This window comes from Dermacentor andersoni, chromosome 7 (assembly GCF_023375885.2).
Source record: "Dermacentor andersoni chromosome 7, qqDerAnde1_hic_scaffold, whole genome shotgun sequence".
NCBI lineage: Eukaryota > Metazoa > Arthropoda > Arachnida > Ixodida > Ixodidae > Dermacentor > Dermacentor andersoni.
Genome location: NC_092820.1, coordinates 107,824,929 through 107,897,017, shown reverse-complemented (window position 1 = coordinate 107,897,017; position 72,089 = coordinate 107,824,929). Strand labels below are relative to the sequence as shown.

Genomic DNA, 72,089 nt, shown 5'->3' with positions numbered 1-72,089 from the left:
ATGCATCAATGGTCAGCCTATCTCCTACAAGAGAAATCACCGGTTTTTGGGCGTCATTGTAGACCGGGACCTCACTTGGAGCCCTCACGTTGCCCACTTAAAGAAGAAGCTCACATCTATTGTTCACGTCTTCAAGTTCATCGCCGGCAAAACATGGGGATCGTCAGTGGGCTCCATGCTACAGTTATATCGAGCACTGTTCATCGGATTCCTACGCTATAGCTCCCCCGTGCTTGCTAAAACATGCAAGTCAAATCTTCGAGAACTTCAGAGCGTGCAGGCGCAGGCACTACGTGTTTGCCTAGGCCTTCCGCGCAGCGCCTCGACAGCTGGAACCATTATAATGGCTCAAGACCATCCGATCACGACTTACATTAGCACCGAAACGCTTAGAGCCCATGTTCGTCATGTTTCACGGTTGCAGTCAAGCTCTCTTGCGTGCCTGCCAGAACGACGACCACAGGCGTCCTTCTCCAACAAGGTCAGCATCAATCGTGCCTCTTTACCATCGGGTTTCACACCCTCTGCTCGTTCAACCTCAGCTTTGTGGTGTTTAAAACAACCTCAAGTGCGTCTTACGATTCCAGGGATAAGAAAGAAGACCGACCTGCCTACCTTGGCCTTGAAGCAGGCAGCTCTGGATTGTTTGCACACTTTCTACTTTGATCGAGTACATATATATACGGATGGCTCTTCCACACAGACCAGCTCCACCAGCGCAGTGGTTATACCATCCCGTTCACTAAGCATCCAATACAAGATTTCTCACTTGACAACATCGACTAGTTCGGAGCTTGTTGCCCTCCGAGGTGCCGTTGATTATATTAATAACCAACCGGCTAATCGGTGGGCTATATTCTGCGATTCGAAGGCGGCCTTACAATGTCTTCTGGCATCTCTTCGTCGCGGGTCATGTGAACAACTCGTGTCGGAGATACGAGAAATGCACCATAACATGATCGCGAAAGGACACGACGTCGTGTTTCAGTGGCTGCCTGGTCATTGCGGTATCTCCGGCAACTACCTCGCTGACGAAGCTGCTAGAAAAGCTCACGAGGGAGCAACCCTTGTTTCAATACCTTTATCGCGGACCGACGCAGCCCAACATTTAGGCAAGCTAGCGCACTCTTTGACATTGGAGAAGTGGCACACACCTGAATTCACTCACCATCGCTTGCATTCCCTCGATCCCTCTATGCAACTGCGGCTGCTACCAGGTCTTCCGCGAAATGAGGAAACATTGCTGTGCCGCTTACGTTTGGGCGTCGCATTCACAAATGCTTATGCATTTCTGATTGGAATGGCTGATAGCGCCGAGTGCAATGCCTGCGGTGTCGAGGGAACCATAGAACACCTACTGTGCTACTGCCCATCTTATGAAAATGAAAGGCAAGACCTCTGCACAGCTCTCAATCAGCTAGATGGAAAGCCGTTCACCTTGAACAAGATCTTGGGATCATGGCCTCGCATATCACAGCTACAAAAGGCCACAAAAGCGCTGCTGCGATATTTGAAAGCGACCGGATTGAGTCAGCGTCTGTGATCCGGACTGAGTGACCGACTGATATCTCCAGTGGACTTTCTCTCTCTTTTTTTTTTAAATCTTTCCATCCCCCTTTCCCTTTCCCCAGCGTAGGGTAGCCAACCGGGCTCAGTCCTGGTTAACCTCCCTACCTTTCATTTATCATTTTCTCTCTCTCTCGCAACAGATTAACAAAAGACTGAACGAACCGTACGCATACACAGGGAAAAACGAGTGACATTTCTTTAAGCTAGCACGGCATACATTGCACACGTTCTCTTAGGACGTGCCGAATTTGCTGAATTTGTTGCATATTCTGCGGCCTCAGAATATTCGCAGTTTCGCCAGAAGGGCGAAAAGCATCGACAGCGATTTGCATGTTTTAGCGTTTTGCTTGGACTCCTCGCATCTGAATTCTAACTATAAAACGCAGGTGCAACACGTTTTCTCAATGCAACACCCAAGGGAAGTCCTGCTGCTCAGGAGGAACAACGCCCTGCGCAGCTATCGGGCGTCTCACAACGCTGGCGGGATGAAGGGTGCTGCCGGTGGCGATGCAGGCGTCTCACCGCATTGGTACCCGACGTGAGATCGACGGAAAAGCGGCCGGCGTTAGTCAGCGCCCGGTGAAATGCAACGTTACGTTGACGTTTGCTGCTTGTTCCCCTCAGGGCTGTACTTACACATAGCAGCTCAGTAGAGCGCTGGTGTGCGTACAGCGCGCGTGCGCGTGACACTAGTATTAGCAGAGGAAGTCCGAAGTCCGCCATGGCTGCGCCTGCGCTCAATTGCCTCGGTGGTAATTGCCTCAGTGGTAATTGCCTCGGTGGTAATTACAGACGAACTGGATAAGCAGTTCGTCTTGGAACGAGATGACTGAGCATGCAAATGTTGGCGCGTACAGGGGTGAGTGGCTTATCAACCAGAAATAATGAAGGACAGAACCTAAAAAGAGATGAGTCATTCGGCAGATATGTAAATCACATGTGAAGACCCTGAGCAGCAGCTGGCTTCGTTCATTTACACCCGCCGTGATTTCTTAGCGGCTACGGTGTTGGGCTGCCAAGCAAGAGGTCGCGGGTTTGAATCCCGGCCACAGCGGCAGCGCTTCGAAGGGAGCGAAATGCGGAAACACGTGTGTACTCCAATTGAGGTGTAAGTTAAAAAACCCCAGGTGGTTCAAATTTTCTGAGTCCCACACTACGGCGTGCTCTCAGAATGAGATCGTGGTTTTGGCACGTAAACGCCCATAACTTTTGTTTGACTTCATTTATCTTATTTCGGGTTCATGGAAAGCCGCGTCTGGGCATCCAGAATAATATTCCCTATGCGAGTACAATGAAGATTGCTTACACCAAAAAATCCATTTCGCTGGGGAACGATAAAGGCGTTTATGACATGCTCATTAAGCGGGATGAAAACACCTATAAAGCCTTCTATGTACTCTTAAAGCGATTACGAAGATGGTTGTTGAGCGGGCACCATATTGCGAGCAAATTGTTCTTCATGCAGCAGTCGTTGAAGGCAATATCCCGTTAAACTGCTGATGACTAGCAATTTTAGTGCTTCGTGTTCACCACGGCTTCCTCATATATATATATGAACAGACACACTCCGGTCATGTAGATATACTTCCTTTTTTTCTGGAATATTATGGAGAAGTTACTGCCCATTTATATTTTCCTTGGTGACCGCAGTGTGACACTGAGAGAGAGGGAGAAACGAAAAGGGAAAGGTTTCAAGGAAGGGGTGTTAGGTCATGGCAGGCGCAGCCATGGCGGTACCGTGACGTCCGAAAAGCCGGGTTTTTGTTTGCTTGTGTTATCTAGAAACCTCAATCCTGCAAGGCAGCGGATTCATAGAAAGAGTGCAACGCGCCACTATTGAACGCGGTGGAAGCCATCTCGCTTAGGTGCATCCACTGCGTATTGTGTTCTTGGCGAATCGCACTTGAGTGGGTGCGGCGGACCGAGCCTCGCAATGTGGCCTCACAAGCCGCTCTTCCGCTTTGTGCAGGTTTTATTGACCCAACTTCCAACCTTCCAGCCCGAGCGGATTCAACGCAGCGCGTGGCCGACGGATTCAGCGACGCATCATGCACCGTATCAGCTGTGCTCTTGGCTGCATGATGTCGACATCACAGCTACGCCTCCCTCCTATGTGGCTTCTTTGGATGCCTTCATAAGGGACATGCTGCATCGCTATGACTTTAGTGGGTGCGGCGGACCGAGCCTCGCAATGTGGCCTCACAAGCCGTTCTTCTGCTTTGTGCAGGTTAGTGTTTACTATAGCACAATCAAAAGTGACTACCGTGGCCTCCTGGTCCTGCCGTGCCCACGCCAGTGTGTTGAGATTGCATGCGAAGTTCTTTGTGCATGTGAACTTTTATTGTAAGGGGACATTGAGGTGAACCCTGGTCCTAACACGGAAGCTTTATTGACCCAACTATTGGACGTGCAGAACAAGCTAGTCACAGAGATAGCCACCCTGAGGAATCAGCAGAGTGACATAGGAAAAATGATTTCTGAACTTAATGAGCGATTCAGTGATTCGGAAAGGCGCGTTTCGCGAGTTGACAGCCTAGAACAGACAGTAAAGTTGCTTCAAGCTAAAGTAGTAGACCTTGAAGACAGTAGCAGACGCTCGAATCTGGTTATCTTTGGCATACAAGAAGACAGGGGTGAAAATGAGAGAGCTCTTCGCGAAAAAGTGATTGAAGATCTTTTTTGTAAGAGACTCAATGTAAGATGTTGCTCCATCGCAAGAATACATCGCATTGGAAAGGCGGGAAAGAATAGACCAGTGATTGTATTCTTTCAAAATTACAACGAAAAGCAGGAAGTCCTAAAAAAACGCGCGAAAGCTCAAGGGAACGAAAATTTCCATTCAGAATGATTATTCGGCTTACACGCTAAGGAAACGCAAGCTGTTATGGCAAAGCGCCAAAATAGAAAAGCAGCAGGGCAAGAAAGTGACTCTTCTGCATGATAAACTGCGCATAGACAATGACCTATACACATGGAACGATGACGCCAATTCAAGGGTAGAATTGGTTAGCCGTCAAAGAACCTCCAGCGAAAATTGACAGGAAACTTCATGTACTGAAGAGCTGCCTATGCTAAATATAAACGCGCGCAGTGTAGTGAATAAAAGTGATCAGCTTGAAGCCATCATTCTGGGATACAGCCCTCATGTCGTCGTGATCACGGAAACTTGGCTCCGTGATGACATTCATAATAACAGCATCTTTCCACCTTCCTACCAAATTTTTAGGCGGGATAGGAATACAAGAGGGGGCGGCGTCGCCGTCTTGGTTAAACATAACGTTCCAGCAACTCTGCTAAGACAAATCGACAATCATGAAAGTATTTCATTAAAGTTGTCATGCTGGGGCTTTTCTTTATTACTCTTCGCAGTGTACTGTCCTCCCGATGCACCTCGGTAGTTTTTACATGATCTATACGAACACATGTTGAATTTCCCACAGGAGAAAATAATTATTGGTGGCGATTTCAACCTTCCTGGTGTTGATTGGAACAATCCTTTTGCTTCTCATGAGCATAGCGTGCATGTTCAGAGTGTACTAGACTTAATGTTGTGTAGGAACCTGCAGCAAGTGGTTAAGCAACCTACTCGTATTCAAGGCAGTTCGTCCTCAATATTGGATCTTGTTTTTGTAAGCCGATGTATGGAAACGTTTTCTGTGTCAGTCGAACAAGGTCTTTCAGATCACTACATGGTGAAGTTCTCATGCCCTCTAAAAGCACGAAATAGTTCTCCTATAAAAATAGTGACGATTAAAAACTTTTTTCGTGCTGAAGATGAAAGTACCTTAGACTACCTTGATCTTAACCTCAGCAGTTTTGGTGGGTCTGATGTTTCAGAGCTATGGGATAAATTTAAACACTTATGTTTGTACTGCATAGATACGTTTGTGCCAAATAAAACGAAAAAGATGAAGAAAAAGAACCCATGGATAACGCGCGACATCTTTCACAAGAAAAGAAAACTAAAACGGTTAAGACAACGCGGTGCCTCCCACAGCGTTATCCGAACGAATCAGACTCTATTCAACCAAGCGGTAAGCCATGCAAAGCAGAACTATTTTCAACATACGCTGCCAAACTTTATCCAGACCGCCCGTGAAAAATTCTGGTCCCACTTGTGCCGAAAAGAAGAGGGTGTTAAACAAATAATGCATAACGACACCCTTGTTACAGATAAACAGGGAATCGCTTCGCATTTTAACGTTTACTTTCAGAGCGTTTTCCCAAAGGCTTGCGATGGCGCATGCGTCGATACCCCGTCATGTCATCTTGATTCCGACATCGTATCATTATCAGGCGTGGTGTCTATGCTCCTCAAGTTAAAGACTAAAACTTCACCAGGCCCTGATAATATCCAAAATGCGTTTCTGCGTCGATATGCCGAGATGGTTGCCAACTATCTTGTAATCACCTTCAGTGCTTCCCTGCGTTCATCTAGCATTCCCGGCGATTGGAAAACAGCGCGAATCGTGCGAGTATTCAAAACAGGGGATAAATCATTGGTCTCAAATTATCGTCCCATATCTTTCACTTCTTCCTGTTGCAAAATTCTTGAGCATATCATAGCCAACTATATCACTGATTTTCTAAACAATAGAAATAGATTAACCCCTTTTCAACATGGTTTCAGGAAGGGTTTTTCCACTGTTACTCAATTGGTCTCAGTCGTACATACTTTCGCATCTATTTTAGATAAATCCGGACAAATTGACGTTATTTTTTTGGACTTCAAGAAAGCCTTTGATTTAGTTCCTCATTCTAAACTCATTTTCAAGCTTAAGACTATTGGCCTTCCAAACTTTATTGTAGATCGGGTTTCCGGTTACTTGTTTAATCGCACACAGTTTGTTAATATAAACGATTACTGCTCATCCAAACTTCCGGTTACGTCAGGTGTTCCTGAGGGAAGTGTTTTAGGACCTTTTCTTTTTTAATATATATTAATGACATTGTTGATGTTATCCCTGAACCTGTCGAAATAAGGCTATTCGCTGACGATTGCGTAATGTTTAAGGAAATTGATAGCGTAGACGATCAGGTGCTTCTAAATAATTGCATGAATAATGTTTTTCAGTGGTGCAACCAATGGGGTATGAAGCTAAACTCCGAAAAAACAGTGTACATGAATGTATCCCGAAAGAAAAATTACTTCTCTTTTCCATACACGCTATCATCTCACCCACTCAAAGAAGTCAGCGAATATAAGTACCTTGGCGTAACAATAACAAAGAATCTCAGTTGGAATAACCACGTATCTAACATATGCGCATCCGCCTTCCGTAAGTTATGCTTCCTCAGATATAAACTTCGACAAGCCCCTCCATCCGTCAAGCTGTTGGCCTATAATTCAATCATTATACCGGCCCTCGAATACGCATGTGTTATTTGGGACCCACACACTGAGAAAAACATTGATGCTCTAGAAATGATTCAACGTAAATCCATTCGGTTTATCTTTTCTCGATACCGCATGACGGACACCCAACCTTTATGATGCAACAAAATAATATCAAGGTACTTAAGCTACGTTGAAAAATTCTGAGATTAAAATTTCTTTTTCACTTAAAAAACAACCATCTCGCATTAGACCCTGCACCGTACGTCCAACCTTTGATGTCACGACTGACTCGAAATCGTCATGCTGAATCGATAACACCATTTAGAACACGTACTAACACATTTAAGTTTTCATTTTTTCCATGAACGATTACAGAGTGGAACGCTTTGCCGCTATGTATGCTTCCAAACAGTGACTCATTCGAGGCATTGACGTCATAATGTGAAGCGCTTTTCTTGTTTTTTTCTTGCAAAGGACTGTTTTTCCTAAAGTTTCAATGTTCATAATTGTTTTCACGCCCATGAGGTGCTCATTTATGTGTCATCTTTATGTATATATTATTTTTTTTTCTCTCTCTTCATGATTTATGATGATTTCTGGTTGATGTTTTTCCAGTGCTTGTGTAAATCTTTTTTTTACCCCTCCTGCATGGGCCCTAGCTTGGGCCTGCAGGATTTTGTAAATAAATAAAAAAATAAATAAAGTATGCAAAGAAACGCGCCGTTGTTCTTTGTGAGATTCTGCCTTTGGAGTTCCTTCTGTGAACCCCTGCTTAAGCCACTGTTTCTTGTCTTTTTATTTACTCGCTTTCACCAGTCCACGCAGAGCTGCTTCCTTCCAGGATTTCATTTTCCAACTCCCTTCAGCTGCGCTTCGAAATGGAGCAGCTACGGTGTGCTGCAAGCTGATTCTCTGCGGGCAGGCAATTTTTTTGTTTCTGCACCTTTAAGTGAAGCAAAAGAAAAACAAAAGCAAAGCAGGCCAGAGGCGTGCCCAGTCTTGGCTGCTTGGCTGCTTCTAGGAGGAGAACGACTGCATTATCAAAATTTCTTTCACTATTCTAATGGCGTGGCAGTTTTTTTTTTTTGCAGAACTCCAGTTTGCTACGAGAGAGGTTCCGTGTCTCAAAAATTACCTGAAGAAACAGCAAAAGAAACACCTTATAAGTATGCAAGGTAAGCCCCCCCCCCCCCAGCATCTGAAGCAATTTGAACAAACTTCATACAAGGACTGACGAGAGAATCGCTGTGTAGCACGCTATACTCGCGGACAGCTGCCTGCGCAATGAAAAGCAGGGTATGGAGACAAAGCGCGCTCACGTTAGAGCGCTCCTGAAAATAATCCCACATTCCCATTGCAGTTCATATACGCTGGCAAACAAATAATGTAAACATCTTACTCACTACTGCGTTTCCGGTATTATTACTTAATTCATTTATTCGCTGAATTAAGAATACCTTACAGGCCTCGCGAGAAGCACTGTGTTTGCTAACGAACGCAAAGTGCCTCGAGCAATTGTGCTCGAGGCGATTTGCGCGTGTGCAACTTTGTGCGTATTTGCAGGCTTCTTTCAGGCTCGGAAAAAAAAACACTTTTATGTGGCACGTGTTGACCAACGGAAAGCTCTTTCGGGAGCTTTTCATGTTGCCGTACAATTTTCTCACTGGCACTTTTCATCTATTTATAAAGTTTGAGAAACTGATTATTATATAAGACTAATTATGTAATAAAGCGGAGTGAAAAATAATAATATGAGTATGTCGAAGCGATGGCAAATAACATTGCCTTGGTTCGGTCGAGCCACGTGGCGTCTGCATACATTTAACGTAAGGCTCAAATTACTTAGGAGGTCTGTAATATCATTGATAACAATATCAATACCATCATTTCGCTAGAAGAAATTATAGCTTCTAAAGAAAATATATAAATTTACATATGATACATCAATATTTGTTAAATCTGACTACTTACCGCCCTTTTCTCTTCCGCATTGGGAAAATGCGAAACAGTCACACGCAGTCACACGTAGAAGAGATGCTGATTCGGTATTTGTTCCATAAAAGCAAACGCGCTGTCAAATTAGCGTAATACTTGTCGCATTATCACATGTGCAGAAGCTCCGCCCCTTTGGCTTTCTCTTCACTGCAACAGAAAGTCGTCCTGAGGATGCAATTTACAAGAGTGATTCAGTTTTGGCTCTCGTTGTTATGAATATTCAAATCAAGATATTCTAAAGCGTCATTTTTCGGCACTATTGAAATGAATCTGGGGCTACCTGCTTAATAAAGCTAAAACAAGCCATCTGTCAGATCAGCTCCCCTGTTTTCAGCCTGTGTCATAGAAACCACGTGACACGAATTTGGTATTTCCATGTAACTGTGAAACTATGTGGTGTCCTACATATCTTATTATAACTGCAGTGTAGTGAAAGCTGGCTTACGAAAGCATTCATATATAGCACCCTTTCGCAGCTGTGGACGATAAGACGCCGCATACATTAAAAAAATGGCAATAAAACACGTCAATTTTCCGGAGTCATTTCTGGTGCTGACGCAATACCACGGAGAAAGGAGAGGTGAGAAAGCAAGTCATAGGAGACCAACAAACAATGCAAATGGGACAGTAGTGAAGCTGATATTTCAAGCAAGATTTATTGTGTATTTCCCTAGTGCAAAGACCCCTTGACGTTATTTGCGTGCAACGGATGTCGATGTCATTTATAACAAGGCATAGGCCGCCACACTCACTCGCATTCATTTCAAAGGCGCGAGTTCGAGTACGAGTGAGTGCCAGTAAGTGTGAATGGAGGTGTGTTCCAGTGCGAGTGAGGGCTAGTGAGTGTGAATGGAGGCGAGTGCGAGTGCGAGCGAGTGCCAGTAAGTGTGAATGGAGGTGAGTGCGGGTGAGTACCAGTAAGTGTGAATTGAGGTAAATCCGAGTGAGTGCCAGTAAGTGAATGGAGGTGAGTGCGAGTGAGGGCCAGTGAGTGTGAATGGAGGTGGGTGCAAGTGAGTACCAGTGAGTGTGAATGGAGGTGAGTGCGAGTGCGAGTGAGTGCCAGTAATTGTGAATGGAAGTGAGTGCGAGTGAGCGCCAGTAAGTGTGAAAAGTGAGTGCGATTGAGTACCAGTGAGTGTGAATTGAGGTTGGTCTGAGTGAGTGCCAGTGAGTGCATGAAGGTGAGTGCGAGTGAGTACCAGTGAGTGTGAATGGAGCTCAGTGCGAGTGCAAGTGGGTGCCAGTGAGTGTGAGTGGCGGTGAGTGTGAACGTGAGTGAGTGCGGGGCCTGGAAAAATTATGGTGAATGAGTGTGAGCGAGTATCCTCCCACACTGCCGACCTATGTAACTAGGCAAATGTTTGGTTTGTTTTCAGCCTTTCGTGCCATAATTCTACTTTACCGTTCTTTATTGATAAGAATTAAAAAAAGAGCTGAGCACTTGCACAGAGAAGTCGGTGTGCAACTTGGCGACGCCATGTTTGACGCAGGAAAGAAAAAAAAAGAAAAAAGACAGCCCACAGCGGTGAAGGGCGACAAAAATTCCCACCATTCTGCTTCATCCCCCCCAAAAGAAAGCAACTTCTGTGTTAGTGTGCGATCTGTCCACCCTCTACCTTCCCTCTCACCCTCACCCTCCCTAGGCGAGGAGCGAGGTGTGACGTGCCAAGCGGGGGGAACAATGCGTTTGACCAAGAGTGCTGCTTGCCCCTGCTGAGTGGATGCGACGTAAAGTCGAAGAGAAACGTCGTCGACGCGGCTCTGAAGCCGCTATACGAGGGCACAAAACGCAGCTAAGCGTCGAAAGATTACCAAGAAAGCTAAATATATTCTCTTTACTTCTTCGTGGAAAGCACCTCTAAGAGAATGTCATTCGCTTTCTCTAAACCATAATATTCTTGAGCGGGTGAGTTCAGTCCTATACTAGGGTGTCACACTAGATGAGCATCTTCATTAGAAACCTCACATTGCATTGCTGTGTAAAGAGTGCAGCAAGGCTTGCTTTATGTTGCACAAATGTCGTTTTTGCTGCGGCAATGCCACTCTAAGAGCAATTTACTTTAGCATATTCTATAGCAATCTATCCTAGTGTATTGCATCTTGGGGCCTTGCGATTTATGACTTTCTCGGCTTACAGTGCATAATCAATGCCGCTGTTTCAAAGTTTAAATATACTGCCTTTTAATTTGTTACTGAATTTTAAAATTACATTGCATATTCATAACAGCGTAACCACTAAATGCCCTTTGAGTTTATCATTTCTATTACATTCCAGAAGCAATACACGCAGCACACTTCAGGGAAATTTTCTCTTGCCAAAACTGTATAATGTATATGGAAGAAGGTTAAACAGCATTGGAGCACTCCTATGGAACAGCTTACCATCAGAAGTAAAACAAGCAAAAGTTTTTTTCAATGTCAGTGAAATCTCATTATCACTCCCTACTATTATGTGCATAGGGTTTCCATCTCGCTGGTTTACATATCTGTTTCTCTTTTTCACTTGCATTGTATAGTTACTCCATACAAATTCCTTTCTGTAGGTTTCTCGTAGCTATTACAGTACCCTGCCTTGTGTTGAATCAAAAGACGAAGAAGTGCGGAACGAAGGTCCTTGTTCTCTGGTTCTTCATAGTTGTGCGACTTCTGGATATCAGGAGCTTCCCCGAAGACGTTGTCCTCCGGAATGGGGGACGGAAGACCTCCGCGCCCTCCTGATAAGGCAAGTCCCACGGTGGTAGCCCTGTCCGTGGGAAACCGCGACATCACCGACTATAGGCTTCCCGATTCATCTGACTTCTCAACAGCGGCAGAGATGGAATCGGACAGTGATTACACGCTAGTCCAATCGCGCCACTTGAAGCGCAAGCTTCGCCGGACGTCAGCAGGCAGTGATTCTACTCATAAAAGCAGATCTGACGAGCGGGTCTTCTCCGTGGGATACACCCCAACTACGGCCGGAACGAATTTTAATTCGTTGAACAGACAATCGCTGACCAAATACTTCGATTGAATAGCCTCAGGACATGTGAGAGAGATCTGCATTAATGCTCGGAAGAACATCCTGATGGTGGACGAGAGTTCTCATGCAGTACTGGAGGCTTTGAAAGCCATTAAAGTCGTTGGCAACATTCCAGTTCGCTCATTACTAGCGTACAGCACCGATATCTGCACTGGTGTTGCATCAGATGCGGACATTAACATCAAGGATGAAGACCTGTGATCTCTTCGACCGTCGACAGTGCGAATACTCGTCGACATCCACCGATTCGGCCGCTCCCGGTGCACCAAGTTGGTCTTCGAGTCAGACTCTGCCATAATCGATCAAAGTAGGTTATGTGAGGCACTTAGTGCGTCCATATGTGCCACGACCGTTACAGTGTCACAAGTGTTGGAAACTGGGCGACGTGAGTGCTGAGTGAGTGAGTGAGTGAGTGAGTGAGTGAGTGAGTGAGTGAGTGAGTGAGTGAGTGAGTGAGTGAGTGAGTGAGTGAGTGAGTGAGTGAGTAAGCGAGTGAGTGAGTGAAAAAACTTTATTGCAGGTCCGGCGAGGACGCGAACTCGTCGCGCACCCGGCTAGTCCCACGTCGGGACCGGCAGGTCTAGCACACCGCCCGGTCGCGGGCACGCCGGACGGCCAGGATTTGCTTTTCTACAGCGGAGCAATGCAGAAGCGAGTCCCACTTCTCCTTGTTGAACTTGGCGTATGTCGACCCGCACTCCCAGAGCTATGCGGTGGCCCCCATCTCACCGCCGACAAAGCCTGCAAGGAACGCTACCACATGCCATACGTGGTCCGTCGACGGCGATGGGAGAGAGCACGCTCGACGAGGAACGGCGATGACTGCACTACAGTGCCCAAGTCCGCCATCGCTACCACCGAAGACGCCTACCCTCAACTCTCTGGAGGTGCCCGGGCCGCTGACAGCAACCGATCCCAGTCCAGATCCAGGGGCCGATCTCGGAGCCACTCCAGGCGGGCATCGACATCCCGGAGCCGACCACGGGCCCGCTCCCGTGGTGCGCCACGCGGCGCATCTCGGGACCGCTCCATTTCTCGCTCCAAGTCCGGGCCCGGGTCCCGTTCCGGCTCCCGTTCTGGATCCCACTCCGGGCCCTCTTGTCAACGATTGCCAAGCTCGCCGGCACCACCAACAAGCAACAAGAAACGAGGCACCCTCACCTGGATAGATGCCGTCCGGGGAAGAAGAAACGACACCACATCACAGGTAGGGTCGGGCTCACTCCCAGAGCACGTTATAGACACATTCGAGATAGCGTCACTCAAACGCGAAAACGCCGCTATGAAAGAGACAATCCTCAAACTTACGGCCGCGATTGCCGAACTACAGAACGACAGGAGTGCGCGCGCAGCCATTATGCCCGCCGCCGAAAACGCCGCCAAGGCAATAGACCCGTCACCACCGCCACAACCTGTTAGCGCTGATAGCGCCGACGGCGAGAGCGCGCCCAAGAAACGCGCCGTCGCTCACGCCCTACCAGAACTGAAACCCGAGTTAGAAGAGATTAAAAGTACGTTGTCGGCAATTAAAGAGAGCCTCCGCTTTCTCGGAGAGAATATCGCCCGCGTACAGTCAACCCTCGCGGCCCACGGTAATCGGTTGGGGACAGTCGAACATTATCTCGAAAACGCCGTAGCCCACGCCATTGCCGCTGCTAAGCCAGTCTCGCCACAACACCCCACGCCCATTCCACCCACACACGCGGACCCCTTCCACCCGTCAAGCGCCCGGGCCGACCCCCAAAAGCATCAAGATGGCCAGGCGAGATGAAGCGTTCCGTATCTGCTAGTGGAACTGCAGGAGTTTCACTGCGCGGAAAGCCTCCCTGCAGCAATACCTACGCAGCCACGACGCCAAGCCCCACGTAATCCTACTGCAAGAAACACTAACACACACCGCCACGTTCACCGGTTACCAGTGGCTACCAGGCCTCGCGGGAGGACTGGTACCGCCACGCTGGTCTCTAAAAAGCTCACCTGCCTCGCGCATGACCTCGGCACGTCCGAGGTGGACAATGTCATGACGGAGATTCTCCCAAGCGACGCGTCCCGACAAAGTGTGTACACACTCAACGTGTACAGCAGCCCCAGACAAACGAGTCACCGTTTCCGACGCCTTTTCCAGAGAGCCATCGGTCTTGCTGGCTCAAACCCGCTCGTGATAGCTGGCGACTTCAACGCTGCGCATCGCACCTGGGGTTACGTATATGACACCCCCAAGGGCACCGCACTGTGGCAGCATGCGAACGAACTCGATCTCACCCTAGTGACAGACAAGACGTTCCCTACTCGTATCGGCACATCTACGCACAGAGACACCACTCCAGATCTCTGCTTCGTGAAGAACACAGGCGATGCCCGCTGGTCCAATCTTGCGGAGGCTCTTGGCAGCGACCATCTCATACTAGCCGTGCACTTACCCAGCATCGTCAGGAAGCCCAAGTCGTACACGTGGGTCAACTGGGACCTCTTTCGCAAGACTCGCGCCTCACGACTTCCTCCAGACACTGCCCCGAACCTCGAGACGTGGACGTCTCAGCTCAAGGCCGACGTCGTTAAGGCCACGAAAACATTTAGCATGGATATGCCAACCGAGAAGATGGACAGCCGCCTCGCCCACTTGCTCGAAGCCAAACAGTCTCTACTGACACGATGGAAGAGCAAGCGTCTCAACCGCAAGCTCCGCAAACGCATTGCAGAACTGAACCAGACCATAATGGAACACTGCAACACCCTATCCAAACAACAATGGGACGAGGTGTGTAACTCCGTCGACGGACAGGTCCGCAACGGGAAGACGTGGAACCTCCTAAAACACCTGCTCGACGACACCAACACCCGCACGAATTAGCGCCACTCGCTCACCAAACTCCTTCACCAGGCCAAAGGCACCGCTTCGCCGGATGACATCGTCAAGACGCTTGTGCATAAGTACCTGCCGATACCCACAGGCCCGCCGACCCTACATCCTGATTACACAGGTACCGACAACAGCCTCCTAGACGCCGAATTTTCCGTCGAAGAGATATGCCGGGCTCTCCACGAACTAAACGGCCGTTCCGCCCCGGGCCCCGATGGCATAACCAACAAGCTCCTGCGGAACTTAGACGACCCCTCGGTCATGTACCTCACGGGCGCCATCAATGACGTGTGGAGGCGGGGCGAGTTACCTGATGCCTGGAAACTCGCCCAGACGATCCTCATTCCGAAACCGGGCAAGGCGCGTGGCCTCGATAACCTTCGCCCCATCTCGCTCATGTCGTGCGTGGGTAAAGTGGCCGAGCATGTCGTACTCAACAGAGTCGGCCGGTATCTCAAAGACCAGGACTGTTACACACACCACATGATCGGCTTCCGACCCGGGCTCTCTACCCAGGATACGATGCTTCTCCTGAAACACCAGATCATAGACGCCGGGGCTACTTGGGGCACCCGCGCCATACTCGGCCTTGACTTGGAGAAGGGTTTCGGTAACATCCAGCACTCGGCAATACTAAAGGCGATCACGGCCTTAGGGCTCGGGCGCCGGTTCTACGAGTTCGTCCGCTCCTTCCTAACCAGTCGCAAGGCCGTGCTCCGTGCCGGCGACCTCACGCCGGAAGAAGTCGAGCTCGGACATCGTGGCACCCCCCAGGGCTCCGTCCTTTCGCCGACGCTGTTCAACCTGGTGATGATTGGGCTCTCCGAACGCCTGTCGAAGATACAAGGCCTCAACCATACGGTATACGCGGACGACATCACCATCTGGTGCTCCGCGGGGTCGGACGGCTCCATCGAATCCGCTCTGCAGGAGGCAATCGAAACTGCCGAATCCTACCTTGACCACACGGGCCTCAAGTGCTCCTCCGTCAAATCGGAGCTGTTGTTTTACAGCCCAAAACGACAAGGCAAAAGGCCTAAGGGATGGAAACCGCCGACCGAGCGCAACATCACTGTCGGCACCAGAGACGGTCGCCCAATCCCCAGGGTCGATTCCATCCGAGTACTGGGAATCATTATTGAGGCGGGCGGATCAAACATCCAAACGGTCCACAAGCTGACGACAAAGACGGACAACGCAATACGGCTTGTACGCAGGGTGGCGAACCGTCACCACGGCCTTAAAGAAGACAATCTGCTGCGTCTCGTACACGCGTTCGTCCTATGCCACTTCACCTACGTCGCAGCAATGCATAAGTGGAAACAATCGGAGCGTGACAAGCTCAATGCACTCATACGAAAGGCAGTGAAGCGGGCCCTTGGGCTCCCGATCACGACGCCGACGTTTCGACTACTCGAGCTCGGGGTGCACAATACCCTCGAAGAGATCGCTGAGGCTCAGGAGAGAGCGCAGATGATACGTCTGACGATGACGAAGACCGGCCGTCACATCTTGCGCGAGCTGGGGTACTTTCCACCGAACATCCAGGATCCACCGGAGCTTACGCCGGTTCCCCGCGAGCTCCGCGACCTGATCACAACCGCACCCATTCCGCGAAACGTCCATCCGGAACACAATCGAGGCAGGCGCCTAGCCCGGGCCGCCGCGTTCCTCAAACGAATAAACGAGAAAGCGGACGACGTCGCTTTCGTGGACGCCGCCGCCTACCGATGCAACCGAGCCTTCGCCGCGGTAGCCGTCTCGTCCTCGCAACGGACTTTAAAGGCCGCAACGGTACGCACACGTGATCCCGAGGTGGCGGAGCAAGTGGCCATAACCCTGGCAATGCTCGACGATAAGCGAACGACAATATTCAGCGACTCGAGACCCGCCATCTAAGCGTTCGAGAGAGGAGTCGTCTCCGTCATGGCGTTACGCATTCTCCGCGGCGCTGATCCAAGCACCCTCAAACACCACACCGTCGTCTGGTTTCCCGCCCACCTGGGTCGGATCCCGGGCGCCACGCCCAACCTCAACGAGACAGCCCACGACGCTGCGCGCGCGCTTACCGACCGCGCCGTCACCCCCGGGCAACCACGTCTCGATGAGTTGGAGGCGAACAGGGACGCCTCAGTAACCTACAATGAAATAACCAAACACTTTTACTTGGGACGACGTCTCTTTCCGCCCCCGCACCCCAAACTAAACAGGCCACAGGCGCTAACGCTACGCTTATTACAGACAGATACCTATCCGAACCCCGCCACCTTACACATCATCTACCCGGACGTCTACCAAGACGATGCGTGCCCCTCGTGCAGGGTCATGGCGACACTCGCACACGTGCTCTGGGAGTGCAGAAACGCTCCGCCCGACTCTACCTCCGACAAGTGGGAGAAGACGATACGAAGCCCGCTCCTACAAGATCAGCAATGGGCCGTCCAGCAGGCTCGCGCAGCGGCCGCCAGGTACTCCCTGTCGGTCCATGCGTGGGAGACGCCCACTGCGCGCTGACGTGCGTCCTGCAGGACTTCTATTAAAGTTTTTCCAATCCAATCCAATCCAATCCGGACAGGCCGCCATTGGAATATGAACCTGGCAACGTTTAACGCAAGAACATTATCTAGTGAGGCGAGTCTAGCAGTGCTATTGGAAGAATTAGAGGGCAGTAAATGGGATATAATAGGGCTCAGTGAAGTTAGGAGGCCAAAAGAAGCATATACAGTGCTAAGGAGCGGGCACGTCCTGTGCTACCGGGGCTTAGCGGAGAGACGAGAACTAGGAGTCGGATTCCTGATTAATAAGAATATAGCTGGTAACATACAGGAATTCTATAGCATTAACGAGAGGGTGGCATGTCTTGTTGTGAAACTTAATAAGAGGTACAAAATGAAGGTTGTACAGGTCTACGCCCCTACATCCAGTCATGATGACCAGGAAGTCGAAAGCTTCTACGAAGACGTGGAATCGGCGATGGGTAGAGTGAAAACAAAATACACTATACTGATGGGCGATTTCAATGCCAAGGTAGGCAAGAAGCATGCTGGAGACAAGGCAGTGGGGGAATATGGCATAGGCAGTAGGAATAGCAGGGGGGAGGTATTAGTAGAGTTTGCAGAACAGAATAATATGAGGATAATGAATACCTTCTTCCGCAAGCGGAATAACCGAAAGTGGACATGGAGGAGCCCGAACGGCGAGACTAGAAATGAAATAGATTTCATACTCTGCGCTAACCCTGGCATCATACAAGATGTGGACGTGCTCGGTAAGGTGCGCTGCAGTGACCACAGGATGGTAAGAACTCGAATTAGCCTAGACCTGAGGAGGGAACGGAGGAAACTGGTACATAAGAAGCCGATCAATGAGTTAGCGCTAAGAGGGAAAATAGAGGAATTCCAGATCAAGCTACAGAACAGGTATTCGGCTTTAAGCCACGAAGAGGATCTTAGTGTTGAAGCAATGAACGACGATCTTGTGGGCATCATTAAGGAGTGTGCAATAGAAGTCGGTGGTAACTCCGTTAGACAGGATACCAGTAAGCTATCGCAGGAGACGAAAGATCTGATCAAGAAACGCCAATGTATGAAAGCCTCTAACCCTACAGCTAGAATAGAACTGGCAGAACTTTCGAAGTTAATCAACAAGCGTAAGACAGCTGACATAAGGAAGCATAACATGGATAGAATTGAACAAGCTCTCAGGAACGGAGGAAGCCTAAAAGCAGTGAAGAAGAAACTAGGAATTGGCAAGAATCAGATGTATGCGCTAAGAGACAAAGCTGGCAATATCATTACTAATATGGATGAGATAGTTCAAGTGGCTGAGGAGTTCTATAGAGATTTATACAGTACGAGTGGCACCCACGATGATAATGGAAGAGAGAATAATCTAGAGGAATTCGATATCCCAGAAGTAACGCCGGAAGAAGTAAAGAAAGCCTTGGGAGCTATGCAAAGGGGGAAGGCAGCTGGGGAGGATCAGGTAACAGCAGATTTGCTGAAGGATGGTGGGCAGATTCTTCTAGAAAAACTGGCCAGCCTCTATACGCAATGCCTCAAGACCTCGAGCGTACCGGAATCTTGGAAAAACGCTAACATAATCCTAATCCATAAGAAAGGCGACGCCAAAGACTTGAAAAATTATAGACCGATCAGCTTACTGTCCGTTGCCTACAAAGTATTTACTAAGGTAATTGCAAATAGAATCCGGAACACCTTAGACTTCCGTCAACCAAAGGACCAGGCAGGATTCCGTAAAGGCTACTCAACAATAGATCATATTCACACTATCAATCAGGTGATAGAGAAATGTGCGGAATATAACCAACCATTATATATAGCTTTCATTGATTACGAGAAAGCGTTTGATTCAGTCGAAACCTCAGCAGTCATGGAGGCATTGCGGAATCAGGGTGTAGACGAGCCGTATGTAAAAATACTGAAAGATATCTATAGCGGCTCCACAGCCACTGTACTCCTCCATAAAGAAAGCAACAAAATCCCAATAAAGAAAGGCGTCAGGCAGGGAGATACGATCTCTCCAATGCTATTCACAGCGTGTTTACAGGAGGTATTCAGAGACCTGGATTGGGAAGAATTGGGGATAAGAGTAAATGGAGAATACCTTAGTAACTTGCGCTTCGCTGATGATATTGCCTTGCTTAGTAACTCAGGGGACCAACTGCAATACATGCTCACTGATCTGGAGAGGCAGAGCAGAAGGGTGGGACTAAAAATGAATCTGCAGAAAACTAAAGTAATGCTTAACAGTCTCGGAAGGGAACAGCAGTTTACGATAGGTAGCGAGGCACTGGAAGTGGTAAGAGAATACATCTACTTAGGACAGGTAGTGACTGCTGATCCAGATCATGAGAGTGAAATAATCAGAAGAATAAGAATGGGCTGGGGTGCGTTTGGCAGGCATTCGCAGATCATGAACAGCAGGTTGCCATTATCCCTCAAGAGAAAAGTGTATAACAGCTGTGTCTTACCAGTACTCACGTACGGGGCAGAAACCTGGAGGCTTACTAAAAGGGTTCTACTTAAATTGAGGACGACGCAACGAGCTATGGAAAGAAAAATGATAGGTGTAACGTTAAGGGATAAGAAAAGAGCAGATTGGGTGAGGGAACAAACGCGCGTTAATGACATCTTAGTTGAAATCAAGAAAAAGAAATGGGCATGGGCAGGACATGTAATGAGGAGGGAAGATAACCGATGGTCATTAAGGGTTACGTACTGGATTCCGAGGGAAGGGAAGCGTAGCAGGGGGCGACAGAAAGTTAGGTGGGCAGATGAGATTAGGAAGTTTGGAGGGTCAACATGGCCACAATTAGTACATGACCGGGGTAGTTGGAGAAGTATGGGAGAGGCCTTTGCCCTGCAGTGGGCGTAATCAGGCTGATGATGATGATGATGATGATGATGATGATGAATCCAATCCAATCCCAGAGCATGTGAGCTAGAGTGGAGGCTGCACGCAGGACGGGCAGGCGTGGTCGCGATATACGTCGGGGTAAGCCTCGTGGAGAGCGGACAGACACGGATATGTGCTGGTCTGTAGAAGCCTAAGCGAAACGGCTTGCGCCCTATTCAACTTGGGGTGAGGGGGTGGAAAGACCCTTCTGGACATGTAGAAATATTTAATGATCTTGTTGTGAGTAGAGAGGAAGGGAATCCTTGTGACCGTAGAGAGGAAGGGACTCAGTGATCTTTATAGAGGAAGCGCGGTCGGTGAGGTCACGCGCAGCCTCGTGAGCACACTCATCGAGGTTTGGGGGACCACCCTCAACCGACCCTATGTGAGTGGGAAACCAGTGAATTGAATGATTTGTGAGAGCATTTGGACTCGAGCCGCTAAGAAGAGGAACAGCTTCTTTGGCGATGCAACCCTCCTGAAAAGCCCTAACTTCCGTTTTGTAATCACTGTAGATTTCGCACCCACGACCATCTAGCAGGGCGAGGGTGATGGCCACTTGCTCGGCGACTCCGGCGTCTGAAGTGCAAATCGAGGCGCTATTGGAAATATTGCCGCTCGAATCGACCACAACGACGGCAAAGGTCTTCCCATCACTGTACTCCACGGCGTGCACGAAGCTTGCTCTAATGACGTGTTGCTTGATCTGTTTCAGGATGGCTGCTGCTCTGGCCTTGCGTCTGCCATCGTTGTTGACGGGATGGACGTTTCGGGGCACAGGGGCCACTACAAACTTGTCTCGAATGCGCCTAGGGATCGGGGTACTGACCATCGGGAATCCCGCAGGGTGGTAACCCAGCACTTCGAGGATGGCTTTACCTGCCGCTGTGGTGGTCAGGCGAGTGAGTTGCGCGCGTTCTTGGGCTTCGGCGTTCTCCTCGGCGGTGTTATGTACCCCCAGCTTCAAGAGATCCTCGGTATGGGTCCTGATAGATAGCCCAAGAGCCCTCTTGACTATTTTCCGGATGAGAACGTTGAGCTTGTCTCGCTTCGCTCTGAGCCAGTTGTGCATAGAAATCGTGTACGTGAGGTGGCAGAGTACGAAGGCATTGATCAGCCTGAGAAGATTGTTTTCCTTCATGCCTCGATGCCGGTTCGCGATTCTGCGAACGAGGCGGAAAGCGTTGTCGGTCTTTGCGATGATCCTGTGGGGAGCAGTTCCGTTCCCGCTGTTGAATTCGACAAAAATGCCCAGGACCCGAATAGCGTCGACCCTGGGTATCACCCCCCGTCACAAGTGCGAAGTCAGATGCTGCTTTCGAAGACTGGCTTCCAATCTTTGGGTCTGCCTCCCTTCTCTTTTATGTAAAGCAGGAGCTCCAACTTGGCGGGGGAGCATCGAAGTCCGGTTGGGCGGAGATACTCCTCGATCGCGTCGATCGCCTCCTGCATGGCTTCTTCGACTCTGCCCTCGCAGCCGCCGGAGCACCATATGGTGATGTCGTCGGCGTACATGGTGTTCGTGACGTCCTCGACGCGCGACAACCTCTCAGGAAGACCAATCATACAGAAGTTAAACAGTGTTGGGAAGATGACGGCGCCCTGAGGAATGCTGTAAATAAGAATACTGTGTAGGGCCGAAGAAGTGGTGGTGCTCATCAGGTAGACTCCTGTGAGACTGACGTCATGAAATGTGCAAATTGCTCCGGAGCCCATGAAGCGACATCCAAGGACTGCCCCAAAATTACAGAGGACAGACAAATTCTAAAAAAAAGTGTGAGAGAGCTTCATGAACAAGGAGGCTGCCGATTCCGTCCGCAAGAAAACGCGCCGGTTGCGGCAAAGGCGTAGACGCTCTCAAAGCAAGTCCCAGGGCAAAGAGGCACTTCCTTTGAGCACTCGGATTCAAAACGTGCCACAGAGAGAGCAAGGCCGGCACACACAAGATGCGCGTCCCCCAGTACCTCCGCACCCGTAACGGAATGAAGCGCCATCCAACGTGTGTCCAACCTCTTCGGTTGTAGAGTGGCCTTCGCTACCACAAAGGGCTTCAGGTGGAGATATTCCTTCGGCGCTCCCCAAGAGCCGGGAGGGTATGTGTGAGAGGAGGATGTGGGCCCAGGCCTCAAGCACACAGGGATGGCACAATGAACACAGAGAGGCTTTAATGACACGGGGACCGGACTAGGATAACGTACACGATAACACACACACAGTTCCTTTCATAAATGTCTGTCGCGTAAGTATCGTCACGCTCAGCGTCAATGTAGGAAGGCGTCCGATAGCGCGTCGGTATCACACACTCACGGCACGAAGAGGCGCAGAGATGAATCTCGAGCGGCGAGTGGCGCAGGTGCTGGAGGCCGGGGCGGGTGCCCGGCACACGACGAGCCACTCGCGCGACAGCAGGGTCGGGACGTCGGCCCGCCACAGGGTAGACCGTTCGGAAGGCTTAGCTGCACCGGAACATGCCGGTGTCGGATGCTCGCCCAGCAGTGGAGCAGGCCGGTTGACGACCAAGGACAGCCCGGCCTGTTCTGCCAGCACACCCAGGAACACCGGCCTTGGGTAGATGACTGCTCGACTCGTTCGGAAGGCCAGCCCAGGCAGCTCAGGCAGATCGCACGGCTGCCGTCTCCGCCCAGACACCGGCTCTTCTCTTCCTCTTCGTCCGTCGCCGCCGCACAGCAGTCACGCGCATTCGGCCGCGACATTCAAACAGTCCAAACTCCTATCACAGTATGATAGGCTTGAACGAACAATGCGTTTTCGCATTCTTTTGAGGATTTACACGTAAAAAACTGCATTAACTGTTCGTCAGGATGGTACGAACTCTTTGTGGATGACTCCACGTCGATCAAAAAAACAAATGAGCATGGACGTTTGCTTGAATTTTCGCATTTGTGCTTTTTGGGAGCTTGGGGATGAAGCGGTGGGTCATTCGGAGCTCTGCCGCTTGCTCTCCGGGTCATTATCAAACACCCAGGTCTCGTCACTTCGTCACCCAGGTCTCGTACAAAAAGTCGGGGTCCTCATTCACATGATGAAGAAGATCCTGGCAGATCGTTTCCGGTTGGCTTTTTGCTCCTCTGACAACCACTCACGGCACGAACCTCGCGTACACTTTCCTCATTGCTAAGTTTTCTGTCACGATCTCAAAAACTTGGGTTTGAGGAATGCTCAAGTCTCAGCAATCATTCTGATACTCATCATACGATCACTGTTCAGTAAATGTTTCACTTGCGACACATTTTCGTTGGTCTTCCTAGTCGAAGGGCGTCAGGAGCGGTTGTCGTCTTTGCTCTTTCACTACCTTCTCGGAACAGCTTGTGCCACTCAAAAACACCTGATTTACCCATGGCAGCATCACCGTAGGCATCCTTAACCATGTCGTCAGTCTCTTTGCTCGTTTTACCAAGCATTACAAAAAATTTTATCGCGTATCGCTGATCCAGTAAGCGCTCCATGATTCTCCGTGACGCGGCGTTTCGACAGGGGTTCACAGTGCAAGCGACCTGCTCTCTTCAATGACCAAGAGACTGACGATTTTTCTCAGCGTTCCCAATATTCCCCTTCACCGATCCTGCGCGCGCAAACTGCCTCCCGTCAGCTTGTTCGCCCACCAAAAAACCAGTCCTACTACTTTCAGAACAGACCCTGTATTCGGGTTGTTCTGTATACTTGAGCACGGGAGGCACTAAGCTTAGCCCAGCTCACCTGAGGCTTGTCGTTGCTCGGAGTCTTCAGCTTCTCTTTCTGCGTCTGCCCAGTTGGGGTTGCCGGCTTTTACCGCGGAGCCATCGGAAAGATCCTGACCCAGTGCCTGGACCCCGCCGTGGAGCGGGAGCGGCTGTCTGATAAGTTGTCCCTGTATGAACTGCACCACCGCTGGCGGAGTTAGGCAGGTGAAGAAAGCCTCTGGTTCGCCCGGCTTAGGCCTGCCATTGCCCTTTTGACTGCCTTGAGTTGCCAATTTTTAGTATTTTCTTGCACTCTATGGCTCCCGTGGGGTGAGATTCTCCGCACATGGAACAATGACGTGTGCAGTCGTGTTTTTTGAGTGGTCATGAGACCCACACGTGTGGCACACCCTGACGTCAGAGGTAGGCCCAGCGTTGGGGCGGTGGCCCATGCGCTGGCACACGTTGGCGATTTGTTGCGTGCGTTTGTAAGAGAACCATTCCGTCTAACCACCGTAATAGCATACGCATCGGTGTGCGGAATGCGAGTTGAAGGTTATCACTGCATTCTTGGTTTGCTCAAGTATGCGGGCGTGATTGATTTCGACGCCTTAGTTTCGCAACCGGAGGTGGGCCATCCATGAGTTCTTCGAACACGGTGTTGGGGTCGATACCATGAATAACACCGCTAGAGACTCCGTCCTCGACTGCCACGTAAGCATTGACCTGGTCATCCATGCGTCCCAGCGAGAACTGAGAGATCTGGCGTGCCACTCAGCAGCTGCTTGGTGCGAGGTTCTCAGTTTTATGATGTTTGAGCCGTGTCTCAGCATCCCGAAAATCGTCTGGTCCTCCGTTCACCAAAATCGGGCCCCTCGGCTAACCCCCTTTCTTCTCGTTCATTACATAATTAGGGTACTCGAATCCGGCCACATTGATGCCTTCAGGTAGCATGTGTTGGTTCACTGAGCGGTTGCCTTCACCCGAAAAGATCACGTTCTCGTGGCGCCTGCGGCAGAAAGGTAGGATGTTCCACATGCGCCGCTAATGTTTGTGAGTGGTGGCGCTGGCTGACACTCCCAGGGTTCTACTAGGAAACATAAGTGCCCAAGAAAGTGAAAGGGCAAAACGGCGCCGCAGTAGCTAAATTTGTAGAGCATCACACGCGTAATGCGAAGGTTGTGGGATCCCTCCCAACCTGCGGCGTTTTTTCATGCACTTTCATTTCCATTAATTTATCGTTTGTTTATTTCATTTATTAGGCACCAATAATTTCCCCTATGTTGTCCTTGGTGTCTGTGTTTGTTGGCTACTTATGATATGACTCATAAACATAGGGCGCCTCGGTTTACTCCCGTTGTTCTCATTCATTACATAACGAGGGTCTCGAATCGGGCGACATTGATGCCTTCAGGTAGCATGAGTGGGTTTATTGACCGGTTGCCTTCACCGAAAAAGATCACGTTCTCGTGAAGACCGCGGCAGAAGGGATGTTCCACATCCGCTGCCAAGCTTTGCGAGTGGTGGCGCTGGCTGACGCTCCCAGGGTTCTACTAGGAAACATAAACACCCAAGAAAGTGGATGGGGAAACGGCACCGCGGTAGCTCAATTGGTAGAGCATCGCACGCGAAATGAGAAGGTTGTGGGATCGTTACCCACCTACGCCAAGTTGTTTTTTCATCCACTTTCAATGCCATTAATTTATCGTTTCTATATTTCATTTATTAAACACAAGCAATTTCTCCTATGTTGTCCTTAATGTCATTGTTTTTGGCTTCTTATGATACTCACTTTCTAGCTGTCACCCGAACTATGCCGTGGCCAATGGGCAAATATAATCTCAAAAGAATGAAGACTCAGTCCCACCAGCTGTTTGAGGAGGTCATGCGACCATTTGTGAGTGGGAAAGAAAAAGTGACTGAAGACGATAGATACTTCCAGCGGCAAGCCCTGCTGAGCGCGACCTGCAAGTCGCAATCTCGGAGAGTATCGTTTTCAGCGACACTTCTAGGGATGTACACAGTTCGCGCGCATTTCGCTTGTTTCGCATTCTGGCAAAAGCCATGGGCTTTATGCCGAGCGAAGAGGAAGACGTCTTCAATGTGCTGATGTGCTCTGAAGTGGAGTCAGCTGTGGCAGCTTGGAAGCCTCCAAAGAAAAAAGCGGCGCTACTGGGTTCCCCTGTGTCTCCGTTCACGATTAGTGGCCGGCAACGCAAGCCTCCTCGAGCCCGAACTCCGCGCGCATGACTAGGAGTATTATCAAGAGCAAGTCGTAATTTCTAGTTCGCGTTGCGCGGAAATGGGTGCATAATGTTTGTGTTTTCGCTTACTGCTGTTTAGTTTCCTGCTAGTGTTACCACGTACGGTCAACACGTTGCTAGAACTGCTGCGCAATAGCATTACTATGCAGGCTTGTAATTGGTGTCTTGTGGTCTCCCGTCGTGGCACGGACTTTGTGTTCGGCGCGACGCAACAGGACGCCGGGTGAAAACCCTGATAGCATAAGCTTCGGAGCGCCACTGAATATTTTATCCACTTTGCGACCACGGTCGTGCGACTGAAAAGTCGAGCAGCGAGCGACTGGACCGGAATAGTCGCGTTTTGAGAATAGCTACTTCTTGCGACCGTTTGCGACCAAAGTGGTCGCGCTACTGCTGTCAGTCACGGGTGTCAATGAGCCTTAACGGGCCGGATTGGCCGTGAAATCGATTCGTCACTGAAAAATTTGGTAATCTTGCTATTTGAAAGCACTGTTGAAGCAAAATAAAATCCGGTTTGACGAATGCAATAGCCATCTCTGAGTGTTCGCTAAAATACGTTAACAACAATTGGAAAGCGTAATAACGTTGGCTGCATAATTTTAATCATGTAAACTATAGAATTACATAAGAAACAACTATAGTCATAGCAAGAGAACTATTACCATTAATATTTTATGATGTGCAAGGAGCTTTGGGCCATGACAAGTTGTTTATTAAGTGCTTTTCCAGTGAATATTCATGTTTTTAAAAGTAAAAGGACCGACGAATAATGTAAGATTCCACCAAAATATTTATAATCTACATTACCAAAGACAGGTAGTCATGACGAAAGCAAATGGATAACCTTTGTCTTCGGAGCACTGATCTGCTGTTTCAGAACAGCTAAGAGAACAACCATCATTTCTCAAACATCCCACCAGGCTTTAAAGCTTGCGTCCCAAACAAGACTAGCTGTTTAGACCCTCCCTAGAACGGTCTTTACTTTCTTTTAGATGTCGTTTTCATATTCCTAAGCAACGATCGCTATAGAATGGAGGGGCCAACTGTATCCGCACGGCCCTTACCTTGTAATTGAGGTCGCTTAGCTGTGATGGAACCCCAGTATACCACCATACTTCCCCAGCTGGCTGCCCGCTTCCCGGTACACGTGAGCAGATGCAGGAGGCTGCGACGAACCACGCCCATGCTAGGCTAGGTCGACCAGGTCGACCAGGCGGCCGACCTGGTCGCCTCGCTCGACGCCTCGGCACAGTTTTCGATTACTGGACCACGTGCACAAGCAGGCTCATCCAACAAAACTGCAGCATTCCCGGCACTCTTCAGCCGAGTACAGAGGGTCATGATGCTGTCGATTAGAGCAACTAGGTAGGGAAGTTAAAATTATGTGCTATGCAAAACTCGAAGCCGTCAAAGGCTCTAGTATGGCGTGAGTGTGAAATAAGTATCTTCGGGCTAGCGGATAAATTGATAAATCAAAATCGCGGTACTGTAGTTTCCCTCTCGTGCGGATCGCGTAACTTGCTGTCGCTGGTTACACTAAAATGCCATCAGCCACACACGCCCTCGTAAGCTTTGGCCGGAGTGCTTAAACGCTGAGTCATTGGACCTAAAGGTCCTTGCTTGCGGACTCTGCTCGAAAGTTCTTCGCACGAGAGATCTGTAAACCTTCCTCTTGTTCAAAGAGAAACTTCACCGAAGGTCTTTAGTTATGCAACCTACCTCAACTGCGTTTCTAGAATGACAGCGGGTGCAATAGCCGACCTAAACAAAGCTCTGTTGAAGAGAAATCCGCCGCACGACGCGTTTCTCCTGCAAATTCCGCTCGTTCCTCGGCAAACTGCCACCACAAGCAAGAACTTCGCGTCTAAGGACTCCCTTGATTTTCCTGATAAGGCGTGGTTCCTCGATTTCCAGCATTTTGCGAGCTGCTTCTATCGATGACACGTCGAGGTTTCCGTCATATACTTTCATCGTAAGATTGGGACGTCCCATGCCACTGACGTCGACATTGTTAGTGCACAGCCACGCGCTTCCATCGCATTCGCTGTGGCCAACGACGTAGTGAACCACCATTCCGACGCCTTGGATGTGGGCATCGAATGAACCACTGTCACCTGCAAGAAAATAATACAATAGTGACATAAAAGGTGGTGACATAAAAACACATTATGAAACAAGTGGCAGCGCAAGGCACTTTTGATGTGAATGCATCAAATGACCTATTAAGCGCAAAAATTTTGGCGTCTGTCGTCGGCACAAGTAAAAAAAATTGGCAGTCGCTTAGCTCGTCTATGCCAGGTTATACGTAGCGAAAGATAAGGCATAGCATGGTTAGCCTTGGTTAATCTTGATTGCAAGTCCAGGTTAGTCTAGTTATCTAGCTATGTTGCGGCGTTTAGCCAGTCGTTCGGCGCGCTGTTCGTCTGTTTCCTGGGCGATTTGCTTCCTCTTCATCTCGTTCCGATGTCGATTCCAGGCCTCATCCTGCTTATCAGAATTGTCGCCGTCCGTACTGCCGCCTCAACTGTGCTTGCGGAGCACGCGAGCTCTCCTTTTCAATCCTCCGGCATGTTATCAGGCATGAGACGCAGCTAGCAAAGCGAGCGGAGGCGAGCGCAACGACAAGGAACGCTGTGCGACGTCATACCAAACGGCGGCGGCGGCTAGGCGCGGCGCTGTGCAGCGGCGGAGCACCTGTGACTCGGTGCTACTAGTGGCGCATGCGCAGTAGTGACTAGGGGGCGAGAGAGAGAGAGAGAGAGAGAGAGAGAGAGAGAGAGAGAGAAATAGCTGCGGCGAGGCGTGCGCTGTGACGTCATGTACCTCCTCGGAGCACCGCCACGGCGAAATCCCAAGTTCGCTGCCAGTAAAGCTTTCGCTTTAAAACGGTACCCGACATTGGCTGCGACGCCCCGTCACCATCGCGCCTCGATGAAGCAGAGCGGGCAAAGGGAACACCTGCTACTGCTTTAGCGCATCACTTGTTGCATGTGGGGAGAGGGCTTCCTGTCGACCCCACGGCACCCTCGCTATCGAAAGCCTGTGTGATCCGCGCGTTCCTTGTACGCGCAATTTCACGCCTGCGATCTAACTGCGCCTCGGTAAGACCATGACGCAAGGGCGCCAAGCCTTGGCCAAGCGTCTCAGTGTGCCCGCTTGCCCTCGTGTAATTCATAACTCGAAGGACCGTTCAGCATCATTCAATTGAACATTAATCCTCTCGCAATCACCTTTCACAAGTGCTTAGTTGTCCTCGCTTTTAATAGGCTACATATAATATTTAAAAATTGCTTCTGCCAGACGGCATAGTTCTCATAGCTGAGCTAGATTCTTGAAGAGGCCGACATAATGTGCAAAATAAGCGGAATTGCGTGCTTGGATAAGGAATAAAGTTTAACATATTACCTTCCATAACCAATCACTTAATTTACGGCAGAAGATGCAATTTCCGAACTGTTGCCGGTGGTAACGTAAGGCAATATCCCCTAAATATTAGTTCCGGTGATAACATATTTGCAGCGTAAAACTTGCCTACATAATGCAGTGTTATCTCACATAGTTTTTGACCAGAATGTCTGTTTGTTGATTCAAGAAAAAATCACTGCCCAAGCCCGTGGTACAGATGAAGCTGAAACGGTTGGCCCCGCTGTTTATCAGTAGTTTAATTTCGATGTTTCATTAAACGAGGCATGGTCGGCTGCCAGGTCCTCGGTACGCAGTTGCTGTTTGCGTTCAACTGCACGAGGCTGCTCTTGTGCCCAGGCTGTGACATCGGCACATCGTAGACTCGCGACGCTGCTGATCGAAAGCTGCCTGCTCTTCACGAGTATGTACGACGCGTGACCTACCCATTTCGAAGCCGGAGAGAAACTTCTGCGCGGGCTCTTGGCTGCGACACATAGCAGCGACGTCATATTTAACAGGGATAGGCCGGCTAGATTGTGGTCGATATTGGAATGCATCGTGTAAACGTGCAAACTACAAAGGACAAAGAAGGAAACACACAGGACAGGCGCGGAACTTTAACTGAGTTGAAGTTCTGTATATAGTATATAGTATATGAGCTACTGTATATAGATCCCGCAGGGAGGCTCCCTGCACGAGCCACTTACCGTAACTCTACGAACGAGCTAGATGTGGAAGAAGACACCGACGCTCGAGCCATTGCCGATGGCGATAGTTTTTTGCACACACGCGCGGACAGATGGATTTTCGTTTCGTCTAACCATATAAAGCGTCGCTGTAATATGAACAATAAGCAGGTACCTCTGCTCCTAATGACATCTTGCTACCACACTGTGGAGGAAGCCATCTTATGTGTGTCTGTTCTGTGAAATGACGAAGTAGTAGATAATAATTAACAAATTTTGCAACTCATGAGCGTAAACTAAACCTTTTGTTCACATTGGTTCAGACTGCCCTGGAAAACTTCAATTGCGCGCTTGTTAAATTCCTACATATTGCGAATAATTTTTTTTACATGTATTTATGACGTCCCTCGGAATGCGAAAGAAACGAATACGCTTATTTGATGCTCGAAACAAAGAAGGTGACTAAAGAAATAAGGCCTGGTAAGCGTTAGAACAACAAAGTAGTCACAAGCAGGTGTGCAAGTAGCAAGCACTTTAAATAAACAAAGTTGGTTAAACGGCAACAAAGGATGCAGTTAAGATACAACACTTATTAGTCATATCATAAGAAGCCAACAAACACTGACACCAAGGACAACATAGGGGAAATTACTTGTGCTTAATAAATGAAATAAAGAAACGATGAATTAATGGAAATTAAAGTGGATGAAAACACAACTTGCCGCAGGTGGCAACCGAACCCACAACCTTCGCATCCTCGGTTAACCCCCTTTCTTCTCGTTTAACACTTATTAGTGTGTCTTTACGAGGAGCTTCCTGCCTTCGATAATGCAGACCTAGTAAGTGCTGCCATTACTAAGCAGTTAGCAGGTTTCAAAGACCACTTATTAAAACGTACTAGCTCGTTTCAATACTTGTGTGTTATAGTTTCTATAGAGGGCGTCTTTATGGGAGCTTTAGCTAAATCATGGTTTCTGTCATTACGTTCGAGTTATATTTAGGTGCTGCACTTTGACGCACATGTGTGCAGAATGTAGGTCACATAAAATAATTTATGCAGAAGCATAGCTCCCCACCGGTACAACCTCTGCTCCTAAAGGCCATGGTTTTACATACTTATAATGTGGTTCTTGGAACCATGTTCAGTATAGTATCTCAGTCCTTGCATTGTGCGATGTGTTGTTCCACTTTGTTTTTTATTACTTTCTTTAATGTGCGGTTTATTACACGCAACCAAACCTTCCTGTCACGCATGACCCTTATACACGTGTCATTATTTGATGGCGTTATAGACATCACTAGACAACATGGCAATGCTCGTTTTGTTTCGCGTACCTGTTGAGAATAGGCTTTTAAGATAGACGCCACCTAATTATTTCTTGGCAGTAGAAGTGTCCCTTGTAAGCAAAACAAGTTCCACTCACTTATGTGGGCAACAAATGCCTTTATGTACCGGTGTTTTACTACTTAGGATTCGTAAACTGACTACCTTTGCTAGTCGTGTGCCCCACCTCCATTTTGTAGTAAATGCAATAACCGGCACCATTACTAACTGATTTTACTAAAATCTTAGTTAACTTTCGCACAAACAGTTACTATATTTCGGTTATCCGAAATCCGAAAGGATGCGCCGAGTTTGGCGAAACTGGGGATCTTCACGAGCTCTGGCGACACTTCAAGATGAAAGCACGAATGGTACCGAGACACAGTTTATCTTTCGACAAGCCTCCAGTGTCATTGGTTTATCTAGATTCACTCTGGCTGGCTATCATTCCTTGGGCGTTGCCTTCTGGGCGGTCGACAAACTGGGGCTCACGTGATCATATCGTCGGTGCATGGTCATGCCTTCTTTCACTTGTTTGTCGTTCCACCGAGTGCATTACATGCACAAGCAAGTTATAAAACAAATGCATTTAGTACAATATTATTAGTTACTTTAACGTGGTATGGAAGCATTTTAAAGCTTACAAGATGTACACTGAAAGTGTATTCGACTAATTTGTAATTTAGTGCGCTTCGCATTATACCACGAGGGAACGCTGTGGTGGCGTCATCACATCCATTCACCGGGCGAGCATGGCGGCTAAACATCGAAAAGGCCCAGTGTAAACAAACTCGTACAACGAGCTTGCAGTGCGCGACGTAGTGATCAGGCTCGACAATGACCACTATTTCTTGGATAGTTCTGTTCCTCCGTCAGCAATCTTTCCGGGCACACCGTAAGACTGCCAATGGCTTCGGCGATTTTACATATCGCAGCGCGCACCTACTGTTCACGGCGCCGTGCTGAAGAAACAACTTGTCCGGTGCTGCTTCTGCGAGTTCATCCACTCTGCGTGACTGCGAGCGTCACGAACATTACATAGTGTGTAAAAAAGGAAGACAGCCTATATAGCTACGATGCGACAAGGAGGTGGTACCGACGATGGATCTCGCTACCAACACAGTGAAGGAGACATCGACAAACTGCAGATAAGTATATTTCTACTGTTTCATATTTAGCATAATAAGAGTGCACGGATTAAGTCAGTTTCGTAGTAACGAACTGAATGTCCAGCAGCTTAAAGAAGGCAGTGAGAACCAATGAGTGTTCGTGCTTTTACATGCAAGCGAGCCAGCGAAAATATGGAAAAGATGAAGGTAACCTTCACTAACTTCGCGAGATAACAGAAATTCATGAGTGACATTAAGCTCGCAAAATTTATGGAAGAGTATCTTTATCCAGGTGAAATATCAATAGCAGGTACTGATATAAAGCAGGAAACTTATACAAAAATTTCACGGATTGAACAGCACATGGAAGGCATTACCGAATCGTGATCCCCACGTTACCGATATCCTTGAAAAAAAGTTTAGAATCATTGCATTCTACCGGCTATGCAATATGGGACATAAACCTGGAGGTTAACAAGGAAACTTGAGATGTCAAGGACTGTGTAGAAAGCGATGTAACAAAAATTGTTGGAGATAGCATTAAGGCAGGAAGACAGTGGCGTAGTAAACCGTGGCAACAGATATGCTAGTTGAGATTAAGAAAAAAAAATGGAATCGGCAGGCAGGCCATGCACGTATTCGATCACTTGTTGCCAATGCATAACAGGTGATTACATAAGCGTGACAGAATAGACGTCAAGGAGAGAGAACTACAGCCGAGTATGGTAGAACATTGCGTAATGGGATAAAAATATGTTTGTAGGCATAGGATGCAATCAGCTCGTATAAGACGCGATTGTAGGGTGAAGCATTTGTTTTGCAGCGAACAAAAATAGGTTTGTGGTGCTGACAGTAGAGACTCGTGAAGGTGGGGGGGCACCTCAGCTGCTGGCACACTAATCAACATGACAGTTGGCTCTGAAAAAGAAAACCCCAGTTAAGAAAAATAAAGCAACGTTGTGCCGACACATTGTTTTATTATGCATACTACACTAAAGGCTTCCACAGTTAATGCCACTTGGTACTAAAAGTGCAACGAGCATTTTTCTTTGTAAATAATGGTTTGTATGCGGCTGATTCATTACAGTACACTTTTTTTGCAGCAAAACATTCTGCTGCAGGAGGCACTCAACCGCCTGGTGGCAGTAGGCGAGCGCCAGGCACGTGCTCTTGAGTGTGTGGCAGAGGTCCAGAGGGCTGCTCTGCAACAGTAGTATCGGTGCCCTCACTGCTCTCCTGTCGAGCCCACAGAAGGCACCTTATAAAGGAGCTTTCAGTTTAATATTTTGTTTATTATTCAAGAAGATGAATAAAATTATTGCAGTAAACATTGCGCTGTGCATATTAGGACACTTGTAACATGCACTTGGTGTCCCTTCAAAATAGGAAAAAACGTAAGACAACCTGTGCCACTCTTTGACCATGTAAATAAAAGATACACTAATGCAGCATACACGTCATTGTGCTGTTTGTTCTTTCTATGTGCAAGAATACAGTGCGTGTTGATTAGCCACAAGATGAACGGTGTGCATAATTCACAATGAAGACAGGAAACAGCAGGAGTTTAATCATGCTATCACCTATAGACTGTGCATATGACTGCAACACTCCCCGATTCAAATGTGCCGTTACATACATGTTCGATACCACATATTCTTTAACATTGTCTTATAATTGCATGTACTAATTTTCACACATCTTAAGCCCTTGCATACCACACTTCTCGTGTATCTATTTCATAGGCCAAATAATTGTACACTTTGTCCTTTCGTGTAGTATGAAAAGCAGCATCCTTTAGAGTCGGATAAAACTTCAGAAGACAGGAGAGGCCCCGCCCAGATGACCAAAGCGCAGCAGTCGATTACCTCCATGTCTAAAGAAATAGTCCCTTTCCAACGAGCAGGTATATTAGTCTGTCTGGCGGCACGATGTCAGTCTAGAGTGCGTGCCCATTGGTGCAGGCTTGTGTTCACCTGCCTTAAAGTGCAGATTCCGCAGCCTCCTAAAGTTGTATCCGACTAGATAAACATGTAATGCCTTGCACCAGTTGCATAGACTTCTGCAACTTGATAGCACACAATGATCAGGAGCAGAAATCTATAAAGGCATCCAAGCAAAGCTGGCTGGCCACACTTCCATTATGAGGGGCTGTAAAAAGGTCTCGCCAAATATTCCCATGACATCCTTGAAAAAGAGGTGGTGTTTGGCACTTCTTTAGAATCAAAAACAGATTACAGTGAATGTTCTGTAGCACGTCAAAACAAACTGAACTTGGTTATCTGCACAGCATGTAATGGAAGGTTGTGCTTCACATAGGAAACAAACTGCTCTGTCCAGTACAATCTTGAGGCCGGTATGGCACCTATTGTGTCAACAGTGTAAATATACAAATTACACTTTTCACAGGCCATTCATTTTACGAATATTTTTGTATGATGGTTCTTTCAATCAGTGCTTCTATTACATGAGCAGGTGGATGTGAAAGCAAAGCTTTGTTTGCAAACCTTCCGACTTCCATAATTGTGTGGCAAGGCACTGGCATATTGTCGAATAGCTCACACTTCCTCGGTCCTGCACCAAAGAAGCCCAATGCTCTATTTGAACTTGGATCGCACAACAATTCAACGGCACACGAAGAAGAGTAACACATACAGCAGAGCATTCTGCTGTCTGTATTTCTCTTTGTGTCCCGTCGAACTGTTGTGCAATTCAATTTCAAGCTTCTATACCAATACACCCAGTCTTCAACCTCACCAATGCTCTAGTTATTAGGCCACAATGGCGCACATCTTTGAAATACCCCAACACAAATTAGCTCTCCAAAAAATCACAAGTGTTAAATTTTGTAGCACGTGCCATATTTTTTACCACTAAACTCACACGAATCAAAGGGGGCAAGCATTAACCAGCCTTGCTGCTGCCGTTACCATTACCATCATGACACCAACGGAAAGACAGTGCCACGTTTCAGTAAAGGGAGTGCCGGAGGGAAAGGTGTGACAGAGAGGGCTTACAATAAAAATAACGGTTACAATACATGTTCAATGCCAATATATGCTGCATGTCGCTCATCCTACTTTGGCATTGTGGCAAGTGTTTACTCATTTGAGCATATCACATTTTGTGTAATCATTGCTCTAAAGCTGTACAAACGGTCTATATGCTCTGCAATATTGATTTTTATCATGGTGGGTTAAAGACCCACTTTTCATTGGCATCTGCACCACATTTCTCCCGATATGTAATTTTGCCTTGGTGGTTCATGACATCTTCACGTACAGAGAGTTCTGCAGAGCATTGGAAGTGCATTGTTCTGCTGCTTAAGAATTAGAGCCCCATTATGAGACGAAAATATATGATTTATCAATCCAGAATAACGCCGCCCACCCCCCCCCCCCCCCTCCAAAAAAAAGAAGATGCATTGACCCTCTGGCACATGCATCGACAGTGAACAGAGCAAACACTCTGAAGTATTTTCTTCATGCAAGCCAACACACCAAGATTCTTAATGCATTTTCATTTCGCCACAAATGCAGAGGCACAACCGGCTTGGCGCAACATCCACATCTCGCGCTGCAACAAAATGTGCAATGCCTCGCTGTTTCATAGTGCGGCCGATAGATTACGCATGACCAAAGTTCAGCATTGTGCATACTAAGTTACTTCACCAATGAAGAACCCCAAGTTCCTTATGAAATTAGCATTCATAGGTTACTTCACACAATTTGTGATATCCATTTATCTATTTATACTTAATTAACCTCTTTCCCAAGAAAGTGAGCCATTTGGAAGGCACCCTGACAGACAAGTAGAACAACCGGACAAAAGTCATCAACCAGCGAAAAAGTCAGTATCATAAGCAGCCGCATGTGAGACGTCGCTAACACAAAATTTCAGTCGGCTACACAGAAGTGACAAATTTGGCAGTATGGCGCGTCTAAATATTGCTTCAATGTTAATCACAGTAACGCTGACATTGAAGGCGAATTCATTTCTACGTACGTTCCGTCGACACACCCGACTACGTTCGTAATGTTCCCACGAAGTAGGAAGCATTCTTTTATATATGCCCGCTCAGCCGCAGTGTTCGGGAAAGATAGTCACCGCTTACGCACTGCCGCATCGATAAGCGCGTCAGACACATCTCTGACACAGTGGCTAACAGTAGTTTGATGGCGTCCAATGTAACGCTCGGCGCCGACGCTTCCCTGAAAAGTCCCAGTGCCGTAGAAACAGAGGGCACAGAGGACTTGCTCTACGACGGTGAGCGAATGAAGCCCGCCACGCTGTCTCCGCAGACGAGAGCCTTCACTTCGCCTAGCACGTCACACAGCAAGCGCACTGATGTCTTCGACAGGCGAAAATGACGCTGAAACTTTCCGTCGGTCATGTAGGTGAACGGGTCCGGACGGTCATACTGACGCTTGCTGCCGCTGGATGCATTGACACAGGCTGCTGCTGCCGCCGCCATGTTCCCGAGTTGAACTCGGAGGGGGTTTCGCGATGTACGAGTTTAGCACGAGTTCGCCTGTCAATCAAAACCAGAGGTCACGCCCCACGCGAGGCATGTAACTCTTGTGCGCGCGCCCACTACAGTTGGGCCACGCCCAACTTATCTTCCGGCAACAGCGACGCGGTGTCGAGCTGAGAGGCATCAACAATCTTGACCGCCGACATAAAGCACGCACAACGCACTGTCATCGGTGATGTACTGAGCACCACTATCAAAAACAAAGCGTTGACTGTCGCTGGCTTATGCATACATCTTCTCGGGCTTAGATGGCCCCACAACACGGTTTCATTGCCTGCATTGTGGCGCGTAGCGCACAGTAAATTGTCGGCACGTCACTGTAGCTGCTCGCAAGGCGTCGATGCGCCGAGGGGGACGACGATGCTGAGGAGTGCGTATCGCAGCAGTCGTATGAGATGGCTGCTCTGTCATCGGTGATGAAACGGAGCCACAGCATCGTAAACACGATCAGCGTCCGAGAATCGCTCGTCTTCTAGACCCAGTGCAATGGCATTTCTTCATCACAAGCACTGTGCACTCAACAGTTCCAACACCTCTCGCCGTTCGAAGTCTGATTTCATAACTGCACACAAGAGCCCTCACCTGCCAAATGCGATTGCTGCGGTGTCGTTACGACATCTATCTACGATCGCTGCTGGCTCCAGCAGAGGTAATCCGCAAGCACCTTCGACTGCACAACACACTCATATACTGCGTACATGCGCTCAGAGGCACCTTCACTGGGCAAGCGACGACAAGCGATGAATTGTGTCACTGGGAAGCACGCACTTTTCGCAATGTATCGCAGAGGCTTCGCGCACAAAGATAAACTGATACATTTTCACTGAACTGCGTCACTACGGACTCTAAAATAAAATACCGCCATTTTGCAACGACAGCCGTTGTGTCGTTTTTAGTTTCTAAAGCGGGGGCCTTAATAGCCTAGTGAAGCGCCTGCGATGAACAGCCGTACCGCGGCGCTGCGTTTCTATTCCCCTAATAGAGAAAGAGTGGCTATGACCCTCCATGGTTCATGACAACTGACTTTATGGAGAATGGTACTGCAGCGCCCCTAGGCAACTTATCACTGTATGAACGCCCTCGTGTGTGTGACCCTCTTCAATGTATCTGCTTCTAAGCTTTCGCCTCACTGTCGCCACTCGCGGCAAGAAGTGCAGAAGTTAATAATTTGCTCGATCTTCTTTTGTCATCACAAATTTCTAGCACTGAAAACAAAAAAACAGATACTTAAAGCAATAAAAATGTTCGTTATTTTATTTGTTGTACTTTAACGTATTCGTTTGAGTGAAAGTGTAGGTGCAAGAATGCGCTGCATGTACCCTGTTCGCATTCGAAGGAGGAAAGAATGATAGTGCACGAAAGAGGAGGCACGCCCTAGACGCGCCCGGGAAAGGCGTGGGAAGCGGTTCACGGCAAGTGTGCAGACAGACAGCGGGACAGTCACGGTATTGCTAAGTTGCGATAATCCGCTGATAACAATACGCGGCGCTGGCGCGTTTCGTTGTGCAGCCTTCTGCGCTTGAAACGTGGAAGCAGCGTGCCGCGCAGGGTGCGCTCACGTTGTCATACGCGGCTTTTTGTCTACATATTTTTTTGCCTGTAGCTTTTGCGCGTTCTGCGCTATCTCCGTTCACTGACTGCCGTCGGGCAAACTCGGGTAAAACTCGGGTGAACGAGAAACTCGGCGCATCCTGCATAGCACCCCAGGCCTTCAGACGAAGTAGCACCATTGTGGTATAGAAGTTACATACACAGTGATAAAGCGCCTCTGAAACGCTGGCCAACGTTCCGATAGGGGAATTTACCTTTACCAAGGTGGTCCTACCTTTCACAAAGCTAGCTCTACCAATACAAACGTTGGCCAGCCTTTCCGAGGCACACTGTTCGTGTAACCATTATACGACAGTAGCAATTTGTTAGTAATCGATGCGAGCGTTTTTATAAAGGAGCACAGCCAGCAATTGCCTTAGTACGTCGTGACTAGGAGGGCCACATCGTTCCTGTTTGTCTCGGAGGTTCTAAGAAGCTGGCGTGCCTGACGCTTCCTCTTATGGTGCAGTGTAATTCTATCCGCTGAGCAGATTCTATGCGGTGTTTACTTATGACGGTTACATGCATGGTTGTCGTGAAGTTCAGCTCCGACAAGTAGCGCCTTTCGTCTCACAGATTGGAAGGTAAATCTGTTTCAGCTTTTTTGGCAACAGTAACGATCGATGAAAGTGCATTCGGGAGAAAAAAAAACATGATGCAAGCGAAACGCACACGTTGAAATCTCTATGAATTGAAGCTTTCGTGAAGCGCTTACCTAAATGATGTAGAACACTAAATGCGACGCGCGCCATCGGCTCTATTATCATGTATGGAACCTGTAATCTCATGCATTGTTGACGCGTATGCACCTCATTTGCCACGACTTTAAGGCGCTGCCATCTTTATGCGTATGCGCTGCACCATTCGCAACTTGAGCCGAAATGCAAAGAGCTGTTCATTCGAACGCGCACTGTGAAACATCGGCAGAACGATGTGGTGAAGACGAGGGGGATGTTTCTGCAGGTAAGAGCGTTGAGAACAGATGTATGGTGAGAGCAGTGTGATGCGAAAGACTTACTTTTCAAGTTTCGTTCCTGCGCCCCCAGCCTATTGGAATCTGGCGCGCGCGCACAAGCTCTCACACGCACGTGCTACACGATAAGAAGCAAGCGCTTATTGGACATGGCAGTGGCAGCCGTGGTCAGGGAAGTCCGATAGGGTTCGGTAAAGCAGCTTCGCTTTAATACGTTTATGGAAGCGTTTGCGCCCGTTCCTTTGGGAGCACCAATGCGGCAGCTCAAGGCGAAATCTCCCGCGAGCGAAGCCGAGAGGAAGGGGGTGAAAAGTGTTAATTCGTTCAATGCCTGGGTTCGCGCGTTCGCGTGCCTCAGTCGATGTTGCAATCGTTTCAAGGTGTGAGCAGCCACGAGCGAAATAGAACGCATACGCTGGCGCATGCTGCCTGAAGCCACGACAGTCCAGATCAGTGACATGGCGAAATACCTGTGCGTTACCACAGCGACGGCACCGCGATGGATCATCATTGGTGGCTGTGATTCGACCATGACCGCTTTCAAGAACACTGTCGATATAACACCCATACAGTTTGTTACCGAGGTGACGTGAAGGAAATGGGAAGTATGCAACACAGTTCAATTCCTGTAAAGGAAATAAACGGCGCAGATGTTGCCATGCGATTGACGTGAAGACAGTCGGATGCGCACCGTCATGTCGGGCCATGCCGTTTTGTTCCTTTTCGGCCGTATGTGAGGCACCTAGCCGTAAACCGCTCCTGCCATAAACTCCTTTTGCGTGACTGCGCACCCACGCGTTGTAATAGCGCAGCTCTCAAATGTGCCGCCGTAAACCTATGCCTATTTGAACACAGGTCGCTGCTGCGGCGAAAATCACAGGGCTGCGACGGTGGCCTTGGCTCGGAGATTGCTGTTTTAGTGGCATTTAAGGTCTGTACCACACACATTTAACGAGTTCACGAACTGCATAAAACTGCCGTGGCTTCGCCTACTTGATGAGCGTCTGCGTCATGGACACCACAGATGCGCTGTCAATTTAGCTGCAAAGCTACAAAGAAGTCACGCTCCGCTCAACAGCAGAGCAGCCGGTGGGGTAAGCGTTGCATAATAGACGAGAAACATTTCATGCATTGGAGCTTTCCTTTCAGGCTGCACAAGTTTAATGGCTGGGCATTCTGCCGTAAATTGAGGACTTGCGAATTTTATTAATTCGTGTTTACGTGTGTGCATTAACAAAGAAAAGCAACCCTCCTGTAGTGCATCGGAGTATGTACGAAACCTTACCTGAAATTACATAGGATACCTTGCAAGGTATCCTATGTGATTTCAGGTAAAGTTTTGGTAAAGTAGTGCTAAAGTTTCTGGTTAAGGTAAACTCAGCCGAAATAAGTTCGTGTTTGTCTTATTTCGAATATGCTTCAAGCTTTTGCAATCATATGTCGTATTCCCTGGGAAAAGTAGCATATTCGCTTTCGGGACAAAATATTGAAAAATCAACATCCCAAACTTCAGTGAATCGTATTTAGGGTGGCTACCATCAGCCTGCGTGCACGAATTAAGTGCGACGGGCACTACAAGAGCACCAGATTACATTCTTGCGCTTAACAACTGGTACAGATGTATTTTGTGCTTGTCTGAACACAAAGCACAAAAGTTACACTGCATGCGTAAGTTGCGAAAGCGTTCCTCTATTACGCTGCACCACGAAAATGCACAATTCGGGACGCCCTTTTATCCGTGTGCAATATTTCGCAGGCCCGAGTCTGAGGGGACTGTAATTACATAAAATTTGCTCGTACTAACTTTTAATGAAAGAACATCGTGGTCAAGCTCCACCACGGAGTACCTAATAAAGCCCCTTACCTCGTCGCCACCATAGTGCCGATACTTTGGCAGAAAAAGTGTAGTCGACTTCCACGATGTCGTCTCTACCAGCAAGGCAGTAGCGCCGAAACTGAGGACGGCTGATCAGTCGGGACACGTTGAATTTCGACGCTGTGACGTCATCGTACACATAGTCGCGGACATGGCCCGAAACCCCTTGTAGATTGACGGGATTTCGATCTTGCTTCCGGAAAATCTCGAGAAGTTTGGCCACGGTAGTGTCACTGACGACGGCTCGAGCTGTTAAAGAAAGTGGCATCAGCCACGCATATCATCAATATAGGGTTTCCGGGAGCGTAGCAAGGAACTTAGTAAGTGGTTATAAAAACGTGCACGTAACAATTGCAAAGTGGCGAAGAATGTCGAAAGCTGCCTCCCTAAGTGAAGTAACTCAGTACTGTGTGTTCGGAAGAGCAAGGCAATCTTACTGCTCACTATCATTTTCATTAAGTTCTTTTTACTTCTGCGTTTCAATGAAGAATGTAAATTCCTTTCACCTATGTTTTGCAGGCATTATTGTCGGTCACCTGGTATGTTAGTGTCTAACGAAAATAAGCAGCCTCTTATTTGATCTTATCTTTCTTGCTCATAGCACAGTGAGGGCCCGGAATTTGGCAGAGGCGATGACGTGAGGCATATAGGAAAACGATATACTAAGGTTCATTTAGCTGATGCCTGTCCCTAAGGTAATTCACCACGTGATGCCTGCGGTTGAAAGAACATTCCACGTTGACCGCCTCGGTTAGGAATACCGCTGCCTAACACTGCCAGGACTAATCTTGTACAAAGACACAAAATACCCAAGAAAGTGGGCGGTTGGGCTGTCGCTGCAGTAGCTTGATCGGTTAAGCATCGCATGCGTAATGCGGCTTGGGTTGGGCTTCCACCTGCGGCAAGTTGTCTTTTCATCGAATTTCCTTTCCTTTTAACTGATAATTTCAACATTGCAATTGAAAAACAGTTATTTCCCTTATCTTTTTCTTCGACACCATTGTCTATTGGCTTCATGTGGTTGTGTCTACAAAAAAAGAAAAAAAGGAAAGCGCTCCACGGTTCCCCTTCTTGACGGTCAATGCATAGGGAGGGTGTCGACTATGGCAGCCTTCAGCGGTCAGAGCCGACATACGACATACGACATACGCGAGTCTATTGGACAGCTTCTTGCTTCATTTTGGCCGGCTGTCTGCGATATTTCAACTAAACGTAGCAATTAGCTTGCCGTACGCTTTTTGTCTTCATTGGTTCCTAATCAGTAACCAGCAATCGAGCCCCTCAAATCCACTTACCCTTCTCACTCATAAAAAAGACATGACAGCTCGATGAGAAGCATTCATTTATGAAATTTTCACACCTGGTTGAAGTGGTTCATCGAGATTGGCCAGAACGCGGACACAGGAAATACGTAGCAAACAATTAGCACTGGGTAGCAATGAATGCTTAACTCTTTATTTACCAGTGGAAGCATTTATTGCCAACGGCTTACGTGCATGACTGTATTATAGATTATATATAGCTTGTATACGAGGGCGCGACACCGGGAAGTTGAAAGTCCATATTGGTGTTACGAAATGTCCGTAATACGAAATTTCCATATTGCACACACTAGTCCGAAGGATACTCCAGGAATAAAAATGTCTACGGGCAAAGAAAGGCGTTGCCAACACAAACAATTGTGTGCAGTGCCCTTGTCATACGAATAGTGCGACATGGGTAACGACACAAGATCGTTCCTCATTGTCCCAGGGCGTGTTGACCAACGTCGGAGAATCTCTTTCTCCCGGAGTACCGCAAGTTCGCTGTTCGACGTTTTCAATGACAAGCGGGTGCAGCCGCAACAGCTGGGGGTACATGGGTCCTTGTGTCCGGCCTCTCAAAACTTGCGAACCATGCGTTTTCCAGGTTACCAATGCTGTAACACACGACGGAAAGTTAATAAACTGATTCTGTATCCTGGTACGTGCGTTGAGACGCACTGAGGACATACGACTCAGAAGACACAAGACAGGTGATGCAACTGCACAACTCAATACAGCGTGGTTCAATGTTTCTTACATTGCGCACTGCGGCCAAGACGAAGCAACCCCCCCCCCCCCCCCCCGGCCGCGAGGTGGTCATACATACGCAGAAGCTGCCAACAGCGTAGCCACGCGAAGTTTCTTACGCCTGGCGTTAAGCTTTGAGAGGCCAACACCCACCGCTTGTAATCTTTTTCACATTGTCAAGGCACTAGAGTGTGCCTCGTGTCAACCGCAGGGAAGAAACTTACAAGGCATCGTTCAGCTGCAATGACGTCATCGTAAAACCATGAAGCCTGATCGGCAGACGGGGTTGATTGATTATCAACTTGGGAAAGCTTAAAGGAAACGTTTCCCAGGAAAGTATATCAGTAGGCTTCTTCCCTGATAGGCCCTGTTGGTGATTAACTTTAGCATACCGCGCACAGCAATTACACGGCGCATGATTCAGAGGTCAAAAAGGCAGAAACCAACCTTATTTTGAAGGTAGCAGCAAGGGCGTACGGGATACGAGCGCTGTTTTTCCGTACCGTAGAATGACGCGCATGCAGTTGTAAACTGACGCAGGAACATCTGGGTGTACGGACCAAGCGCACTATTTGAAACAACACAGGACATATACTAGATCTGGCATAGACCCAAGCTCTGGAAAAGATAACGGAAATCTTGTGACTACCTCTAATCGCCGTTCCGCGAACCAACGAAGGCCTGTTCCTGTATACCCCGATTAACCACCTAATGTTAGAAAGCTGACGCCCAGAACTTTCACTCCCTCTATCCATTGAATGCCTCCTGGGAGATTCGTGCCATAATCCCCGGAGGGCATCGTTTTACCCTCGTCGGCAATCAGTCGAACACCTGAAAAGGCTCCACATTTATTCAATAACCTCAGAAAGGCTAGGTCACCATCGTCACCCCTAAGAATAAGGGAGACGTTACCTGCGTGCGTTGATACTTTGATCTCAAGTAGGCCCGGAAGCGAGAAACCACACATGGCTCGATGATCCATAATGAGTTACAAGAGGGGATTAAGATACAGTATGAAAAGACTCGTGATAGAGCGCATCGTTTTCGAGTTCCACGGGTAGCGGAGAAAGAGTGGCTAAGAAGGCCTCTCACTAGAAGCCGTACAGACACATCGTCATACGGCGCTCTATCATGGACACAAAACTTGCAGCAAAACCGGAGCAATGGAGTACCCTAAAACCGTAACGGCCGACACTGCAAGTTTGGGCTAAACTTACAATCTTTTGCAACGCCATGTTTATAGATTTTGCAAGAACACTGGCAACTAATTGTAGTCTGCATTCAGAAGTGTTATCGAGCGCCGCAAATGCCGGTCTGGTGCAGCCCTGTCAGGCTTCAACAGGAGTACGGCGCGGCATTCCCCGATGGAGTCAGGCTGGAGCCCATTTACCAGGATAGCATTTACAATGGAAAGCAGCGGAACTTTGATTGCGGCAAAGAAAGTGTGATACCCGCCGTGGTTGCTCAGTGGATATCGTGTTAGGCTGCTGAGCACGAGGTCGCGGGATCGAATCCCGGCCACGGCGGCAGCATTTCGATGTTGGCGAAATGCGAAAACACCCGTGTGCTTAGATATAGGGGCACGTTAAAGAACCCCAGGTGGTCGAAATTTCCGGAGTCCTCCACTACGGCATGCCTCATAATCAGAAAGTGGTTTTGGCACGTAAAACCCCATAATTTATAGAAATTGTGATAAAACGTTGTTGGCATAGCGTCTGAAACAGGAGCTGAAGCAGCCGTCATGGCTCACGCTGTTGCATAAATGTTTTCAACCGAGACTCCAGCACATAGCAATTGGTGAAAGTCTTCAGACACAACTGAAATACTTGCACAGAAGGATTGTACTCGTGCATCAAACTCCACGTCTCCACCACAAAACCCATCAAATAAAAGCAAGCGAGAAAAATTTTTCTCAAATACTAAGAGAACGTCACCTGCCCTCGCAATCTGGGCACAACTGGGAGGCGTCACGAAAACACTGTCTCTGAACTGGTTTCCTCCAAGCGGCCAGCACACACATCTGTAAGTACGGGAAGGATCGGCAGCCGGATCGACCTCGTACCAGAGCAATACTCGCCACACGAGACGAGTGCCATGTGAACAGGTGGCATCGCGCCCTCATTTGATTCACATAGTCTCGGCTAGCGAACGTGAGTGTCTCGCCACGTTTAACAATGCGAATTCATTGAAGCGCATTGTTCAGTTATTCCGTAAGGCGAAACTACCGCACACGTCCCTCATGGCGAAAGCGTTTGTGCCATCGGGTTTTGAGTACATCCTAAGTCACGGATGAGGTAGCAGAATCATCGTGTGACACACGGAGGGCTGACACTCACACTCACGATCACGCAGCCGTGATACATCCATGTGCCATAGGTGACACCGCATTATTCTTACTCTCAATATACCGCCGAAGAAAGACAGGATAATGGTCAGATAGGCGAATTGTGCCAGGCGGTAATCGCAGTACTGAGCAGCTTTGTAGGTTGACTGATGATTCAGACGGAATGTAGAAGCGAACATGTTTACTAGCTGATTCCCAAGCTGACATGTTGCAGCAAACGCATTAGGATGTAAGTGAACCCATGCGTCAGTGTGTTGGAACTGTTCAGTCTTTTAGAGCAGTCTTTAGTTCAGTCTTTAAAGCACCTACAGATGGCTTTAACAGGTTACTGTAAGGACCAAGGAAGCTGGTAAAATCACCAACCAGGAAAATGGGAAAGCTTTTTGTTAAGTATATGGCGAGCTGTAAGATCGCAAAGAGAAGTTTATAGGCTTAAGAGAAGACATGAAACAAACAGAGATCAGCAGTTCACGACGGTGAAATGGCAAGATACATCAAAAAATTTCCATAACTAATAGCAGAAAACAACCTATAATACAAAATGTCCATATTGCACAAAGCTATTTGAAGGACAGCCCCGGAATAACATCTGAACGGGCACAAGCAGCATTTTCGAGGACGGCCAAGAAAGAAAGCCATGGCATGCGCAAAAAATACGCAATGCTAATATACACGCAACAGCATACGAAGGTATCCACGAAGTGGCACGTATAAAATGTCAGGCTTAAATGGTATTTCAAGCTATATTCTCCATAACAAAAATATTTCTTAATTACAACCTGAACATATAACGTTGAATCACTGGAATTTCTAAAGCATGCCGATCTTTAAAGGGAATTGTGAAATATATAAAGACCATTCTTTCACCCTTTATTTGCTTTGATTTAACCACTCAGTAATTTCCGCGCAAGAGAATATTTTCATCCACCCGACTATAGCAAGAAGCTACAAAGGAAACCTGTGCGAGTTTCTCAGAGAGCTACTTTCTTTCTGAGAAATTCGCATGGGTTTCCTTTGTAGCTTCGTGCTACATTCTGGTGGATGACAATTTTTCGTGTCGTGAAATTGCCTTGCGGGATATCGCAGACATGATTTCGAATGTCGACTATCTCCCACTTGGTTCTTGGCCACTCCGCGAATACATACGATTCCTACATAAAACACTAATATATAATGTCGGCTCCCAGATTTATTTAAAGCATGTTGGCCTGTTTATTACCATGGAATAAGGACAATTGTATACATTGCCATTAGCTCTCAAGCATTTATTTACCATCTTTAACAATGTCTCGCTTCACATAGATTCCAACATGTGAGTTAGATTTGTATATTATTTTTGTAGTCACGACCACATGAAACCAACTAGCAATAGTACAAAGAAAAGTGTATGGGAATTTCGCTTACTTAATTTGAAGCATAGAAATGATCAAACAAAGAGAAATGAAAGTGGACGAAAAAAAGCACCGACAATTACAATACTCCCCAATGCGAAATTTGAACGCAGCTCTATACGTGTTTTCATTTCGTGTTACATTGGCTGGAGCGGAAAATCTGTCTCGTGCTGCACGTTGCATGCGGAGCGAAGCATGGCGCGACCACATCGCTAATGTGGAGATTGCCATGGGTGACGCGTGGTCGAGATACACAGCAGCCACCGCAGACAGACCTCCGCTCATGCAGCGCTTGCTTTCCACACAGACGAGACGCACTACCCTGGCATGGTCTCGTGGCCATACAGGAGTGCAGATATTTGGGCTAGTTGATTCGTTGCAGTAATTGAGGTCATAGCACTGGATTCCCACAGACAAGATGGACGACAGGACGTGCGCTACTGCAATTACTGCATCGTAGCCATCGCCACCGCAAAGCCCGCATTAGGCGGCACTACGCTTTTCTCACGCCTTCACAATACCCTTCCCTTCCGCTTTCTGCCTCAAGGTTTCACTGCACCCTCGTCCTCCGCTGTCCTCCTTGCACTATCTTCGCCATCGCCATCTTTTATCTCCCGCTGTGCTCTGCGTTCACTTTCATCCTTCACTAAGCTCGTTCGCTTCACTGAGCTCCTTCGAGGAACAACGCCGACGCTCACCGCAGGAACGGATGCCTAAAGCTGTGCTCTAAATATTCAGACACAAACTCCTGTGGGAGGAGTATAACTATGCGTAAGCATTATGCCACTTGCGCATCTCCACGCAGTCCCGTGTCACTATCAATGTTGTGAAACCTGATAAGACTAGTATATTGCAACGCGAAGGGCGAGTCAGTAAGGCGAGCAACTATTTACAGGGTGCATTTACAAAAGCGGTTGCAGCGCTGACCGGTTAGATTCACCACGCGAGCCCCGTTCGTTCTTCCTTCTCTTTTCTCGAGTGATGGCGCCCACGCGCCTCGTTCAAACAGTCAAATGCCACACGCGTGTAGCATAATCCCCCGGCGGCCGAAGCGACATCCCGGAGCGTCTAAATGGCATCACTGGGAGGGTGATACTGCTTCAGTCTTGTGATGTACACGATATCACTGGACTGGGAAGCAGATGGGGTGTCAGGGGCGATCTCGTAGGTGACGGTAGTCACGGCACGAATCACTCGGTATTGGCCTGTGTAACGAGACAGCAGTTTTTCTGATGTCTGTTATCACGTTATGAACCATTATCAGTCGTTATTAATTTTATTGGACTTGATCCAAGCCTTACCAGCCCTTATCCGTCAGTATCAACCGTATCGCAATAGATCCGATCCTTAGCAAGCTTTATCGGTCCTGATGAACACTATAGGACTTAATGCGATCCTTATCAACCCTTGTCGGTGCTTATTAACCTTATCAGAATTGCTCCGACCATTATGAGCCTTATGACTCTTTAGCACCTTATTCATCCACCTAGAACCATTATCAACCGTGATGAGACCCATATAACACCTTATTACTCATTATAATTCCAATCCACTGACTGACTGCTTATCAGTCAGTTGAGCGACGTAAAGCGCATGAGCCCTCAGAGATCGGTCGCACTTGGGTCAATGAAGGAACGTCGCAACTGAAGCTGCCTCCCGCGACCACCGAAACGCATCTGGGATGTGGCGTGTATTGCAATAAAGTTTTGGAAAGTCCGAATTTTCCTGATGTCTACAATGCTTCAAGTCGGTCCTACACGGGACTCTGGAGATCGCTTTAATTCCACCATTACCTTGTCTTTCAACAAAGCCTTCATTGAGACTGTTCACCTTTGACATTTGTTTTGGACCGCCGGTGCAACACATTCATATGGTTCAGATATATTCACCTTCGGCACGCTCGTGTGCTTAACCCGGTGGGTAAGACAGTCAGATTATATATGCGCGCGGTCGTAGTTTCGAAACTCACCAGCGCCAAAGTTTTACCTATCAAATTTGTTTTGTTCTATACATATTGGTTTATAGCGATTAGTCTTACGTGACACACAGACGTGCGGACGAATTTCCTTGTAGGAATGCCACAGAAATGCTTACGCATTTAAAACAACTTGCTGCCGGTGGGAGCCGAACTCACACACCCGGAATTAGTCGTGCGCTCTAACAATTGAGCTAGGCCGGCGACTGTTGCCACGTCTACATTTTTGGGCATTTCTTTATGTGTACAATATCTAACGGGGTGGGGGGCTTTACTCAGCGCCACTCATGACCATGGCGGCGGATGTTGAAGATACTTTTGACCGAAGTATTGACGCGCTAAGTGAAATTTAGGAGCAGGCAGCTGACAAATTTCAGTGGGAACAGTGCGAAATTTTATGCGCAATGCGTACGCGGGTTTACGAGATGCCATTGGTCAAAAGAATGTTTCGCATCCGCGACCATGACACTGAGCGGCACTGGCTGATTCCCCGGATTAGGTCTTGCATACATACATAAATACCCAAGAATGTAGACGCGGGAGAGTTACCGTCGTAACTGAATTGGCAAAGCAACACAAGATTATTTCGGCTGATGCAGGTTTGGCTCCCACAGGCGGCAAGTTATTTTTACAGCGAAGCTGTCTATGGCATGGATCCCGGGACTTGTTCGTCACGTAACGTCGACAAAAAACTGTATCATCTATGGCTCATACCCCCAAATGCACTAGCTCATACCCCCGAAAGGCAGAAGCTACAAGCACTCCGCAATGTCAAGAGAACAGCGCATATAATATTTGGAAACACGCTTACAACATGCAGAACAGCATACGTTTCAATAAAGAACAAGCTCAAAACAAGCATCCAAAACACATAATTGATGATAAGCCGCTGCTACACCTGCATGCAACGCGAAGCACGTAGTGCGTCCCGCATAAGTTCCCCGGTAAAGATTATTGTTCGGCAAGCTGCCATGCCACGGCAGCTTGAATGTAGCATACGAAGCAGGGAGTGACGTAACTACACTTTCGTACGTAAAAAAAGAACCCACCGAACAAGTTATTTCTGTTGTGACAGTGCTGTCGGACGACCACGTACACTGAGGACTCCTGAAGAGCAGCATGCATACGAGCGTGGCGAATTTCTCTTCTCTGTGGTCCACATTTTGTAGGCGCACGAAGTAGCAGCGCAAGCCAAGTGCCAGGCCCTCGAAACGTCTTAGGCTAATAATTAGGTAAAGCGCATGTGAACGTCGCCACGTGAATAATTTCAACGTTCATCACAATGGTCGCCGAGGCTGGGGCTGCGCAAGGCAGCGGCCCACCGCGGCGGAACGGTTCAGGAGTTAGCACGGTGTGGGTTTTTGTTACAGTCCCAGAGCATGTAAGTTAAAATGGCTATATCAGTATGGCGGGCCTTGCATAGCAACTCTGGGCCATCTAGCAGGCCTGCGCAGCGGCGGCGAGGCAACACCTTGATATACCCACGTGGGAGACCTGAGGCCCCGTAGGCGAAAGCTTTGCAGGACTATGAATAAAGTTGTTACCAACCATCACAATGGGTAATCGTTCAAGTGATAGTGTGCAGCTTCGCTGTCCAACCACGTTCACAACGTGGATTGGAGACCATTTTTTCGTCCACTGTCATTTCCTGTTACCTTATCGTTCATACAGTTGAATTAAAACAACAAAATGTTTTTCCATGCATTCCTTAGTTTCATTAACTGTCGGCTTCATATAGCTGTATCTAACTTGGGTAGTTGCGGCTCAAAAACTTTAGTAAAAATAATGTACGTTCCGTAATTGCCATATCTGCAAATTTCACGTGTAAAATGAAAATCTATTGATGATCCCATTCGATCAGAATAATCATTATAAATAGAAACTATGGGGCCTGTAAATTTTTAGATAGGGTTAGAGCAAAATAAAAAGAACCTTAAAAAGCGAAGAATGATAATAGGCTTGGAAGAAAAGGTTGTTCTTGTGGAATCCACTTAATGTTTGCTTGAGCTTGAAAATGAGAACGAGAAGGCCAGTACAAATTACCAGTATGCTTTAATGTTCCAAACTAGTAAGTTATACTTCATATGACATGTTTTGATGGTTTACCATTCTAAAACCACTCGGAAACTTAGGCTGGCACTCTAATAATGGAAATGGCGCATGACTTACAGGGGCACGCCGTCGACACCCAGGGAACCAAGAAGTTCACAACTATGGCAATCGTGATAAGTTCAGTCATTCCTAAGAGAAGGTGAACAAACAGACGCATTATCGGTACACATTCATCACCAAAAGATTGTTCGGTTCCACTGCATGAGAAATGAGCCTCCGAAGTCACTAAATGCCCATGTCCGGCGTCAACCAAGTTCATAAGGTGGCCGCGAATTCTTTGTGTCTTCCAACCTATCTTTAGTACATCTTTCCTTCTTGGGCTCAGTTTCTGTAGTTGAATAATAATTGCACTGTTTATCAGCTCTATTCACTACAGCGCCGAGTGACTATTAAAACCATGAAGGTTTGTAAAGCGCAACAATATTCGTCAACAAAGTAAACACGCAATTCGGTTTAGCAAATTAATTAACAGAGTAATGGGTCCTTTATTCTTGCGCGTTAACGCAGTTTGCTAGGTGCTCCGAGCATCAAGTTCTACGAATATTCGACCAAACACTACGTTACTATAATTCCAAGGAGCCTACCACGACAGCCATTACGAAGGTTTGGCGTGAACAACTGCAGAAGCTTGAGAAGCGCAAGCACACAAGATAATAACCCTTTCTCCTGAATACGTAATAAAATGTATTCAGGAACCCTATATCGTCTATGAACTATTAACAAGAAAAAAGCATAGGGCACATGTTTTTCTATCACTAAGTCAACGTTTATTCAAAACGATTTGCCAACTCAATGGCTTAAAACAGCAACGTTTAAAGAACCAGTCAGTTTTTCGATACTATATATAAAAGAAGAACAGTGGACTGTAGGGATAACTGTTAAAGTGGAATAATTGCACATATTCGGCTCTTGCTATAACAAATATTAACGTTGTCAGCATATAAGGCCGCTATAACGTAAAGCTATTCCAAACTTTTCTATTCCAATTCTGCTATCAGCCCACCGCGATTGGTCAAAAGCTTTTTTGGACCACCCCCACTTCACCTGTCTGTCACACGATGTCACGATAACTGCGATAGCTCTCCGTCTGATATAATGTGTACACACTGACTATGCATAATTTGACCAAACAAAACAAAAATAGTTATTTCTGATTCGACACCTTTTCGGCACTAGCCCTCGGCTATTGGTCAAAAGTTTTCGGCCCGCACCCACTTCACCTGCCTCTCACGCGACGTCACAAGACCTCAAAACCTTACCGCATCAAAGTGTAGCGTAAGCGTTAAATATGCATTAATATGCCGGACAAAACTGAATTTTCTTCTGAATAGCCGCAGGCAGCCCCGTTCCGAAAGGATGGCTGCCGCCGATCGCTCCGACACTGGCTACTCGCCCCCGCCGCAGAGCATGGGTTTATTTGCGCATAATAAAACTTTTTGCGTGGCCATGTAACGTTTTCGAGAACTTTCGGCACGTTTACGATCTCGTTCTGCGAAATCTTCTTTGCTGCGGATCCGTTTTAGCGTCATTCTTAAGCTTCCGTTGCATGCCGCCGCGATTGTCGACGAGCCACTGCAAGCTAAGTAAGAGAAAGCGGACCAATCGCAGACGCCGGCACCACCCTCTTCACCCGGTTATCAATATTCAGTGCAATGGCTCGGCCCCATGGAAGTCCTCTCCACTGGAGCATGCTCCTCGCCTCTTGCGAGCCAATTAGATAAGACAAGCCGCTCAATATAAGCAATCTTATTCGTTTTTTAACTAAACAAAAGTGACCTCCTATGAGCTAGGGAAGTATTTGATTGGTTTGTTCAGGCAACCCAGCGGGTGAACGCCCGATTCTTCCGTCGGCGGTTACGTAAATTTGACGTCAGGAGATTGGACTAAAAACATATTCGAATAGTTTTACGTTATACGGCCCCTGCATACTGACAATGTGGCTCCTATTCCATCTTCATGCGCAGCAGGAATTTGCGGATTTCATGCCTGGCCGCAACGGCCGTATTACGGCGAGGGCCGAGCGCGAGAAAACGAGCCGCGCACGGTGCTTTGGGTGCAGGTCAAATGATTCTAGTACGTCGAAATTATTTTCGAGTAACTCCTTATGGCATCTTTGTTGACATTACATTGTTTTGGAAAGGAGAACGATATTAACTTGTCTACTAGAATTACGACGAATCAGTGTCTTGTAGTTGTTGTTTCTACATTTCGATCACTACTGTACTTTTGAAGCCTATTGATGTCCTTGTTTGGTCATATACTGCTGCTGTATGTTTTGTTGTGAAGTGTGCATTTAGTCGGACGAATGTAGCTTTTTGTGTGTGTTGTGTTATTGAAGACTTGGCCTACGTTAGGTCTTTGTACGGAGTTGAGCATGCTCTGCCTCAGTTTAGAAAGTTCGTGTGCTGGCGACCTGAAATCATTAAATTAAATTTAAAAAAGAAATTGCTACAATAAAGATGAGGTTCTCTATTCCAAAATAAGTCATCAAGCTGCAATCGAAAGTTGGATTCGCTTGTACTGACGCTAGCTTCGAATGTACAATTGGTAAGGGTGCCATAACAATATGAAAAATGATGCGCATGATACAGTACAGAACAACAGGGGTGGAATATGCAGAATGACTAAAGAGCAATGCGCAATAGACCAGGACTGAAGAAGAACACGAACGACAGGACCAACGCCGGTCCTGTCGTTTTTGTTCTTCTTCTTCAGTCCTGGTCTATTGCGCCTTGCCCTTTACTCATTCAAGCATGAACCAACTAGCCCAAGCAAGAGTTTTACTTGAAGATGCAGAGCGCTTAAGTTTTTAATTTAAATAGGCACATAGCTGAAGCTTCTCAGAAGTCTATGAACGCTATTGGTGTAGTGTATCATGTGGACGGTGGCGGATTCCTAATAAAGCTGTGTTGATGACGAACTTTGGGACACAATTTTTCCTGCATAAAGAACAGTATGTTTAATACAGGGTGCTTCAGCGAACACTTTCAAAATGGTTTAAAAGTTGCCTGTGGGAGATAGCTCAATTCTAGTTTATGAGCCGGTCTAGTCGAAGTGGCGGACACTATTTTCACAAAAAATTGAACTGCAAAATCGACCGATTAACAAGAATGCAGTAATTGACTTCTTGGCTAAATATCTTATGACCCATATTACAATCTACAAGTTATAGGAGTGGACTTCGCGAGGCGGATCCACTTGTAACGAATTCTTAGGACGACACCAGTTTAGAGATATAAATTCTCGAACTTTGCGGAGAAATGCTCTGGCGTTCCGATTATTCGTGTGCTTCAGTGCATGAAACAACGTTTATCGACAAATTAACTGGAACACCAATCCATTTCTGCGCAAAGTTCGGGAATGTATATCTCGAAACTGGTGTCATCATGAAAATTCATTCCAAGTGGATCCACCTTGCGAACTCCGCTGCTAGAATTTATAAATTGCAATATGGGCCATAATGTACTTAGTTGAAAACATAATTAGGGAAGTTTTAATAATTTGGCAATTTTGCATCTCAATTTATTGCGCAAGTATTGTCCGCCGCTTCGAGTAGACCAGCTCATGAACTAGAATTGTGATATCTGCCACAGGCAACTTTTAAAGATTTTTGAAAGAGTTCGCTGAAACACCCTGTATATATATTCGTATCACTCGTTACCGGCTTATCGCGAACCATGCTAAACACAGTGCCAACATGTAGCACTGTCATTACTGCAGTGATACGTCCATCCGCCCATACAATTGGATAGGTCTGAATTCTCGCCGTGCAGAGCATATTTCTATGAAGCATACAAACCCTTGTTAAAATACTACGAAGTTCTTTTCTGTAATACGGCTATGCCAAAGTTTAGCGGTTAGCACTTCTTTATGTTACCGTCGTATTCCTTGGAAATACTGCAACGACATCTTGTGGCAGTGAACTGCTTAAACTTATTGGATTTATCAGCAAATATATTCACTTGGTATAGCCCGTCCTGTCAATGCAATCGTCACTATGCAGTGGACCTGGAATATTGTGTTTATCTTCGCAAGTGGCTAAAGAAAGCACATATTACGAAACACAAGGGGCATCAATATGTCCATGAATTGTGCCTCTGGTTTCGAAATACGCTTTTAGGTAACACTTACGTGCGCTAGGTCGCTTTTGCCAAGCACTGGTAGAGACTATGAACATGTGGTTATAGAACTCTCTGCAAGAAACCTTGCTGCCTTACTCCCACAACAGCAGTGGTTGCCTTGCGGATATCCTGCGGATATTGCGCCACTTTAGATGGTTATGCATCGGTGCCAACACTGTGGCCTGTTATGCGCGGGCTTCGCTGTCAGTAGTTCCGCTAGTACTTGGATATGTCGTTGAGGTCGTTCGAAGTTGTCATTTTCTCGATGATACTAAAAGTGAAGTACACCAAAATACGGTAGCCTATAGAGTCAATCAAAGTCTATCCGTAAGCTTGCGCATTTTTCGGTAAAAACTACGCTGGTGCGATTCTAAATTTCAATATACGTTCTAAACCACGCACTTAGTAAAGAAAGAAAGGCGCCTACAACGAATAGGAAATGTACTTGGTTAAAGTTTAAGGTGTCTTCGCAACACTTACGCTGGTGACGCGTCGAAGAAGGCTCAGCAGCAAGCGATAGCGAAGAAGGTGACGTTATTTAAACAAGCATCCTTTGGGCAAAACTGCTACGTTTGCAGTAGTGACGACCATAGTTGAAACGACGACGCCTATCTTAGCTACGACGGCAGTTGGCGCAGACAGTTCGTGCTCGATCTTAAAATTCCGCGTGAAGCGTCCGCCGCCAGAGATATATGGTCACGCATCTGTGCTTCTCGACACGCGATCTCATTTACGCTCTTCCAAAGAAAAAGAAGGAAAACAAGACTAGAGGATGTTGGCAGCCGCTGCGCGAGTGGGGTCTCGTTCTAGACAAGTACTGAAAAGAGTGCAACTGTGATGAGGCCTACAAGAATCCTGCACGCCAAGATATTCTTCGAAACTACTTCGCTCTAAGTAAAAAATCGTTGCAGTTAATGAAAAACAAGAATAAAACAAGCATTTTCTTCTGCTCACCTGTGAACCTTATTCGTCACGACATTAAAAATCAGGCCATGTGATCTGTGTGTTAAATTTTGTTGCATTATAGAGGAAATGTTCGCCTTCATGATTTTAGAGATCATATATTGCGAAAGATTGCGTCAGTGAGATGAAAGGACATGAAATACGGCTGATTACTGAAGGCGTACTAATTATTCGTAATAGGACAGCCATAATGGTTTACTGCAGTTGTTGTGGTTATGAAGGAGGAAAACTTGATGGTGAATTTTGAGAATCTTGTAACATATGCTAGAAGTAATCAACCATTGCACTTATGTGCAAATCAACGTGAATTTATAATTGCACATATTCATAAGCGCTGTTAGCATAGAGTCTAATGAACTTTAAGTCAAAGTGCGTCGTTGGCTTTATTCTAATAATGCAATGAACACTTTTACAGAAAGGTGTTTGTGATAACATGTTAATTATTCAGGCTAATTCATGGAAGAACTGCTGCAGTGTCTATGTTCAGACATTGCGTCACTGATTTGTCAACGTGGTATACAAGTGGGCACTCGGGTAGTCTTATTTGAGGTGAAAATAAACAATAAAGGGTGAGGACCTGCTGCAAGGACCTGTAAATGCGGTGGTCGTCAAACGAACAAGCCATTAAAAGCAAGCTTGTTGATGGTATGCATTGACCTAACGCTTTGCCATCATTGACACTGTTTTCTTTTTCTTCGAAGCCATCCGGTCATTTTTTCTGAATACCTATTACATAATTTCTGCGCGTCACATGACTTGCCGGTTCTATTTGGTCTGCTCTGATTTGGTCATATCCTCTCTTGCTCTTCTTTTCTGAGAACATACCGATTTTCAAATTCATTTATATCACCCGTTGAGCGGTCCTCAGCTTGTCCTCAGATTTACTATTTTAATCTTTAGCACAAAGGACTACTATTTAATAAATTGATTGTGCCGTAGTTTCCAATTATTGCGATGCTTCAACAATATTCGATTGTAATCCGTCGTGCCAAAGTCTGTACGTGAAAGATAAACTACACTTTGGAGGAAATTTACAAGCTGCTACTTATGTGTCTGGACGGTCTGGCACAGCAGCTTGACCAGCATCAGTAAGCAGAAAAAAGATCCAATAATGGTGCCCTCAAAACAACAGCTTCTCAGGTCTGCTTTGCCTAACAGATGCTGGGATGTTTCACCTTTATTTCGTTAAATTCTTGCCTAGATTTGTTTGGCCTAAATATAAGGACATTTGAAGGGAACGAGAAACAGCGTATAAATACGCAGGATATGGAGCAATCTTCTATACTCAGGGTGGCAAGGTTTCACCGCATGGGTTAATTCTTGTTCTTTCTTGGCAGCCCGTTCAATCGACATGGTGGCCGGCAGTTCCAACCCGCGATTGCGATACCTTTGTTGGTGCAGAATCTGTAACAGACAAGAACTGCAGTTTTAAAGAATGCATTAAAAGCTCGAATAAAGGTGCGCTCCGAGCCACGAATATACATTTTTCTGCTTTGAATGGTGCCAGAGCGCGCTGCTCTTCTCTCAACGACAAATACAACGATTTTGAAGAAAATTCGAATTTGTCTTTTGCTTGTCTTACTGCCTGCGAAACTAAGGTCACTCAGACTTGAAAAGTAATTCCTGTGGCATTACGTATGAAGCTCCGAGGTGTGAAGCAAATGGGTTGATATGCAATCACTTGTGAAAGTCCTCATTCCTGTTAATTTTTGCTTATTTCTGGCGAAGTTTATGCTCGTGGTAAATTGGTGTGCTTAGAATGAAGTTTACTTGTTCTTTATCTCTTCCAAGGATTGATAATATTGATAAATTAAAAGCATCTGTGATTGATACATAAATGAAAATGTCTCAGGTTTTCTCGAAGTAGCAGAGGTTCGGAGCAACAGGTTAGATAGCTTCCCATGTCAGTTCAGCGATCGCATCAGCTACATTCAGGTGGCATCCGTTTTTTTTTTTTTTTTTGGCTATGTTCTGCCTACAAACCATCGTGCGATGAAAGACCATTCGAAATCACTCCTCATCTGGGCATGAACCGAATGCGGCTTCCATTTCGATGCTGCCGGAAGTCGTAGTTCAAAATACTTTCCTGCTTTCTTTTTCTGCTTATGATCACTTATGTGTCACTTCTTGAGCGACAAAATAAGCGCTTCACCATCATTTCGCCTTTGCACTGCCACGTCTGGCGTGCTCCTTTTTCTGCTTTTGCGATCGCTGTACACCCAAAGGCCCAACAATACTCAGGCTCGGGCATACAACCTTTGAAATTACGAGCAAAACCACCTTCTACTTGGTGATTTGCTTTTCACACACATTTATTCCATTTCGAAGCCTCCCGTTTTAGCTTGGTGGCCATCTCGTACGTTTCGCCTGATGTGCTTTACCATTTTTATTGTGCTTACTGAAGCGTCTCCAGTGGCAGCAGGTTCAGAACAAGGATCTCATTTATCGGATTTGATGATGCTGGCAGCAATGAATCATTGAATTTGGGCATTCAAAGAGACAGAAGAGAGTCAGATAAAATTAAAGGAAAGACATGCGGTCTATGTAATTCGGCCAGGTTAACCGTGCAAAGAAGGGTGAAACAGGTTTGAATGATGACTATACAGAAAAAAAAGAAAACATGAACAGGTATGGATGAACAATTTAACATTGTATGGGCGACTTCATACTATCAGTCAACACGCCGAAACTTCACTCACAAGTCGAGACAGAGTCAGATATAAAAACGTACAACCTCACATTGTGCACAGTGCTGCACAGTCACAATTTGCTACATTTTCCGGTGTGTTTTAGCGTACACTGCAGTACCCTCATAGTGGACCAAATTTTTAGAGTCGCCTTTATGGGAGAGCCGAAGCAGGAGGGTATATGTATAGCTTTCAATACGCCTGCGGGTTTTAAGATGTATCTTCGGGAGTACCACAAGTGTCCATTGTACTAGGACTGTTTTATTCCACGTGTACACCAATAAATAAGTATAAACATCACAACTCTTTTTAGGTTATACTCTGATTGCATATTTCATAAGGACATAGTAAATGATGATGATGCTTACTGTTTGTAGGCATACCTTGACCAAATTCCTGACTGCTGCACGAAGTGGCACGTGAGCCTCAATACTGTTAAATGTATTCGCATTAACTTTTGCAGAAAGCAACGGAACATTTTTTTTGTAATACCATCTCGAAAACATTTCAATGAATAAACTACATCGCGCGAGATTTCTAAGTGTTTTTATCCGACTTAAACTGAACAAACATGTGGATTATCTGACATTAAAAGCCTCACGTATCCGAAACTTTATTAAAAGAAAGTTTAAGAAGGCTTCATTTGATGTTCAAGATGTTTCTATATTTGTCTACCGTGTGTTCTATACTCAAATGTGCTTTTTAATCTTGGAAGCGAACGCTAGAGTTCCAGTTATTACATTGGAAGCAATACAAAATTGTTCCGTATCCCATGTGACTAGTTGATAAGGTTTCAATGTCATTGTTACGAATTTAAAGCGGTCAGTGTCGTGGCAGACTGAAACTTCAACGCAGCTTTTCTAGTTGTACAAATTTAAATCATATCACCTCTGACAAGGTGGCAATTGATTAGCATCGGTATCTTCACCCCCCCCCTCCCCATATAAATCTAGAAGGGACAACATAAAGAGAAACCGAGAGTACTAACGCCTCAGATTTACATTTCAAGCGCTATTTCAAGGCGAAGCTTTCTTTACCTACCATCCAATATATTCGCCTCGGTCGGTCGGTTGGTCGAGCTCTCGTCGAGTAGATTTCCATTCACTTAGAACAAAATATTGAGTGTCCGATGGTGTCATGAGTGACTAGCAAAGCACGTGCGAAAGTGTTACCATGAATATGTGAAGACGGATACGCGAGGCACGTGAAGCTCATGATACCCGAGAGAATATGAAGAAAAAGGAGAAAACATGAGCTGACATTGCTGACGCGGTCATGGACTGGTGCAGACTCATCGCCAGCTGGGCTCTGATGACGTCACAGTGATTAATCGAGGACCATGGAGCGTCTGAGAGTTGGCCGACGACAGCTCCATCTTCTGGTCCTCGACTCCGGTGCCGTGGCAGTGCTCCATGACCTCGGTCCAGCCCCGTGGAGCGGTCACCTGCCACCGGCCAGAGCGGAGACAACCACCTGGCGATGTCAGCGACGAAGCTACTACGACCACATACTGTGCCACCTTGATCACAGATACATTGCTGCCACTGGAGAAACCTGGCCCGTCAGACGACAGCACGGAGGCTGACGCCTGCGTCACATTGGAGTTGCAACGGCCGAATCTTGCGACACGTCGGACCGGCTATCTCCATGTCATGATGGTTAGACAGTTTTGGTTCTTTGGCCTCTTGTGTACAGAGACACTACAGCTTGGGTGTGGGTTTGGTGTGCGTGACTAGTGAGGACAGAGATTTAGCGAGTGTTTATAGACACATTCTTTGTAGTATTGCGTTGTAATTTTCTTGTTCACTCATTTTTGCGTTACAAGCGATTTTCTATTTTGTACACGTTGTCTCCTGCCTGTTTTAATTGAGCGTCTAAATTCATGACTGGAGGTGGAATTCGACTCTCTGCCCCCTAAATCAGCAGCCTGGTGTTCTAGCCATTACGTTTCAACATCAAATACCCTTATTTCGTGCCGACGCCGACTAGCACGTTCAGATGTTAGTCTCATGTTGATTCTGCTGATAATTTCAATACTGTGGTACATACCCCCAATGGCGGATCACTCAAGCAGCAAGTCTGGGCGTTGATTTTGACCATAACTTTCATACGATAACACATACCCACAACAAGGTATGGACGAATAAGCGAGTGGTACATATCGTGTCAATGCCAACTAGCCATTTGAGATGATCGCTGTGTGGTAATAATGATTATGGTTATCATATCTTAATATTTTGGTGGCTAAATTACAATATTATGGCATACGAGGAAAATCACTATCTATTATAAAATTTTACCTTTCCAATAGAGCCCAAGTTGTTAACATAAACACTTTTACTTCGAAAGCCAGGACTGACCATCGCGGAGTGCCCCAGGGAAGTATTTTAGGCCCTATACATCTTAATATTTATATTAATTATATCGTCCCAAATTGAACAGGAGGCAGGCCGTCGCCTGGCGACAACAACAGACAAACACGTTCCCTAATCTATTCCGTCTCAAACGTATCTTCCCAGATAAGCATCAGGACGACACGTGCAAATTGTGCCAGGAAGGACCAGCAACACTCAAACACATGCTGTGGGAGTGCAATGTAGTTATAGAAGGGATGGCAGTTACTCCGGAGACCCTGTCGTCGAGGTGGGCCGCCGCTCTGCGCAGCTCAGACCTCGGAATTCAGATGTGGGCAGTCCAGCAAGCCCGTGAAGCGGCGTTGAGGCAGGGCCTTGACGTTCCTCCGTGGGAGACCTGAGCACGGGTCGCGTTAAACCTTGCCGGACATACAAGAAAGTTGTATCCATCCATCCATCAACATTAACCCTCAGGCAAGATTTATTATCTATGCAGATGACACCAGTATTTTTTTCGCCGGTAATGATAATCAGGCTCTTATTAAACAATGTAACAGTACAATGAAATCCTGAGAGGAAGGGTCGAAACTTAATTTAATGGTGGTAAATGAGAGCAAAACGAAAGCAGTTCTATATAAGCCGAAAAACAAACATATACCTCCGCATCAAGATATTAAATTAAACTCGCCAAGTATTGAAATAGTCGAGAATTTAAAATGTCTGGGTGTCACTTTTTCCGCGAACCTGTCTTGGGATAACCATGTCAAAAATTTTGTAATCAAATAGGGCCAAATAACAGGTGTAATAGGCCGCTTAAGGTATATTCTTTCTACGCGCATCAAACTCTTGCTGTATAATTCCGTTTTTTCTTCACACTTGAACTATTGTCAGTTAGTGTGGGGAAACACGACATCCAACAATGTAGAGCACATTCACTTACTACAGAAAAGATATCTCCGACATACATATAATGCTCCCTACACTGCATCGACAATAACTTTCTTCATGAATACCGGTGTAATTCCAGCGTATAATCTGTACAAATATCGGGTAAGTAACGTCTATAAGGCGGAAATCTATAAGAATATTTTTAATCTACATAAAGTCGCCCAATTGCAAACCAGAGCACCAAATTATATCACAAGACACTTAGAAGACCGGAAAGTACCGACACCACGGTCAAACTACGGGAAACAGCGCCTGGGGTATACATTACCCACACTCCTAAATTATTACAATTCGGTTCATTTCAATCTTTTCTCTTCGTCTCTCAATGAGCTCCGGCTGATGTATGTGATTGCTTTCTAACACTTGTGTGACCATTCTGTGTGTATTTTTTCATTGATGCTCTTCGTGACTTTTGACTAATGTATATGATGTGCAATATTATATATGTACGGTATAAATGTGTATATTTTGAATGAACGAATGAAAGAAAGTGATGCTGCCTCTGCCTAAATGAGGGATGGTGGACTTGTCAAGTTGTCCAATGGACAGCTCTTTTTTTTTTCTGCCACCTCCCTTCTGTACCTTACAAGATGGAAAGAAACTTTCATTTCATTTCATACAATAGTGCATGCCCGCTCAGGGGGCTCGGCCAAGAAACATGCCCAGGTGTTGATTACCAGGATGATTTCCAAACCATGGCCCATACCCACCACGAGTGATTAGCCAAGAAGCAGGCCGTACACCCGATGGCACAAAGTAGCTCTTTGAGATGATGGCCGCGTGTTGATGATGATTATGATTTTCATATTAGGACGCATGCTGACAAAGAGAGACAAGTCATGAAGCATGTCCACGTGTTGAATACAACGATGATTTCCTTACAATGGCACTTGCCCACAATAGAAGATCGGTCAGGAAGCGTGTCTGCGCCTTCATTATGATGATTACCTCCATAGTAAGCCATCCGGCCATTCGCCTAGAAGTGGGCGGTACCTACTGTGCAGCAACTAGTGCTTTGAGATGGCCGTCGGGTGTTGATGATGATCATGCTTTACATACTATCGCACATCCTCACAACGGGAGATCGGGCCGAAAGCGCAATCGCACTTTAATAATAATGATGCTGATTTCCATACTACGGCAGATGCCTACAACTGACGTTCGGCTAACAAACGGCCGGTACAGTCAGAATAAGTAAGACGAAATGAGGAAATACAAGCAAATTTAAGAGTTGTCACATGGTGTAACACCGGTGAGTGAGACCACATGCGCGCACTAGTTTCATTTACGCCATAGACGATGGAACCAAAAGGGGAAATTTACAAAATTTTATTAAAGGCTTCATAAAAGTCTTCGCTTCACGTAGATTCCACCATGTGAAATTGATCTGCATATTTTTTTTTACTTCTACCGTTATAGGCCTCTGCTATGGGTCAAACTTTCCTGGCCACGCTCACTGGTCTGTCTGCCACGAGACAAGAAAACCGCGAAAGCTCTCCACGTCAGAATGGCGTGTAAGCACTGATTATGCACGATTAGGCTAAACAAAAACAATTGTTTCTACACACTTTATTTCCATTAGCCCTCTGGTAACCCCCACGTCAAAGTGATCTACGCGTTAGACTTGCATTGTCGTGCCGAACAAGAACAGTTGTTCTTTAGATAACAAGAGGCTGCCCCATTGGATAAGAAATTAAAGATGGCTGCCAACCGATCGACGAGGCACTGACTATTCGTAGCTACCGATGATATTTTATTTCTTTGTTTATAATAAAAATAAAGTTCCAAGCAGAACATCAAGTGAGATATTTAGACTGTATTCTGAGTGTAATGTCACGCACGTATTTAGCCTATACCCACACTGTCAACCAAGTTACACAAAACGATGTTTGGAAACCTCGTTCTACTCTTCATTGGTTCCCGCTTCATTGCAGCAAATACAATCATCCTCGTTTAAATATGCACATTCATTATCGAGACCTCAATTCATCTCGCCACGCTACATGCAGAAGTCAAGGAAACGCAGCTCGTACAGCCGAAAACTTGTGTTCACAACATCTGCCATCTTGCTGGAGTGAATGAGAAAGATTGGATTCGGAGTCGACTCATATGTCGCAATGTATTTCAGAGTCGGAATGCTTCACTTTATTTTTAAAAAAAACTAATTTACATTGAATTGTCGAGTTTTACGTGCCAGAACCACGATATCATTACGAGGCACGCCGTAGTGCCGGCTCCGCTGAAAAATTTGGACAACTTGAGATTCTATAACATGGACCCTACGCACAGTACACAAGCTTTATTGCATTTCGCCCCCATCGAAATGCGGCCGATGCGGGCGGGATTTGATATCGCGCCCTAGAGCATCGCAGCCCGACGTGAAGAGCGCTACGCCACCACGGTGCCTTTATTCCAATATGTATTGGAACTGCTCTTGCTTTGAAGTGTTACAAAACATATTTTTCGTGCACTAGCACGCAATATTTAGTTTAATAGGCGTCTATGTCCAAATTGAAGTGTTATACAGCTCCTCTAGGAAGGGAAGTCATAGAGAAACCATTGCCAATTATTATCTCAGTTAGTGAATTTTTTTTCGTTATCCGGCTGAATGGTCCGTGGGTTACTAAAACGCGATTTATGCCGAAGCAGTAGTCTGGAGGGCTCCTGAATAAGACTTTTGATAAGTGTTTGGGTATACGTGCAAGAAGTTGCGTCGTTTTTTTTTAACGAGTGAATCAGTGGTTTTCGTCAAACAGCAATAAATGTCGATTTATTCTTTTGCCTACGTCATCGGAAATCCGTGTCCGACCGCAACTACAGCTTACCGCGCTCATCGCATGCGCAGAAAGTCGTTGACAAATTACTTCGAGAAGCACGAGGTTAATGTTAGCGCAGCAGTTGGGAGGGGGTGCGCACGTTCCGCTTCACGGCACTAAGTGCTGAAATTTCTCATCTGGTGTAGTGTTTGTTGCCACTCCGGGTCGCTCTTGGCAGTGTGTCGTTGCCAACGGACTTCGGCACATAGCAATTCAGTTGCATGCCAGCGCAGCTGTAGAGGCGTCACCACAAGCTAAGCGAGCAAAGCAGACGCATCGCAGGCACCTGTACCATTCTGTTCAATTGTTCCTCTTCGGTATAACGCAGGCGTGACGTCAGTGCCTCTCGCGTCACTCGGAGCGGCCGATTGAACCATGCTTTCTCGGTTATCTAATTTCGCTCCACTGGCTCGGAGGCTCTACCTCCCTAAATGTCTGTCCGTCTCTGCGTGCTCCTCGCCCCTCCACAGCAGGTGAGATAAGCAAGAGAGAGAGAGAGAGAATAAACATTTATTTCGCAAAGCAAGTAGAAAATTTCCTCGATGAGTGGGGCCCTCAGTCCAGGGCTCCATTGCCATGCGCGACTTCGCGAGCCCGCTGGATCAGCCGTTGCTGTTCCTGCTGGCTTGTGCTGAGCAGCGCAGACTCCCAAGAGGAAAGGGCAGGGTTGGGTACAGAAGGAACACCCGAAGGATTAGAAAATACTACTTCCTTTAAGACCAAAGAAAAAAGGCCTTCCTGTGACCGAGGATAGCGTTTCATTAGGTCGTTTAGTAAACGTTGCGGATAATGGCTGACGCTTGCGTTGGTGGTTGCGCTAATTTGACGTTATAATATTGGAATAAATTCACAATGTTAAACTTTTACATGATGGCGCCCTTGGTTTTTGTTTGAACAAAATGTACGTTTTTATTTGTGCTACAACTGCCTTTGTTGCCCTTTTTTTTCTTGTGTCATACGCAGTCTAAATGCACTTTAGAAAACTCGAACCCAGAAGTTCCCTCAATTAATCCCTTTTATTTCCTTTTCACTATGAACAGAAGAGAGAGGACCAAAAGCTTGAAAAGTCTTGACGAAGACCCTGCACCCTTTTACAGTCAACAGCATGTGTAGGAAAGAGCACCTTTCCCAAGACAACCTAATCGACTTTCTAAAAATATTCACAGTTAGGAAAAATCACAAGAAAACACAGAACAATACAAATGGCCTACTTGCAATTACATAAATAAAAAGCTAGATTTATAAAAACAGATAAGAATACATACCACAATACATAACACAATAAATAAAACGCTGATAAAATAGAAATACACACGAGACTTACCAACAGGGGGCATATACATTAGGTTTGCATATTAGAAACACGTTGCCGTACGGATAATACACACGCCCTTAGTCAGATGTACTGTTGTTCTGGCAGGTCACTTTAATTGCAGTGTTCGTGCTACATAAAGGACCAAAGTGATCTTTGACGAGTACATTAAGTAAAGTGGGCACTGTGTAAGTCGAGGATTCAACGCTGTAATACGCACAGGGAGCGGGAACATTTTATTATCCTTTACGTCTTGTTTCCCCCATAGTTGTGTTTTATGTTGATATGCTAGTCTCCTAACGTGATGTGCATCCACTTTAAGGACCAAGTACAAACAGACGAGTACAATCGAGAAGTTTTTCTATTTTCTTCGATCGCTCTTCGCCTGTCGGTGATTGGTCCGCAAGCTCAGTGGTTTATCCTCTCTGCGCCTTTACTGGAATATTTCACTCAGCGGGATGCTGTGAACCACTAGACCATAGACTATCCAGTGATCCTAGTTGGCGGGAAAACGGTAGGGACACAGACAGGAAAACAAGCAGCCATACATACTGACAGCACGTGTAAAGTGCTTGAAGTGCCCTAAAAACGCTAATCACAATAAAATTATAATTGCATTGAAACAGGAACACGTTGTGTCCGGCCCTCTCATGTCTTCAATCACTGTACAGGTGCAACCCCACAGGTTGTCCTGCAAAGCTCATAGATCATTTCTAATACTGCATTCGCGTTGTCGCAGTTTACGACACAATGACGCCACCGACAGGCACATATACATCTACGGACTATAATGTGATAACCAGCTTCGTAACAAGATGCGATGAACGCCTGTTCCTTCGAATATGGGAGGTGGCGGGTTCAAACACCTTGCGGTGTATATTGTGAACCCACTACCAGTGAAACCGTGACTACGTGCAGCTGTACCTGGTTGTCTCTACGTAGAGCGCGTAATTAGCCGCACGGCGAACTAGCCCTGCAGGTAGTTGATAATAGTGGAGGCTGTCCGGCACGGTATCACATTGATTCCGGCTGCTGAGTCGAATCTCGGCAGAACAACGTTAAGGGTTTGGTGCCACGCATACAACAAACGTCTCTGTTGAGAAAAAAAAACGCGCAACAATAAAGTAATTTGGCCCGCTGGTTCTCCCAAGCCCCGCCAGCGACACACAGGTCAAGTTTGTATGCAAACGTTCCAAACACGGTATCGTGTGGTGGTTCGGCAAATCAAGAACTGCGCGCTTTTGTTTTATAGCGCTAGCATTCTTAGGAGGCTTCATGTAATTTACAGGTGGTACGTACTCATGTTTGCACGCTTGTTACTTTGTTTGTTTTGTGCACTGCGGAGGTCACGCGCCGGCTTGGCGGCGGCAGCCTTTGTGCTAGATGCCAAGAACTGTCATAGGGAAACGCGATAGAGTAGTCTTGCTGCAGTACGCGCCTCATACATAACTCGTTCCGACCATGGCAATGCGTTTTGTAGCTAAAGTTTTGTCGCTGCTGGAAAACCGCCCCCATCACTCGTCGGCCCATAAAGCAGTGAAGGCGCTTTTGTGTTTCTTGAGGACGACGGGCTTGTGTGACCGTCTGCGACTATTAATGCAATTTCTATTAGATCACACGCGTCAGCTAACTCACCGCTAACTTCCTTCTTTCCTTCCCTCCTCTCCCTCCCTGTCATATTTCGTTTCCCCTTTCCCCTTCACCCGGCGTAGGGTAGCCAACCAGACGTTATTCTGGTTAACCTCCATGCCTTCTGTTTTTCTCTTTCCTCCTCCCCACGTAAATGCAAGCACAGAATATTTCTTTCATTCCGTTTCGATTAAAACGCAGCCGCCGCAACGGACACTCGTACCCGTGGCACCTTTTCCTGCAACAGAACGCCATATCGAGTGAGCCAGCACGGGGTGAAATCCATTTCCTGAGCCTGAAACTGTAGCCTTTATACTTTGCGATTCATTGACCTCAAACACATGCAACACCTATAGGCACTGGTTGCTTAGGTTGCCGAGCTCGGCAACTGATCATTCCCGAAGCACGTTTTTTTTTTTTTTTTTTTGGGAGGGGGGACCTTCGCGAGACTATAGTTCCATATTTCGGCTTATTCAGGTCTTACCAGATTGTCTAAAGCACGTGGGTTTCGATTTGAGGCCTTGAGCATGCAGCACTCCGTTACTTGTTACACATCTAGCGTACATATCATTAACACCACTAAATATGTTCTGTTTCCTTTTCCTCCAGCGCACAGTAGCTCCTTAGAGGACTGTACTTCAAGCCGACATCATTGCCTTCTTTACCAATAAGCTTTCTCTTTCTATAAACAATTGCGTAGCCACAAATAAATACTCTGAAGAAACTCTAAATGCAAACGGTAAATCACGTACATTCTTCTGCGAACCTCCCGAGGTTTGGTCCTCCCGAGATTTGCCAAGGTATGGTTGACTGGAATAGAAAATTGGGAATGAATATGCCTACAACAATTTCTCGCAAATCAGATTGACTGCGATCGTCGGTACTGGGTCGTTTTTTGTCGGAAGGCATTCATACTCTTGCATTCGCAATTGCGTGCTAACAGTCACACTCAGAAACATGGAGAGAGAGCGTCACTCTCGGATAAAGTCGCCTGCATCCTAGTATAAAAGAAACAGACAGCACCATTGAGGTCGTAGGAAAAAGAAATTGGCAGAGCTTCATTTTCTTTCACACGCAAACACGATCCAATAAATTTTAAAGCGAAGCTTTCATTGCAGCACCCTCGCCCTCCCCTACCCCGCCCAGCACATATCTTGCTAATTGCGGCTGCTTGCTGCTGCTGCTGCTACTCTTGCATTTTCGCCGAATACCTCACAATCGACTGCGGGACGACGGAACGATCTAGGAGCGATGGCTCGAACTATTTCGCCCACAGCAGTAGAATGTAGAGGGGGGAAGCAGGCCCGCGCATGCGCGTCGTTTGCCGCTGGTAGAGAGGGCGAAGGGGCCACGACGCGGAGAGCCGCGATGAGACGGGAAACTGCACAGCGGAGGAGATGGCCTCACGTTGATCTTGCGTTGCGCCGCGTGGCAGCAGCGTGGACGGATTCACCAGCGCCTCCAAGGGGAGGTCGGGTACCACAAACTAATGGCGCTGAAGGCCAGCTTGCCTCTTTCAGCCTCTATAACAGTGGTTGCGTCCAAATGTGCATTGCATTCTACGCCAACATCAATGTAGTGTTTGCTGTGACTTTGTACTCACATTGAATGAACAGGAACCCGTGTTTCAGCACTATTTATGTAAATAAGCAACGCTTCGCTCTATATATGCAGGGTGTTTCACTTAATCTGAGCCAAACTTTCCAAATGTGCAAATGCTACATAGCTGGACACAGTCAATGTGATTTTGTTTACCATCGCTAGGAGATACTCAGATTATTTTTTGCGTTCCGCTTAATTCGATAATTATTCTTAATTAATTATTCATCTCCTCCATTGTTATACGCTAGCGAAAGTGTAAATCAGAGAGTTGTAGAACAGCACGAAAAACTCCCGAAACAGCTTTCTGTTGCTCTATACGTGCTACATAAAAGTGCTTTTCTGAGCATGAAAAAAAGCCCTCGAATACTTGCAAAATGCCTCGGGCATCCAGTCGCACGGCAGTTTTGACTGTGAGAACTGCAACTTATTTTCTCCTCGCACCTTCCAATTCCTTTTTCTAACTGATTTTCTTTCACCAACTAGTTCCGACACTGACTGCTTTCATTTCGCGGAGCCATTGCGGTGAGACACTGCTCAACGCTGTGAAATATCAGTGGCTGGATCAGCGTTAGACATCAACTAAAGGCAAGCGACTAATTTCATCCACCTTTCTTCGGATACTGCTCGGAGCTGCTGAAACTCAAAGGAAAAGGACACGGTGGGGCGGCTAGAGCGGCGAAAAACCAAGCAGCGGTTGCGTTCGACCGCCCAGCTAGTACAGCAAACCTCGAGACTTCATGCGACGCATGGTAGCATTACCAGAAGAGGAACGTATACCCATCGCCTAATGCCATGGTAGCATCACCAGCGGAGGCAACAAGTATACCTAAAGAAATCCTCGCAGGATAACGACCTTCTAGGCGAAAGCGGAGCGACGATGTGGTGCGTGAAGCCGCGCCGCCTGCCCTTTGTACACTGCTCCGGAAACTTTTTCCGAAACGCCGAGCTTCCCCATTCAGGAACGTGCGAGGCATGTGCAGGCACACGCGCACGCAACCGACCTCGCAAGGCTTTCCTCGTGGTCGCTTTCCTGCAGCACACAGAGATGAGCACGTCTACCTGAATGCGCTTGCCATAAAGAAGGTATACCAAGAAAACTTTTTTCTTTCCTTTCGCATTCGTAGGGCTGCCTGCCGGGAAGCCTCATTTGAGTGAAAGTGCACGCGCTGTATCGACCCGCTCTCTATACACGTTAGGCGCACGTGGTCGGCGGCGCACTTTCTTAACCCACGCGTGGTTGCCTCGTGTCGTTTGATACGAGTCGCTAAGCAGAGCGTTCTCTAGAGCGTCAATTCATTGCTCCTAATGAGCTGGCGCGAATGTTTTCGCCGCGTCTCTCGCCGCCGTCGCCGAGGAGCGCATGCTGAGGATTCCTAGTCGTTGCCTAGTTTTTGTGAGCCGCACTTCCCCACAGCTGCGAAGCCTACGCGCTTTCCGAGCTAGAGTAATTATGCTTCCGTGTAAGTTCATTGCGGCAGCGCAGGCGTTCATCAAAAGAGTTAGGGACTCTTAGGCTCCCCCTACATTCCGCCTCTATGAAAGACTGGCTCACTCCTCTAAGCCACACCTTCCATCGGCCTTAGTGCGTTGTTCAGCACGTCCGTAAAGTGCTGGGCGAGACTTGGTAGGCGAAGGCAATTTGAAACGATAGCTCCACCGCTGCAGACTACGAACTGTACTGTAGTAAATTTAATCTCTCTCTTTTTGAAGCTACAGTGCTCCCTTTGCATTAAGTTACTATAACCGTCACCTTGGAGCTTGGCTTAGCAGATTACTTCGAGCGCGGGTTCTCGCTTGTTGAACTGCGAGCGTCTGTGTCGCTTCAGCGCTCTTGTTTGTTTAGAATCACTTACCCCCATATTCACAAACGCACCTCGACTCAACCCCTCACTGGAAATTCTCGTTGAGGGCGGTTTTTCGTTTTGCAAGCCACCCTCCACTCAATACACATCTTGAGGGAAGGAAAGCTCGAGCGTTTTACTCGAGAATCGCAATAATAAAGTTCTTTCTCTCTCTCCCTCCTGATAATCTCAAGGTAGCTCCGCAGTTACCTGCATCGCACCTTGAATCGCTCCTTGAGTGCACTTAGTGCGTAAATATGATTGCCTTGTGATCTGTCACTGCCCTCTTCGGTTCTTTTC

General features: G+C 47.0%; 1 long non-coding RNA gene across 1 annotated transcript; it reads right to left on the bottom strand.

The window, feature by feature from the left end:
• Positions 1-26,839: 26,839 nt before the first annotated feature.
• On the bottom strand, positions 26,840-56,312 carry LOC129385666 (uncharacterized). The gene is made up of 4 exons (XR_011895501.1): positions 56,118-56,312; positions 51,574-51,645; positions 41,632-41,892; positions 26,840-28,263 (listed from the first exon to the last, which is right to left on the bottom strand). It is a non-coding gene; the product is annotated as an uncharacterized lncRNA (long non-coding RNA).
• Positions 56,313-72,089: the final 15,777 nt, after the last annotated feature.